Consider the following 72089-nt stretch of genomic DNA (forward strand, 5'->3'; position numbering starts at 1 on the left):
TAATCTAAGCTAGAACCTAGATAATTCTAGAGTATGCATAGGAAAGCCATAATGTAAGTCGGTGAACATGCATTAACCGACGTACATGCAACTATAAATATGCTATGATGTGTAGTTGTGATGTAAGAAACTAAGCAATATAATTACCCTTTGTCAATTGATAAAATCAACCTTTGTGTTCTCCTTTTCCTACACCATTATATTTAGCTTAAACACTTTTACATAAAATTTACTCACTAAACTTCTATCTTCACCTAAATTCAAACAGTGGCGTGGACTAGTCATAGGAGAAGGGGCGTTGGTTGAGTAGATGAAGGTGGTGAACCGGTGAAAATGGCGGTGGTTTTTATGATGGAGGATGGTGTAGTGGTGGTGGTGGTAGTGGTAGCTGTAGAGTACATGATTGTGGGTAGTAGACAGGTGGTGAAGGTAGGACCAATAAAGGGGTGATGAATAAGGATATTATAGTCTGTTTGGGCTCTTAGGTTTTTTCTTAAAGTGTACCAAAAAGAAACATGTCATCTATTTGGAACGAAGGAAGTATTCATTTGTACGACAAATTAAAGGCAACAATTCTGTTTATTTTGTTGTTTGTATGTTAGGTTATCTATTAGCAGTATAACACACTTGTTTAGAGGCTAGAGGTTGTTGATATCATAGATACTAAGGGTGAGAGAAGTTTATCTAGTATATGATGTTTTGGGTAGTTTTTTTCCCCCTTATGACACTGGTCATGCTCTTTGGATAGACAGCCTGGACACCTGCAAAACACGAATATCCTGTTGCCGGAATATTCGCCTCCGACGGTCAAGTTAGTAACCGGAAATCGAAAAAGCTAGAAAGGGAAAGTAGAGAGAAGTTAAAGCTGTTTTAATGCTCTATTAAATGTTATGTCACAATCTACCCCTCCCATCATAAATGATTGGGGTATTTATAAGGGTGGGGAATTGTACCCTTTTAGGGTTGTTACCCTAGAATGACGTACTCTGATTGGCGGCGCAATTAGGTTTGGACACGTGTCCTGATAAGGGCGTCGTTTTGCGGCTTTCTGACAAGCTAAAGTCGTAATCACCCAATCAAACATAATACCTAAATCCACTAACTATGTAGATAGGGAAGAAGGGTCGAACCACAGGGAAACGAGTTAATTTATTCCTAATTAATCAATATAATCTAAATTATCAAGTAACCAAATTGTTATTGTAAAAGGGAACTAAACTACTAAGAGTAAAAGTGGGAAGGAATAAAAGTAGGAGGAAAATCAACGAAATAAAAGAATAGGGAATAGGTTCACCAATAAACAATATTCCAGGGTAAATCATAACAATCAATCATCAATGCATCAATTAATCAGATCATAAAGGGCTTTCGCTACGTATTACAATCACAGAGTTAATTTACCGATATTAAATCTCATCTCTTGAATCTCGAATTAACCATTTATAAATTAGTCCGCCTATTGAAATTAAGCCTAAACATCAATTCTCATCTCTCGGATCTCGAATCAATATTGCTAAACTCATACGAATTAAATCTGGCCAAATCTAACCGCATAGCATTAAATCAATCAATAGGAAATTAATTAAGCATTGACAATTAACAATAATAAATTACCCCTTCATATTATTTATGGATCCCCTTAACCCTAGAAAGAAAATTACTCACACATAATTAAATATAAACTAAACAAAGTAATTAAACAAATCATGATGAAAGAGAGAGAATAAATAACTGAGATTAAAGGAGAAGAAATCGTTACCAAAGTTGAAGGAAACAAGAGATGGAACTAAACAAAGAGTTGTAGACAGAGAAAATAATACTAGAGTTTAAGAGGAGAGAGAGAGAAAAGTTAGAGAGAGTAAGGGAAGGGAAATGAGAATCCTAAACTCGCTTAACAAAAGCGTATCTATACTAAGCTCGAAAATCCTATGTTAAAACAACTTAAACGACGCTTAAACTTCTCCTCAGAAACACGCGCCCGATCGGGCGAGGCACTGCCCGATCGAGCCCGCCTTTTTCTTCGCCCACTCGTTCTGGGCATCCGCTCGATCGGGCAAGGCACTGCCCGATCGGGCCCGGCTATATGTTGGACTTGGATTGGGCTTCATTCTTGGCCCAATTCGAATCTCCACTTCGGGTCTTGAATACTTGGTGTCCAAATACAATCGATCATGCCTTCAAATGCTTGTAGTTGTACCGCAATAATCCCGGGAACAAGCTCCAAAGATGTAATTTCGTACAAAACTCAACCAAAACTACGAAAACACTAGAAAACACCAATTAGTAATAAAAGTGGCTCCAAAGAGCCAAAAACACTACTAATTATGACCATGGGACGGGGTAAAACACTATATAAAATAGACATATCAAACTCCCCCAAGCCAAACCTTTGCTTGTCCCTAAGAAAAGATCTCATCAATGAATAAATAAATGCATGCCTCACCCCAAATAGTTAAAATCAAGCTCAAACAATTCAAGGCAAATCTAATAAACATGCTTCAACATCAACCAATCTCATTCATCCAATCACTTATCCTCCCTAACAATTGTCAAATAGGGCAAACCACAAGAGCATATAGAATTCAAGACTAGTGCTCACACACTCAAATCTCATTTATGTGCTGAGTAAAAGATATACTCGATCGCTCTCCATCCCAACCCCTTTATTGTGAACAATGCCCTCCCAAACTCACAACATTCGTGTGTTTAAAAAGACATACACTCAACCTACTAGTCGACTCGAAATATGTCAAATCATAACTTGCATTGATAAGCAACACTTTCACATTCACACAACTCTATGCACAAGGTCGGAAGGTTTTTAAAGCTTGTAATGTAAGGCTAGGGTAAAGGGTAGGAAATATTTAGGAAAATGTGGGAGAAAAGCCATGCTAAAAGGGAGCCAAATCCTAATAAAACCAAGGTCAAAAATAAATAATGACCAATCATCTCCAACATACTCAACTCCAACAAAAGTTCACCAAATATAACTCCAAACATCTCAAACAATCCTAACACTTACAATATCACTCATAAAAGTATAATAATATAGAACTTGAGTGAATAAAAAAACTTTATTTTCCAAACTCTGATTTTTATTGAAACTAACTTTTTTTCTTTCTTTCAATCAACCTTCACTTAGAACACTTGAACATTAAACCTTTTTCCTCTTTTTGCTCTCTTTTTTTTTCTATTGAAGTTCACTTATTTTTTTCATTATTTTTTTTTGAACTTCTCTTTTTTTTTCCATAACATCATACTTTATTTTTTCTCAAGAAGATTAAACAATCAAGCTCATCAAAAATAAACTACGATCAAGAACAAAATAACTTCTCAAAACCCACCCAAATTGTGCAAATAATAAGCACACTACAAACTCCCTCACCTCACTCACTAATAGCTCCCCCAAGCCAAGCTTGGGACTAGTAACCAATGGGGCTAAATCGGCTTGTAATGTGGCTAATAAACAACAAAAAGTCAAGGCAACAACATGGGTAGCAATAAGGGAACAAATGTATCTAAAATCATCTTAAGGTCACCTAAAAGAACAAATGCCTTCGTCCTCCTCAATGTGCATAATATTGAGTCATACAAACATTACTCAAAGTTAAAAACCAATACTCAACTTCATTGACATACCAGGAACTAACACACATTCCTAACCAAATCAACTAGTCAAGCACTATATTCACAGGTAGTTGGACAAAATTGACGCATGTTAAGATATCTAAGCAATCAAAATTCAAATCATGATCAACAAATCCACAATGCTCATCATCATATACCAAGAATCAAAACAATATTTTTTTTCAAGTATGGGGCACACGGAAGTATGATTTACAACTCATTGGAACGTATTTTTGGATTTTTTTTTAATTTTTTTGTATTTTTTCATATAGGAAACAATAATATTATACTAGAAAGCAATAAAAGAAAGAAACCATACCTAAATCCGAAAACTCCCCCAAGCCAGAATCAGACAATGTCCTCATTGGCTTAGGAATTAGCCTAGCATGGCTAAACGTCATCTAGTTTTAAGAAAGAGACAAGGTAAAGAGGGAAAAGAAAAAAAGAAAAAGGAAAGAAAAAGGAAAAAGAAAAATAAAGCGGGAAAGGGGGGCATGGCGCGCCCATTCGGGCGAAATTAAGGACATAAACTCGTTAACCTCGCGCTCGATCGGGCGGCTCATCGCCCGGTCGGGCGATTTTGTGTCCTCGATAAAGTTCTTTCACGCGTCCGGTCGGGCGCCATCTCGCCTGATCGGGCAAAATTTGTCGTATACGGACCTCTTCTCCCGCCCGATCGGGCGGGGGTTCGCCCGATCGGGCAAAATTAAGGCCACAATCTTTCTTCTTCTCGCGCCCGATCGGGCAAGACTTCGCCCGGTCGGGCGGATCTTCCGTCGCGTGCACTGGGGGTTCTTTATCAGTAATTGCAAGGGGCGCCTCCTTAGGCTCAAATTGCCTTGGTTCCCCACTCGACCAAGCCACTACTACTCGATCAGGTGGGACTCGCATTAAGGGCTCAATTATCGCAACCTGTTCACCTTGCTCCTCGTCCTCATCATCAAAACCAAGCCTTTCACAATATAGAGCTCGTTCTATTGCATCCACTTCTTCCTTCCATGTCTTAGTTTGACCTGTAGAAGATGCAACACAATATACCGCCACCAAGGGATCTTTAACAAGAACTTGGGGCTCATTAGAACAATGGTTTTCAATCACATCAATGCATAAACACTTCTCCTCAATCATGGGGCTTTTAGGGGCATTATTCAAATTAAAAACAATATTGTCATCCCCTACTGATAGTGTTAATTTGCCACCTTGTACATCTATAATTGCTCCCGCAGTGTTAAGGAATGGTCTACCTAAAATGATTGGAGTTTGCAAATCCTCAGCCATATCAAGAACAACAAAGTCAACAGGTATAAAAAATTTACCTGCTCTAACGGGAACATCCTCTAAAATACCAAGGGGGTATTTAAAAGAATGGTCGGCCATTTGCAGAGTAATATTAGTAGATTTTAATTTACCTATATTTAGCTTGAACACAGACAATGGCATGACACTAACGCTAGCACCCAAATCATATAATGCATTATCAATCATTAGATTGCCAATATGACAAGGGATAGAAAAACTACCCGGATCTTTCAGTTTAGGTGGAGATTTATTTTGTAGTACGACACTACATTCTGCAGTAAAAGCGACTGTCTCTACCTCACTGATAGATCTCTTTCTAGTCAATATTTCCTTCATGAATTTTGCATATGCAGGAATTTGTGTAATTAGTTCTGTGAAGGGAACCGTTACCTGCAAATCTTTAACCATCTCCAGAAACTTACCAAACTGTTTATCCAAATTTGTTTTTAAATGACGATTGGGGAATGGTAGTTTGATAACCGGCTTTGGAGCATAACTGCTCTTATCTGGAGCTGCTATCTTCCCTGGAGTTGTACCCTGCAATGTATTATCAGAAATATTAGTACTACTCTTTAGCCCTGTAGGGCTATTAGCAACATTGTTAGGTTTAATGGAATCAAGATTAGCATTATTCATTAAAACAGGTTCATCATCTCTGGGCATAGGGGGCCCTTCATAGTGTGAACCACTCCTTAGAGTAATTGCGAAAGCTTGATCCGTAGGCCTGGTTGGCTGTGCTGGCAGGGCTCCCTGTTGACGGGCTTGTAGAGTAGAAGAAATCTGCGCAATTTGATTATCTACTATTTTGTTATGTGCTATGATCGAATCAATTTGAGCATCTCTACTCTCCATGTGCTTTTGCATACTAGCCAGCATCGCTCTGATTTCTACCAAAGCAGGGTCGGAAGATGAAAAGGGTTGTTGTGGTTGGTTCTTCTGGCCAGCATTGGGGTGGTAATATTTCTGCTGCGGTTGTTGTGGCGCCTGTGATTGTTGTGGAGGTGGCGGATTTTGAACATTGGTGCTCCGGCAAGAAAGATATGGATGATTCCGGAACGCGGGATTGTAGGTGTTGGAGTATGGGTCATTCTGTCTATAAGCTTGAAAGGCATTGACTTGCTCCACGGAACTCCAGCAATCTTGCTCCCAATGACCTACAATTCCACAATTTTCACAAAAAGCCTCATTAGCATTATTATTAATTGCAGAAACATTAGCTATATTTGCAGTACTAAGATTATCTAATTTTTGACAAATAGAGGTTAATTGAGCTTATAAAAAGGATACAGAGTCAGCACTATGTTTCCCTTTGTTAGCAAAGCCTCTAGGATTCCCATATTGGGAATTGTGGATTGCCATATCTTCGATAACTTGACCTGCATCATCAACATTAAGGTTCATAAACCTCCCACTAGCTGCAGAATCCAATATTGTTCTAGATAAATTTCCAATCCCATTATAAAAGGTTTGGATTAACTACCACTGTGCCAAATTATGGTGGGGACACTCCCTCTGCAAATCTTTAAATCTTTCCCAAGCCTCATATAAAGTTTCATCTAGCTCTTGGGCAAAGTTTTAAATTGCGCTTCTTAGCAAAACTATCCTTTCTGCAGGGTAATATTTATTATAGAAATTTAAAACAAGAGTCTCCCAGTTAGTTATACCAAGTGCGGTTCTATTTAATCCATTATTCCATAATTTGGCTTTTCCACATAAAGAAAAAGTAAAAAGAATCTCCCTGATTTGGTCCTGTGTGACCCCAGCTTGCCTGATGGTATTACAATATTGACAGTAGTCTACAATATGAAGATTTGGGTCTTCACCCTTATCTCCACTGAATTGCTTCCTTTCTATCATCGTGATAAATTGGGGTTTAATCTCGAATTGTACCCCATCAAGAGCCGGAGTGGGAGTAAGATGTGGAAAATCTGTAAGCGTCGGCTGCGAATAATCACTGAGCTTCTTAGGTGTTGTCATCTCTGATTTTGAATCAGAAGGTACTTCTGAATCACTAGAATCAGTTGGAGAGTCTCGACGATTGTTGTTATCCCGAGAACCCGCCAGGATTTGCTTGTAAAGATTCTTTTGTCTATGAAAAGAGCTTTTGATCTCAGCGTCGAATGGGATATAACCTGATCTGGAACACCTGGGCATACACAAAGAACTAGACGACAAATATGAGAACTGTTCTAGAGAACGTACGTTCTCTAGGACGAAAGAAAATAATCTAGACTAAAAACAATCAGAAATAAAAATAAAATTGTTTCCCCGGCAACGACGCCAAATTTTGACGGGCTAAAGTCGTAATCACCCAATAAAAATAATACCTAAATCCACTAACTATGTAGATAGGGAAGAAGGGTCGAACCACAGGGAAACGAGTTAATTTATTCCTAATTAATCAATATAATCTAAATTATCAAGTAACCAAATTGTTATTGTAAAAGGGAACTAAACTACTAAGAGTAAAAGTGGGAAGGAATAAAAGTAGGAGGAAAATCAACGAAATAAAAGAATAGGGAATAGGTTCACCAATAAACAATATTCCAGGGTAAATCATAACAATCAATCATCAATGCATCAATTAATCAGATCATAAAGGGCTTTCGCTACGTATTACAATCACAGAGTTAATTTACCGATATTAAATCTCATCTCTTGAATCTCGAATTAACCATTTATAAATTAGTCCGCCTATTGAAATTAAGCCTAAACATCAATTCTCATCTCTCGGATCTCGAATCAATATTGCTAAACTCATACGAATTAAATCTGGCCAAATCTAACCGCATAGCATTAAATCAATCAATAGGAAATTAATTAAGCATTGACAATTAACAATAATAAATTACCCCTTCATATTATTTATGGATCCCCTTAACCCTAGAAAGAAAATTACTCACACATAATTAAATATAAACTAAACAAAGTAATTAAACAAATCATGATGAAAGAGAGAGAATAAATAACTGAGATTAAAGGAGAAGAAATCGTTACCAAAGTTGAAGGAAACAAGAGATGGAACTAAACAAAGAGTTGTAGTGAGAGAAAATAATACTGGAGTTTAAGAGGAGAGAGAGAGAAAAGTTAGAAAGAGAAAGAGAGAGAGAGTAAGGGAAGGGAAAAGAGAATCCTAAACTCGCTTAACAAAAGCGTATCTATACTAAGCTCGAAAATCCTAAGTTAAAACAACTTAAACGACGCTTAAACTTCTCCTCAGAAACACGCGCCCGATCGGGCGAGGCACCGCCCGATCGAGCCCGCCTTTTTCTTCGCCCACTCGTTCTGGGCATCCACCCGATCGGGCGAGGCACCGTCTGATCGGGCCCGGCTATATGCCGGACTTGGATTGGGCTTCATTCTTGGCCCAATTCGAATCTCCACTTCAAGTCTTGAATACTTGGTGTCCAAATGCAATAGATCATGCCTTCAAATGCTCGTAGTTGTACCGCAATAATCCTGGGAAAAAGCTCCAAAGATGTAATTTCGTACAAAACTACGAAAACACCAATTAGTAATAAAAGTGGCTCCAAAGAGCCAAAAACACTACTAATTATGACCATGGGATGGGGGTAAAATACTATATAAAATAGATATATTACTTTCTCGGGATTTGGGCCTTCTGATGTAAAGAGACCCTTTTCTTTCTTTTTCAGGTGTTCTTTGCAAGTAAATTTTTACCTAGACCCATGTGTAGGCAAAACTACCTACACCCCCCTCAAAATGACACTGTACACAATTACATACCACTACTTCTCGTTTTACGATAATATTTTTCACCAATATTTCGTTTGGAGACCGACTTTAATCCTTGAGCACTATGATCTTAGTAGCTAGACTTTATTATTAATCATTCATCATATACCATTCCAAGTTGGTTATGGGCATAGGGCATTATGGCAGTGATTTGAGTTTCAATTATATGTTAAAAAAAAAAAATTACTGTATGTACGGTATAAAAGAGACCGTGTGAAGAGATTTCCATAACATCGATTTTAATAAAACAAATGATGATCCTAACTCATGGGGAATCAACTCAATAAACAAATTGCAATGTTGTTATTTTGACAACAGTGATGGTGAGATGATCGATGGTGGTTGTTGTGGTAGCGACCGCGAGACATTGATGGTTGTGGTGGCAGCAGCGGCAACGAGGCAACGGTGGTTGTTGTGGCTGAAGTTGAGTGGGTTAGAGGGGAAATCCAATGACAGAAAAGAAGAGAAAATAATAAAGAGTGAATCTGAAATCACCATTGATGAGTTTGTGGTTTTACCAAAGAGTTTATAACCTTTTTTTTTTTGTAAAATCACTTTTTTTTTATGTATATATAATTATAAGAAGTATATAAATGAACATATAACGACTTGCAAATGAACATGTATTATTTTAAATAGTTTATTTACGAGGATTATAGATTAAAAAGCATAGACTTTGTATCTTTGTACTTATTATTGAAAAAAAAGGGAGGGTACTGATAGATGATTGAGGAAAAAATATGGATATTGTTCATTTTGATAAAAATATATAAATTAACACAACTATATATAAATCTCAAAGGGAATTGAATAAATAATATACATATACATAGTATAGCATTTTACTTTTCAGTTTATCACACATTATTCTTGTCAAAACAAATTTTATTGCATATAATTATTCTTTGAATCATGAAAATGAATATATGTAGCTTAATAATAATAATAATAATAATAATAATAATAATTATATATCGAAGTATGTGAATTATCATGTATGAATATCGCAAAAAGACATCTATTAAAATGAAATGATCATGTATTAGAATGAAAATGAACATTTTAAAATATGAATATGTACATAGATAAAGTGAGAATAAATTTTAGTATCAAATGAAATGATCATTTATTGGAATGAAATTGAACATTTATCAATATGGAAATATATATATATATATATATATATATATATATATATATATATATATATATATATATATATATATATATATATATATATATATATATATATATATATATATATATATATATATATATATATATATATATATATTTGACAAAATCAATATGAAATTATACATGAATAAAAGTGGGAGAATTTTGAAATAGCCGCGAAGTAACATCTTAGGTCATCCTAATTAATGTTATTATTGTTGATCATTTAATGATACGATAATGAACATTTAATAATATGATAATGAATATATAGTAAAAGAGATAGTAAAAGAAATGATTAAGGGCAAGATTTTGATGAACTGGTAATAATGTGATAATGAACATGTTCATTGTTCTAATATAGTATGCACAAAAAACATTTTTTAAAATTTTAGTAACAATTTTACGATAAATCTAGCAAATAATATCCCTGCTATTGTATAATTATGACATAAGAAGTATAACTTGTTTGTTAAATATTATAATATAGTCGTTGAAGATTCAAAATTGACAAATATTAATGCTCAATCACCGAATTAAGTTGTTATGAACATTTAGTTTTTTTGTTTATGAACATGTTGCTTTTCTAATATGAACATTTTATATATACTAGTTGGATTTTGCTTAATTCCAAAGGATGTGATTTATAGTATTATTCAAGGAAAATGAAAAAGTTCATTTCCTTCTCAACTACATCAAAGTAAAATTGTACATGACAACAATTGAAATATTGGATAAAAATATACAATACAACTCCACACATAAAATCAAACACAATAAAGTTCTCGATTCAAATTCAAAAACTTCAAGCTGTTCTTATTGGTTTATATATGTTGCTTGCATGCCTTCTTGGTTTCTTTCTTTTGTCGTCTTCCTTTTTTTTCTTGTTAGTGTGTGGTCTAACTCACTATATCCACGACTCTTTTTATACCTGATAGATAAAACATATTTCGTATAAATTATTGGATTTGAACAAGATTTAGTGTTGAAATGAACCAATATATATATGAAAATAACAATTGACAATCGAAATAACTTTATATGGATGAAGAAGATAGAACATCTATTATTATATAAATGAACATATGTTAGCTTGGAAATAATCATGAAAGATAATGATCGAAGAACATGAAACGAATATATTAAAATAAGCGAATAAACATGATTTATATTTAAATAATCATTTATTAATATGTGAATAAATGTATACAACTCACCCTATTTCACAATGATTGAACTAATAATAAATTAACATTAGATTATCTCAAAAAGAACACTAACTTATTTCAAAATGAACATCAACTTATCTCAAAATGAGCATCGAATTTATATAATTTAAATTTCGAATTGAGGAATTATGCATATATACTCATAATGTTCATAAATAAAAAGTGGTGTCTAATCATTTTAGTTAATCTGGAAATTATATCATCATAATGAACATAAGTTAGTAAGTTACATCATGCTTTTTCAATGTGAGCACATATGATTTATTGGAAGCATTATAGTTGCTAGTTTGATCTAAAAATTAATCACATAACAACAAAATATAACATAGAAAATATGATCAAATAAAAAAAAATTAAAAAAATAAAAAAAATTCAATCAAATAATTCTATCACAAAGTAGCAAATGATGAAAAAAAAGTAAAATTATTATATTTTAATTGAAAATAAACTTCAGAATAAGATATATTAACATAAATTATATATTTTGTTACAATTAAATATAAGATTGAGAAAAATAGGGCCTATATAGAATTTGCTGCTATTGCCTCCCTTTTATACATCTTCAACTGATCGAAATCGAAGAGTTTATATTTCCTAGTATGAATTAGATTGGTAGAGAAGAAATGGATGAGAGAGAAAATAAAACATTGACTGTGAGTGTAATTTTTTTTTTAATTTTTTGTGGCTTGGGAAGTTGGGGTAGCAGTTTGTTAGGCCACTTGGGTATGGGATGCGGGAGGATGTGGATGAGGGGTGTAGCTAGATCTCCTTAATCTTGGGTGTAGGGTTTAATAACTACTCTTTGCAGTGCTTGCATACGTTTCATCTTTCTATAGGGACACGTGTCGCCCTTTGATTGGCCACATGTCACTATGGGGTTGGTCCACGTTTTGGGGGTAATAATATAGTTGTTGAATATAGTTGTTCAATAGCTAAATTGATGTACCTTAACTCTTAAATAGAGAGGAGTACCATGAAAATGGCTAAAGTCAAAGATTTATATTTAAATACCACTATACATGAATGTAGGAGAGTCAAAATTGCATGATGTGTTGCTTTGAATCAACAGAAAATGTCTTCGAAGATTCTCAAGCTTGAATGCTACCTGCCTACCTCAATCCTCTTAACAGCAACATCAACAGAATATGTCTTCTAAGATTCTCAGTTTGAATGCTACCAGCCTACCACAATCCTCTTAACAGCAAAAACACCGACGAATAACCTGGAGATGCCTGACCATTCACCTTTATTATGCTGAAATATCAATTTACAGGATCCAACATAAAGACAAATAAGCAAAAGAAGCAGCTAGTATCACTCACTTTAACTGTTTGTCACCAAAACTGTAGATTCAAGAAAAGCTATTCGGTTTTTGGTCAGATTTATTTTCTCCTCCATTTCCTCAGCTTTTTCTTGAGATGCCTGGACAATTTCTGCGGGAGCTTTCTCCAAAAACTATGGGTATGAAAAGAAAATCGGAAAGACTCAGAAAGAATTTATGTTAATTTAAAAAAAAATAATAAATAAGAAAAAAAAACAGGCAAATGCTAATAAATGCCCATGGAGTGGTAAATAAGATGAAGAGAGAACTTAGATCATACTTCGTATAAGCTAGATATCTTTTATTTCAGTCTCTTCTATATAAGTACTACCCTAACCCATTCAAGTGTTGCTTTTTGGCATGAAATGATTGGATATATGGGTGTGATGTGAGTGGATATGAAATGTCAACAAAATAAAATCACCAGCTCAAGGCTCTAGCCTCTTTTGCACCGATATATGGGCATACTATAGATAGTATAATACAATTAAGAAAGAAAGATCAAAAGTTAAGACAGAGGTTAGTGACCAAAACATCTCCTACCTGCGGAGAACCAAGGCGAGCTTTAAGGCCTTTATACTCCCCTTCCATCTTAAGAAGACGCTTGTGAAGCCGCTGCAATTCAGCAGAGATATCTACCATATCGGCAAGAGGAAGATATGCTTCCAAACCTTCACTGGCAACTATGTGAATTGATTGATTTGCATCTTCTGGTGATGAAAGTGTTAATATGTATTAATAGAGTAAATCATCATTTTTAGAGTTTAAGAACAATATTCAACTGTAATGATGACAAACCTGGAAGTGATTCTGCAAAACGCAAGGCTTGCAGGTCCAGTTTGGATAGGAGAGCTAGAACATCTCTCTCTTCCTGTTATGAAAGATGATAACATTTAACATTTCTTTTTAAACACAGTTAGAGAAATAGGATAGCCACTAATTACAACCTCAGGAGACCAAGCAAAAAGCAATGTATTGCCACACACACACAAACACGCAAGCAGTCAAGCACCCCTCGCCCGCCCACCACCAACTGGAACGCTAGGATGCATACCTTGCCCGCCCGCCACCAAATCTCTCTCTCTCTCTCACACACACACACATCAGAATAACCAAATGTTTCCTACAATACTCCGTACAAAGCCTTACTAAGTCCCAGTCATCTCAGCTATGCAATTCTTCTCAAATGTCCAGAATAGAGCACTAGTTTATTATTTTGGCTCGTAAACAAAAAGAATAACCACAAAGGTACATGGTGCGATGCACAGAGGACGGCCCACGCCTTAACATACGCAACAAGGTGATAAAGAAAAGTTTGACTGTATTGTATAACATAATTAATTACTCTGAACAACTACTTAGGATGACTGTTATTGCTGACATGAAATGAGGCAAAACAAAGGATGACATCAAGCAATTCATTCAAGAAGAAAAACATCCTATCTAAAAACTTAAGAGAGAACTGACCCTTTTTTTTCATGAGCCTTTCCAAAGCCTAACTTGAAATTGTAGTATACGGACTATAACACAAGTTCACATCAGTGTTTAAAATATATTTAGATGATACTGATGTGAGTCACATTAAGATTAAAAAATACACACATAAATACTCATCTATTAGCATATCATTAGAACATTCATAAACAGGCTGGAAGACATTAGTTGTATACTTACAGAGATGTACTGGAGAACGTCAGGGTTGGCAACTATAGTTGCAGATATCCGTTTCACTGGCTCAACCGAGTATTCAGCTCTAACATTACGGATAGCCCTAGTCTGGAAACAGATAAAGTTAATTTCTGTCATTCTTACATTAGCATACATCATGACTGGAATTGTATTAAAAAACATCAATTTACAAAAATTAAAAATCAAAAACAAGATTTTAGTGCACCAAGAATTCACTCACCAAAGCTTGAAAGTTCTCAAATCTTTTTATCACATTTGAATACGCTGGAAGCGAAGTTTTTGGCCATGAAGATACTATCAGAGGCTCTTTTTGATGGGGGATTGCCTACATAAAGCATAAAACACCATCAAAACCCTAACAGAAGCAACTATCTAATACATAAGTACTAATTTGAATCCCAAAAAAACCATCACATACGATAAAAATTATAAATGATGTCACCAACAGACCTGTGCTTCTTAAATTTACTAGCTATAAAATTAGTGACAATACCATTGTTTTTATGGAACAAAAGCTTGGGATCACAAATACATATAACATAAGCTAACCAGATTTATTAAAGCACTTGAGCTCACTCAACACTTGAACAACATTTAATCTCCCAAAAGGTTTCAGGCATGTTATTACTGCAATTGAGGTTTGTTTCAGAGGAAAAATAGTTCTTTAAAAAAAAAAAAAAAAAAAAAAAAAATCATTATATCTAATCTGAGAGGATTTTATAAATATAGTGAAGCAATTCACACCCAGCATCTTAATGCATAGTCCTAACTCCTAACAGCAATACTTTTCAGCCCCAACCAAGTCTCCTACTACATTATCATGTCAGAGAACTTCTTTCCAGTTTGCACGTTTCCATGTCATCCTTAAAGGCTGGAGCCAGGAGAAATTGAAGATGGTGAATAGGAAAATAGAGACTCTGCTTCATGTATTATCTACTTTAATTTTATTTCTTTGTTAGTTCTTATTTTTTAATGAATAATTCCTTTGGCAAATTCATTCATACAAACATCACAGGCAAAAGGCATGTCTCATAGTTACAGAATAAAACAGGCCACTGTAGAATCTAAAGCAACAGCTTGACAGGAATAAATTATCCAAATTTATTGCAGGACAAGATGGCAGGATGTACTAGATATTTTTAAACTGTCCCTATTCCTCAAATGAATATTAAAGGAGACTACTGACAGGTTACCTTCCAAGAGATTTACTGTTCTAACAACAGTAATTATGAATATTGAATCAGACATTGCACCCACACATCTGAAACCTAATCTCATTAACAAAAAAGTAAAGGCCTCTAGAATAACACCATAAAGTTGTGAAATTTATTAACAAGAGTCTTCTAACCTAAGAGCTAATAAACCAGTATAACATAACTGTTCAGTGATTTCATGTGACAGTTAGGCACAGCATCTAAATCTGCTCAGCCAAAATAATGTCGCTATAGTTATCCAGACAAATGCAGTACTGCAGGACCACTATTAATGAAGTTCACTCATCATACCTGCCAAAGAGCCTCGGTAACAAATGGCATAAACGGATGCAGAATTTTCAATATGTTTTCAAAGACATACAGAAGTACTGCTTTTGCTGCATAGAACACAGAGTTATCCCCTGCTTGGTAGAGGCGAGCTTTGCTAGCTTCAATGTACCTATTATAGGCATGAATTTCATTTGAATAAGTCAAACAAAGAAATATTCATAAGGTTAACATTGTTTGTTCATACACTCACTTTAGTAAGATTAGAAAATAATGCAGAATACAGTTTGGGCAGTTTAGTTTTGATTGAGAAGAATTTCATTGATAGAATAGGCAAAAGGATGTAGGAAATTGAGTAATCTGTAATGAATATCAATGAAGATACATAGCATGTGATAGCCAATCACTGACATCATTATACAAGCAAATTCATACAGTCCACTAAAACAGTACCCTCAATCCCCTCTTTACCTTGAAACCAACTACGGACAGTGAAATAGGATTAATTATTAGTTACAAAGTGACATATATCCATTCTTTCAGGTTCCTACGCATTGCCTAATGAAAGGTCTGATTGTACTGAATATGTGTTAATATATTCTTGATATTATTGTAATCTGTTACTTAGGTACATATTCTGTAATAACTAGGAGTGTAAATGAGCTGAGCCGAGCCGAGTACTACCTTGTTCAAGTTCATTTAACTTAGGCGAGTCCAAGCACGATCCCGAGCTTTCGAACGAGCTCAAAAATCTGTTCAAGCTCGGCTCATTTAGATTACTATATGTTCGTGAACGACTAGTTTATTAAACGAGCTGATAAACGAGCGTTTCATGAACGAGCTTAGTAATAACAAGCTTTGTACTGTTGACATTTGAAAAACTTTAAATTAGCATAATAATTAAATCCTATTTATAAACCTTAGAATTAAATCTTAATTATTAAAAAACTTTAAAATTAAATTAAACAATTGTGAATAAATAAATAATTTGTAAATATAAATAAATGAGTAGCTCGCAAACATAGATAAACGAGCTGTTCATGAAATTATATGAACGAACATATCTATGTTCGTGTTCAAGCTCATTTATTAAACAAACTTCAAAATTTGTTCAAGCTCGGCTCATTTATCAACTAAACGAACATGAACGAGCTTGAACCGAGCTTGGACCAGAGTAGTTTATTGATCGGCTTGGTTCATTTACACCCCTAGTAATAACGGATGATCTTTACAAAATATAATACTTCCTCCGATCTTTTTATTGCATCATTTGCAAAAACACAAACTCCTAGGCAGTTTTTGGAGATGAGAGAGAGAGAAAGAAAAAAGAGGACCCATGTGATATGAGAGAGATAGAGTAAATTAATTAACTAAAAAGGAAATGAAGCATCTAATTTGAAACTTTCTTATTTAAAAAGTAATGCATTTAAAAAGAAATGGAGGAAGTATATCACAATTTATAAGATATGTACTATAACCTATTACTGTAGTATCAAGAAAATATATTCATATATTTCATTAGTTATATTGCTCACTTTTTGTTGTAACTATGATTGAAGCAATTTGAGAAGGACAGATTATTAGAACTTAGAAATGCATACCAATCAGCAAAATCTCCCCAAAAGAAATCATAAGTTTCTCTTGCAACATCTCCGAAGTAAAATTTGTCATAACTTGTAGTCACTTGGTCAATCAGCATGTGTAGTTTTGATACCTGTTGATTGAAGATGAATTCAATATAATATAGGAGTACAGCATTCAATAAACATAAGCACAACCTAAATAATTCTTACCACCCAGCACTCTGGCAATCGCAATATCAGCAATGACTCTTCTTTATCGAACTGTAAAAATTAAATTAAAAGTAGAAAATGGAAAACCAGAAATAATAAGCAACGTGCTAATGTTCTCATTAAATTATGAAAAAATGTTAATTTCAAAAAATAATCGATACGTAGAATCACGTATGCAGAACCACAAACAGATGGAAAGCCAACAGGACAAAGAGAGAGAAGAAAATGAAATTGATAGAAGATGCTAGCAAAAGGTCAAAGAGAAAAGAAAAACTCGTAAGTATTTACTTAGGTTGATAATTTAAAGCAAATTTTAAAATACCCTGCTCTTAATCACAATTGAAAGTGAAGTAATCAAGTGCGCCACATGCCACTTTAATTACAATTAATATTCAATCCTAAAATTTATCAATCGTAGAAAACAATGTAAGCAGTGTTTTTATCCATGACTTCCTAAAAAAGCTTCACTCCAGTACTAGGTAAGATGTGACTCATGTGACCAAGAACGAGTAACTATATAGACTATATTGGAATGAGTTGAAAACATTTTCTTATAGTATTCATAACAGAACTGTCCAAATTATATACCTTCCAACATGAGAAGCAAAAAGCACTTAAAAGAGTAACAACATGGTCATACTTCCTTTTGTAGTATATTTCAATGAAAACTACAGTGACATAAAAGGGTATCATAATTTACAATATACAAGTCATCTTTTAAGAATACAGCCATATGACTGCAAGAATCTTGAGCTAGGCTGAGTCCCTCTTGATTTGGTTCCATTTTCTGTTCAGAAAAATTAGGCCACTAGAAGAAAATTACCACCCTTATGATTTGAAACTTCATTAAACTTCTATCCCTCTTATTTACCAAAATGAATTATTATTTAGCTTCTCAAAACCTTCTCCACATTCATCACTACACTTTACATTTTCAAACACCTACCAACCACTCCTTAAAAGATCAGAAACAAACTCAAAACACTTTTTGGGTCTTGGCAAACCATAAGCATATATTCAATCATATTACTAAAATCATATCATTAAAGGTGGCATACTAGTAACCTAAAAGAGGCACAATGAACTTTCTAACCATATAATTCATAACTCTTGTTCTCTTACCATCATACAACATAAAGATGCTACCAATGAGAAAGAATACTATTTGTTTATAGGAAAAATACTATTAAAGATACCTCCTAACGGAGTCATATGCTCACAACTCAATTATTACATTGTATTATTTGCAATGTATTGACATTTGCTACTAATCACAATTTTCATTTGACTATCTTAGTGTTTGGTATTTAAGGCAAAATGTAGTCAATTGGGATCTTAGATTCATCTCAAAGTATATTTTCAAAAGATCAACTTTACATAATTTTTACTTGATGAGTTAAAGATATTGACGGTTATAGTTATGCATTGGCAAACGTGAAAGTCAACATGTTGCAATTAAAACTGAACGGAGGGGGTATTCTTTACTTTTTTCGATAGAATAAGCAGATCTACAAAGACAGTAGAGAGTAGACCAAGAGTACAGAAGAGGACAGATATCCTCCAGGAAATAGCAACTACTACAGATTCACTGTATTCCTTAAGGTCTCCAGAATTAACTCTTAAATTCTTAGATATATGTTCATATGCTATGCTATGTATCTGCATCTCTAGAGACAAATCAAACATTGGAACCTGTGGCTCAGCTTGATAAAAATGGACATGCAACAAGAAAAAACACTAGGATATGCAAATGAAACTTGTTCATTTGGTTTTCGTTTTAACATTTCACGTAAAAAAACCTGTCATTTTCACTGGCAACAAACTGAAACAATATGCAAATTGAAGCTTTCTTGACACAACAATCATATGAACTCAAACATTACCAGAGAGAGAAACAGAAATCAACAAGTATAAATGAGAGAGGAAAGCTGTGGTGCTTGGTTAAGAATATATTAGCCATTAAAACAACGGGAAATATACCAACCTCAAATGCATGTAAAGTTTCCCATGCTAAACTATCACTTTGGTTAGGCAGGTTTTGTAGCACAAACTTCCCAGCATTCCACAATTTATTCGTGAAAGCCTTATTTGCAGTCAATCTTTCTGTTGACAAATTGAGATCCTGGTTTGAAAACAAAGAGGCAGTATTAACATTTGTTAGATCATCTAAGAAGCCTTTAAAGAACTAAACAACAAGTAATCAGTTAATTATTGCCATCTCACAAAAGAGAACAAATTAATCCACTAATACTAAGAATATGAGCTTTCTAGATCATTCCACATGAAATTATAAAACTCACCCAGGTTTTTCCAGAAAGACAAATAAGTTACTCCTCCAAGAATGACAGAAAGTGCTAAACAAACATGGCTGCTTACACGTATACACATTCGATATATAATATAAGAAAACTCTGATGAAGAACCCCCGCTAGAGACGGTAAACAATCAACCAATAAATTTTATGTAAAAGGCACCATACAATGACGTTCATCAATGGTTATCTGGCTTCAAGGTATAAATGTATAGTAGCTCATAAAATACCTAAGCAAACACTATATTAAACCAAAAGTTTTTACTTTTTTAGCACAATGTCCTCTTTTCATAGTTCAATTCATAAAAAACTTTTTTTTTTCGGCTCCATAATTATCATAAGAGTTACAAGTTTCTAACCCATTATTCACCAGTAGATGTATGAGAATGAACATGAGAAAATAGAAAGACTGGCTTCAGCATACATCATTACAAAGAAAAGGCCAATAAATCAGAATGCATTAGTTCAAAAGGTTATATGAATTCTAAAAAGATGCAACAAAGCTCAATAGTTTATATCTTATGTAATGAACCCGGTACTAGGAGCAACACTAAGAGACAAAAGTAATTAAAGAAGCATTAGGGAGTGTGGCAACATAGGACTGAATTCTGATCGAGCAGTAGAGGACAAGCAATATTAACGTTAGGTTATTTTTGTAGTTTTGCTTGATTATAAAACAGAAGTAGTAGCATAGCAGTAGAAAGGCATGATATTTGTAATGCGGAATGAGAGAGAATGGTAACCTCAAGTTACTAAGAGAGAGTGATAACCTAAAGTTATCAAGAGAGTAAGCCTCAAGCTATTAACTTTATCATTTTGCAACTTCTTTTGCCATTATCAATCAAATTTCCAGGCTTTCATCTCAAAATTTCCTCTTATTCATCAAATATACAAACCAGAAAATCAATTCTATAACACTGTAATATAAGTCATCTGGAGCCATTGTGTGCCATCGGCGGAATTTCAATACATTTTTGTCCCACGAAGACATCATAGCATTATTAAGAGGCAACATCGATCGGGAGATTAGATGGGATATCTTAGAAGCCAAATGAGCAGTTTGGTATAAGAAAGGACCTTTAGTATATCTCAATAGAAAGATATCACGAGATTACTTACAAGGTTTATAAACCTCTCAGTACTCTACTCCCTGCTCAATTCAAGTTGGCATCTCACCAGTGCTCCCCATCTAAGCAAATTAAGGAGTGCATGCATTGCATTCACATTTTAGTGGCATAGAAGCCGCATGTGGACATGCAGTAAGTTATTGTGCAGCATTAAAAAGTTACACCTCAAAAGCGAAAGATTATCCCGAAAATAGAAAAGGTACCCAGGTCTTATAAAAAGTTATTATAAGTCTTCCTCACATGATATTTTGATTAGATATGAATAATATTGTAAACCATAAGAAAAGGATTTATCAATGGTTATATCACCATGTACCCTCGAGGTTTCAAAAAATAATATAAATGTACTGTGCAGTCGTGCAGCCCTAAGGTATGAAATATTACTGGATAACACCCCAATAGACCAAACAGAAATTAACTTTTGTTATTAAAAACTCCTAATGAATGAGGTTTTAATTCAAAATAGTACATAAAATGCTTTGATTATTTTGCAGCATTTTAAATTAAGGATCTCACTATTTTGAGGTTTTAATTGCTGAAAGTCGACATCTGTTTGATCATTAAGGGTATTATTATGCAATATCTTTTCAAACCTTTGAGGTATACCATGCACTTATTCAAATATTGGGAATCTTGAGCAAACTAACCTCAGTGGTACATAGTGAAATAGGCATTTCAAAATGATACCGAAAAAAAAATCAGAATTATAAAGGAGAAACAGAAGTACAAGAGATTAGGAAAAAGAAAGGATGGTATAAGGATATGGAAGCTACAATCCAACAATTAGATGATAGTGTAGGATTTTATAATTTCATTAAACAGACCTGACCAGCAGTTCCCAGTGCAAGTGTAAATCGTAACGCATCAGTTCCGAACTCCTTGATTGTGTCAACAGGATCAATTACATTTCCCAGTGTTTTGGACATCTTTCTTCCCTAAAACACAAAATAAAAATTAATAGAAGAATAAAATAAAGTTAGAAACTACGAGTTTAAAGATATAGTAATACAACCTTTTCAGACTTTCGCATCTAATTCAGAAGCAAGTATATCTCTAGTTATTCTATCATCTAACTTTTACTCGTACTCAACTCAAGGATGTTCTATTTAATATGGGGAGCTCAAACTCTGTAAGGTAACCTGTCCTTCTGTATTACCCTTTTTGAAGTTTTAGCAAAACATTTTTTTTTACTGATTATAAAAAGATAGCAGACTAAAAGCAAATCCTTTTTTTAGTTGGTAGATAAAGTTGGCAGGAAATCAATACATGGAAGGGACTTGGCAACGGAATAATCTGATCTGACTCCATAATATCAGGTTGGACAAGAGGAGTCCCGATATGGAAATCCAATCAGGCATAGGGCATAATTAAGTTACAAAACACCATAATTAAGCTCCTCAAATTTGTTATATGCGCAAAATGAAGATGGACCCTTAACCAGGTCCCTGGAAAGCCCAATCGGCAGGTCCTTCAGTTTTTTTTTTTTTTTTCCAATTAGTAATTATATTTTCCAAGAACTTTCTTGCCTTCTCTCATATTAGGTTTTAATTGTATATTACCTCAACTCACTTTCTACTCCGCCCCCCCCCCCCCCCCCAAACTTGGCACTGAAAGATGAATAATGATAGGAAATGACTAACGATTGTTCTTGATGTTCATTATTGTATGTTGATTTTCTGTGCCTGAAGCTTTTGTAAAGCAGCATAAGTGACAAGAGTAAAGAATATAGGTCCAAAACATTTTAAATTTTCAACATCCGAATGTTCATATGAATAGGTTGGGATTCACCTTGCAACTGCAAATTCCCATGATTTCAGATTCCAAACATATGCCTTTGTGTGCAACCCTCCCATAAAAAATGCAAATCAGATTCATAAGTTAGGAAGCCACTCACTTGAGAGTCTCGAATGAGGCCATGCAGGTATACATAACGAAAAGGTACATTTCCTGTAAACTCTATTCCCATCATAACCATTCTCGCTACCCAAAAGAACAGTATATCATGCCTGTACAAAGGGGTGGCAAGCATCAGAATCATCAAACATTTATCAACATAGTCAAGAAATAACAAGAAATACTCTACCTGCACTGCTTGATGCAAGCTATATAAAAGCACTAAAAATTATAAGTTAAATCTTCATGTGAGCAAGCAATAACCCAATGTTTAGTAAGTTACTCAGTTCCTTTTTCTATGTAGACTATGGAACCCACTACCATACTACACCAATCCACTTCTTCAGTTATCTTATCCATTTTCCCAAACATCTTCGATACAAAAATGAAAACCAAAACTTAAGGGAAAATAGATTCCATACAGAAACTACATGTAGCTGAAAAGAAAGATGTGGTCTACAGCTGTCCCTAGTCTCCCTACTCTTCCTCACAGAGGCAGCAAGTTACAACTATCAGGTTTTCCATACTGAAGTTACATTCTCATAGTTAATGCAACCGTAGACTACAAACAGGTGTGGCAGTCAGAGAGAAGAGTATTGCTCTTAATTACCCTGTTTCAAGCATTGTTGTTGGATAGAATTTTTTAAAAACCTCATCTGATACATCAGGCCATCCCAGTGTGCTGAAGGGCCACAAGGAGCTGGAGAAAAATGTATAAGCAAAACATCATCAGAAGCTTACAGAAATTTTAGTGTTCACAAATGGAATAAAAGTTTGTGCCATTATTCCATGAAAGGAAATGAGAATAAGAAATGAGATAAGGTCAATAATTTCTGTCATACACAAGTGAGTAAATGACCGTCAAATTTTCTCCTGCAATATAGGAACAGTTATTGTGTAGATGATATCATTTTCTACGACCAATATATCTCAGTAATTGATTGTATTGTGCAAGTCCTGTGGTAACAACTTCTTGCAATATAATCAGAAGCTTTCAAGGACTTATTTTCTAGTTCTTCTCCCCTGTGAAGAGAGGAAAACCCATTGCCACAAACAAATGTTGTGGGTGTTGTGTAAATAGGAATAAACAATCTGAATCTCATTATAGGATAGCAGTCTTCTTGGCCTCATATTAAACTTAAATCTCAAAGATTTTGAAGGATTGCATAGAAATGAAATTTCAGATGATTAGGGAGCTTCTATATTTATCTCTTTCTTTTTTCTTTTTTTTTTTTTTTTGTTTTGTTTTGTTTGGACATAGATGGAAGACTACTTGTCCTCTGTGATGCCCCTTATCATTCTACATATGTGGCTATCTTATGGGTGTTGCCTTGAGAGGAACAAAAACATTTTTCAAGACTCCTCAGTTCTCACTGAATCTCAATGAAGAACATAGTAGTCTTCTTAGTTTAACAATAAACTTTTGCCTCAAAGACTTTGAAATATTGCATACAACTGATATTCTAAATGACAAGTATACAACATAAATAGCTAACCTTGAAAACCAAGTATCTAGAACATCTGGGTCCTGATATATTTCTGCATCCTTCCCATACTTCTGCTGAGCCTTCTGAAGTGCTTCATCCGGACTCCTGGCAACTATATATTCTTCTTCACAATCTCTTCCCACAATATACCAGACTGGTATACGATGTCCCCACCACAATTGTCTACTTATACACCAATCCTTGATATTGGATAGCCAGTGATTATAGATCTATAAACGTAAAACAAATTTTGCATAAGAACAACCATTCTTGTTAAAGAAAGAAAACAACAGAAAGCTCACATATTCCACACACCATAGAAGGGAGTATGTATGTGCCCATACCACTCTATTAGGAAAACAAAGTTGACTTCACACTCTTATTAACCACTAATTTACCCTCCATTATTGTATTCTCGGTACCCACGTTCTTGATAGACCAGGGCCTTTTACATGACTACATGTTTGGTTTTTGGAGATGGTTCTAATTGGAGGGGTATTCAGAGAAAGAAACGACCATGGGGATTGATAGTACAATGTTTAAGGCGCTGAGAGCTTGTTGGGCTATGTACCATGTAGACTAAGGTACACGACCATATAGTGTACTATACATGGTTGTGTATTTCTCAAAGAAAATGTGCTTAGTCGATTAGGATTAGTAGCATATATGAAAACTGTGAATGCAGCCGTGATCATGTTAACGCTCGCATTGTCGAGGAAACAGCTTGTGATGGATGAATAGAACGGATCGTGGCTAATACACTGTAAAACTTTTTTCCAAAAACTCACATTATCGTGTTAAGACTTGTTTACATTTTTTTTTTTATGACTAAAAAAGTATTCATATGAGTGGGTATGGTTAGGGAAAAAAAAATTTGGAAAAGTTAGAAAGAGAAATATGAATGGGGACCACTAGGAATAATGTGAGAGGGTGAAAATATTATAAAATGATAGTGGGGTTAATAGGAAGATAGAGAAATAATATATTATGTGAGTGGAATTTTCACTTTTGGTAATGGGGCACTTAAAAAAATAGTCGTTTTTGAGAAGTGGGGCAGTTGAAAAAACATAGGGAGTAGAATAAAATGGATGTTATGGTAAAAAAGGAAAACGCATCAAGTCCCCGTTACATAACGGACAAATTTGGCTTTATGTAACGGGGTTTTGCAGAACGGCATATCCAAAATCTGTTACCGAACAGTTGTTACATAACAAAACGTCCGAGTTTTAATTCCATGGTTAGGAGAGAATTTGTACCCTACTACAAATAGCCTATTACATTATTTAAAATTATAATTTTTAGGTTAGAGAACCCTAAGTGAGGGAATTTGTATTATTAAGAGATCTTAGAGTTAACTATCATCATCTCATACATTGATTAAAATCCTGGTGCAAAGTTCATGGTTTAAGCTTCTCTTAGGCAAAGAGAAGATTTTCCACGTAAAAATCTATCTTGTTTTTTTATTGTTATTTCATGTCTATTAAATCCACACCATTACGTAATGGACTCAAGCTTGTTAGACTCTCTCACACACACAATTAACACAGACAACATAGAGAAAAGATCGAATCTTTGATTGAAAATATTGAAAAGGGGGTTTGTACAAACTATCAACTTTAAGCTGCCAAAAGTGATTGAAATTAGTGACTGTCACCACTCTCAAGAGGTCACAAATCTCCAATGGTTTCACTTCAAAATCTGCCTGCCTCTTCCTTTCCCCTCTTTCAACTTTTAAAAAAGCTAAAGCTATTAACAAAATAATACCAGAATCTCCTTAGGCTAGTTTATTACATATTATACCAATTTATAGCCACAGCCCTTGGTCCTAACAATACACTCCATATCAGTTTCAATATTGCAAATTTCACTACATATAAATGTTTTCTCTAAGAAATATAAGCAGAAAAATTAAGTCAACAGGCCCTCTACTCAATGCCATCCAGCACATATCTCTAATTGTTGTCATCACTGTGGACCCCTGCATGGAAGAAATGCTCTCCCTGACAATGGCATCTGGATCACTAGTTATCAATCATCACACTCATCACAACACTCCTCCCTTTTGATTTCCAAAATCCAACCCTCCTTCGCATTCGATTTTCAATTCTTGACCTACTACCTTATACCAATATCTAATTAACTTTCCCTAATACTATTTTCCATTGTAAACTGCATTCAAATCCATCATATCAATCAACATAAACCCTCTTCAACCCATTAATCTCTATAATCACCTTTAACAGTCTCTTATTTTTTCAATATTCTTACATCACAAAACTATACTAACATGGTAAGTGGCTGTAATTCGTGATATTCCGTATCAAAATCCTTGTCTTGAGATAGAATATCATGTTTTACTATGGTCAGATAAACAAAAGTAATTGATGCCATCCCCACATTTTTCTTGCATAGAGAAATAGTCATGAACTTTCCAATAAGAGAGTCACTTGTTTACCCAAAATCTGAATCAAAAATCCATGGATTTTCACCTTATGTCTATAAGCAAGCGATAGCAAACGCAAATGGCCATTATTTCTTCCAAACCTATCCGTCATAGCATCATCGTACAAGAGCCTAGGGCAAACTTTCCTAGTCAATCATAGGCGACAACAAAACCAATAGTAAGTACATGACAATATGACATATCATCTCTAGCTCACCTCCCTAGGCTGCCTTAAATTAAATCATGATTAAAGCAAGTGGTCATCTCAAATGACATGGTCACTTCAACAAATCAAAATATTATTAATAATAGCCATCGTAAGTAACTAATTTCTATTGGGAAAAACCATTTTTATTAGTTCCAACCCCCACCCCACCCACCCACACAGCCACACTAGACGCCCATCAACGAATATGACAAATCACCAAAACCACTACAACCTAAGCGCCTTTGCAAAGCCTAACTTGAAAACTTCTATTAATAGCAGCCATCACAAGTTTACTTTTTTGGGGGAAAAAAAAAACCATCTTTTCCACTTCCAAACCCCCTACTCAGACTGGACATCACTAGTGCATGCATGTCATGTGGGTATTGCTCATTTTTTTAACATTAATTCTCGTGTATCTTCATACAAGCTCATAGGTGTTACATGCACTCTTCCCCCTACAAATCTAGTAATTAGACCCAACAATCCCCACCCAACCCCCAACCAACAACAACCACAAAGCCTTTGTCCCAACTTGCATGAATTGTCATAAGTCCCCTGCCCAAGACACACAGTCACACACTTGTCCAAAGTTATAAAATTGAATTTTTTGGCTATTTTTATCAATCACATTTAACGGTTAACAATCTACATAAAATAATTAGGGTATGTATATGTAGCTAATGACCAAGCATCTGAGAAGTTTAGGACCAAATATACAACATCATTCTCAAACAAAGTGCAGTATGCTGTGAACATTATGAAGTAAGGAAAAATATATAAAAATTCCTCTTTGTTTCCTCTCAAAGAATTCACTACAATCATGTACAGGTTTCATCTTTAATCAAATATACAAATTTACTAAGGGCTTGCACCCATCTTATCAATCCTTAGGCATACACATCTACAAATAATGAACAAAGCTAAGAATTATCAAACAGGAATAAAGTGATTAATTAGGTCTATCTCAAAATATAATTGATGACTTACCTTCTCAAACCTATCAGGAATAATGGTCAGGTCTCCTGTCTCAACAGAATTAAGGGCTTTCTCAGCCAAGGCCTCCATAGTTACAAACCACTGCTTGCTTACAAGTGGCTCAATTATCTGCTTTGCCAATTTTTTAAAAGAAAGAAAATAGTGTGAGTGACGTATGAAAAGGAAAATGCAGAGTTTTGCTAAATATTAAATTAATTACAGCACTTCGTGCCCGGGTCAAGTACACGCACTTCTCCACCTCGTTGCGATCTAGGAACTCGTAAGGTGTGGGGTTCCTTTTTTACAGCTAAGCCTGTCTCGGTGAGATCCTTCCAAAGTTTTTCCCTAGCCTCAAAACGGTCTAGCCCACTGCAACATGCATAATCATATAGATAAATATAATTGACATGATCATTGACAGTGCACTAATACTCAGAAACTTACCAATACAGTCCAGCAACTTCATTCAATGTTCCATCCTTGTTCATAACATTAAGTATCGGGAGACCAATCTTTCTAGCTAGTACATAGTCATTATGATCATGCCCTGGGCTTATCTTCAAGACACCAGTTCCAAATTCCTTATCAACATACTGCATTAATCAACAAGCATCTGAAATTATGTATCATACAAAGTAAACACATGCACAAACTGCAAATATTATCATGCAACGAACCTGAGCAGCACTAGCAATTGGTACTAATACACACAAGTACACAACACAACACAGCAGTAAACAAAAGTGGAACAAGCTTTGAAACAAAGCAGGATAATCAATAGCCAAAACAAAACAATACAAATGGTGAGTATTAAAGAGACTCACTAACTCTCCCACATAACCTATGACACTTCAAGATGCCTTCTTCTGTCGATCACCTTTCCTATTTATTTACAGCAATTCCTGGGACGATTCTAACACCTTTTATGCCAGCTCTATACACTGTCAATCAACTGTCCTTAAGGTCCTTTCCCACAAGCAATTCCCTTCCCTCCCTCTTCTGTTTGTTCTTGCATCAGGAGTAAGTTTGAATTACGGGTGGCCTTTCTTGGCCAGTCACATACAACTTACAAAGTAACGAGCCTCCATAACAATATGTATTTATGATCATGTGGTTTATCTTTTGACTCTTTGGAGTTGATCAGAAGCTCACAGCACAGGGGTTAAGCAAGTAACTCTCAAGTAATGTCTTCAACTTGAGGATGGTGATTCTTTTTTTCTCATCCGAAAAAAATTAGTCCTCTACTCAAGCACATTGCTTAAATTTCTATACAATGTTCTCGGTCTATGAAAATTGGAAAATAAAATAAAATACATAATAACAAGAAAGAAGAGGACTGGCAGACTTTTAATAGACAATCCTTATAGCCTTATAGGTACCGATTGGGCAATGTGAATGATAATCGAAATGATCTGTAAATGCCTAATTTCTGTCAGAACCCACATAGCGGTGTAGAGCAGTACCTGATATTAAACTAGTTGTGTTGGGATGACATAATGTGTGATTTGACATGACTTTTGACTAATTTATTACATGTAATTACCAGAGATAGTTCTTGTGGATCCAATTACATGAAGCATTTTTCACTATCATACACTCATAATATATCGTACAATGAATCCGGAAATAAAAAAGGAAATTAAGAGAAAGCTTACAGATTTGTATTTATTAATCCGTGTAATCAAGTAATTTAGTTTTCAACTTTTCATGATCATATTACAAAATTCTCATTGCTTATTATTCAAAAAAAAAAAAAAAAAGATTCTCATTGCTTAACTTCCTTCCATGAAATCCACTTACTTCTTATTCCTCCCTTGCATTATTACTTGATTAAACCTACTTAATCTTATTTGTTTATTTATTTATTTGTAGGTAAGGAAGGCGCCCTACTAGACTGGAACCTCTTACAGATCAATCCGGCCAGGGCTAGGAAAAGGAACTGTTTTATAAGGTCAGAGGAAATTAAAGGTGCCAAAAATCAGAGGACACAAATACGTGACGATTTTACCTTATCTGCAATAATTGGGATATGACGACCATATGTCATTGGTACGATTGCCTGACAGCCTACATATTTTGCATATCGTTCATCCTTCAAAACACAACAACCTTGGTCAGAATGCAGAAATAAATCATAAAAAACGCTAAAATTTACTGCCAAGCGTACAATATATGTCACTGACAGCAGCCTCTACCATTCTTCAAATGCAGCTGCACGTTGAATCTGGTAATGCACAAGTAACCCGACATACTTTTACATGCTCAATAATTGACAGGACATGTACCATTATCTTGTAATATGAAAAGATACAGCTTTTAGTAATGAAATTCATATTTTCGGTACATGTCACATGAAAGGACCATAGAATCTGATCAAGGATCCTAACCAATACAAAACTGATCCCATTAATCCTCAAACAGTCCAGATCAATTTATACTCCTTAGTCCTTACAGTACAATCCTATGCTAATAATGCTGCAGAATCCTAATAACCTATAGGTCCTAAACATGGTAGCTAATCTGCTAGTTATCCTTGAGATTATTTCCTAGTAGATTCGCAAGACAAAAGAAAATGCCAAGTTGATTCATCAAGTGTTACTCTCATTTATCTTAAATTGAACCTAAAAGTATATTTCTAACAGAGACCAATGGAACATTGACAAAAATTAGATATCAATTCATTGAATATGACCGAGTAAAAGCATCAAGGATACCGGACCTACATGACAACTATATTTTTTGTAGATTTTTAGTAATTAAGAACAAATGCTGTTGATACAATAATGCCTTCAGGTCCACTGTCATCATTATATCCAACTTTCTCTTAACGTATGGGTAAGAGAATAAACAGCACTGCTTATTACTTGACAGATATTCTAGAAAGATGCATGTAAATGAGAAAAACTTCAACACAATTATTCCAATCATACAAAACAATCAAAATCTGGGAACAGGGAAGATAATGCCATAAACCTCAGGATTAACGGCGATAGCTGTATCACCAAATAGAGTCTCTGGCCTTGTCGTTGCGATTGTCAGAAAGTCCTCCCTTCAATGAAAAAAAAAAGGCTCCACTTAGCAAATTAGAAATATTCCAAATAGTGTACAAACATACATCAACTCTCAAATTTATCACAATGACAAGACAAAAGGAGGTCACTCCAGTACAAATTAAACATATAAGCCCTTCAAACTAAGAAGCAGCTACAGCTTATAAGATCTGGTATAAAGGAGAATATAGGTCTAACGTATAACTAGAATAGGAAAATAAAGCATAACAATCACCTTGATCCTCCAGCCACGCGATATCTAATATGATAGAGAGCACCCGGTTCTTCAGAATATTCCACTTCCTAATTGTGTATAGAACATATGACTCAAACCCAAGAAAAATCATAAAATAGAAATATCAGCAATACCTTCACCAAACATGAACTTACCAAATCTGAGACAGCTGTCTGAAGATTAGGAGACCAATTTACCATGTATGAACCTGAAACATTCAACCCATGCATATTCAATTGTCTACTAGATGCATGTGAGCACCTTCCATCTTGTACTATTAAATTTTATTTTAGCAGTTAACCACAATCACCTAAATATATTTGTGAAAGTCAAATTTTTGTGCAACAGTACTTTGTGTAGAACAAAATATATACCTGGCTGATAACACTCTAAAGAGGAAATAAAAAGTGGGAAATACATTTGGTAACTAACCCCTTTTCTTTCACAACAAAGACTTATCAGGGCATCATCATACACTTGTTTAGAACAAATTCAAGCAGTTAATTCAAGAACCAATCCAAGAAGATAGAAGCAAAAGACAGACTTGATGTGCCAAAAGTGTATCTGGGTGTCAACACAAAACTTGAGAAGCACATATTCACAGAACATAAATAGAACTTGAGAAGCACATATTCACAAAACATATACAGAACTTGAGCAGCACACATTAAGAATACATTACTCACACAGTTACACTTAAAAGATAGACTTCAGATAATCTACCTTGGTATATTAGGCCTTTCTCATGGAGCCTCACAAAGGCTTCTATCACAGCTCCTGCAAAAGTAGAAATTCTCAAAAGTAAAAAATAGAAATTCTAGAACAAAAAATTCATTAAAGCTACAGGAATAAAAGGTTAGAGAAAAAGTCATTAGAATGATGGTTCATGGCTAACCATTTGCTAAGGTGATGGTTAGAACTGGCCAAATTTTCCTCTAAGAAGCATATTTTTAGGCAACCTTACGGACCATATAACGTTATATCTCTGTATATTTGTAGCAGTTTTATCTATCTTTCATCAACACTACAAATCCATCTTATTTTTCATTCATAACTTTGCCTGTCTCTCTCATGATAAATGCCTTAGAATGAATCTGCCCTCCAGTTTTAATGCTACATATGGCAGAGACTTTGTAATCAGCAAGACAAAGACTGCTTTAGGCTCCTCCAATACAATCTAAAACTATTAGCCACTATAGAAAACACTTATCCAATTAAATTTAGATATTTCTTCTTAGCTTCCACATTATTGGTCCAATCAAACATGGTCAAAGAACATTGCTGCTATATTCCATCTAAGAGCCTCACCTCGGCCACCAAATTATATAGATGTCCAACATCTCCAATCTCCAATCTCCATCTAGCCATTAAATGTCCTCTTAGAAGAGAAATTATTCCAGTACTAGACTATGACACCAAAAATACTCATTTATATAGATGTCCAACATCTCCAATCTCCAATCTCCATCTAGCCATTAAATGTCCTCTTAGAAGAGAAATTATTCCAGTACTAGACTATGACACCAAAAACACTCATTTACTTTAAGGCACGTATTTTAAACCTTATGAATTTTACAATAAAGAGCATAAAGAAACAATAAACTAATTGAAAGCAATCCCTGAGAAAATAACTTAATGAACCTAGCGAAATGCTCCTCCTAGCGGCATGCAGTTATCAGAATCAACAAAGGATCCTCAGACATGACAAGAGTGAAGAGATAAATGCCCACACATTTTGCAGAAGAGAATGAAGTACATAAAATCACGAGATTTTAAACAGAAAAAGTACAAAGGAACGGAACAGTTTTGGAGTTTTGCCGTAAACTAAATCAGGTATAGTCAAAAATAATCTGGGTCCCCACAAGAAGTTCCTCAACCAAAACCATAAATGCCAAATTGATTTGGTGCCTCAACTGTAATGCTCCAAAATGAACTCGTATCATACATCAAAAAGTGTAGCACAGGTAGTAATCCTCTATTCTAAGATCCGACGATTTCCAAAAGGATGATAGAGTCGCATCTTTCTAAAAAATGCATGGCATATTGACTTCATCACTCAACTCTATATTAGCTATATGCTAGGTTAAAGAACTTTGTTCATACAGATTTGCAGGTTAGCTTCTGCATGCAGCACCAAATAGATAGATGAAACACTTCCCGCACATCATTCCTACAGGATTTTTATAACCTTTTTTCAATGACACAAAGCATACCTTCAGCCTCAAAAAGATGAATATATAGATCTCACCAAGAAAGATGTTTCCCATCAAAAAAACAGAGTCTATATGGTTTCAGGTTTTCCTAGATTCAGTTTGTCAGAGATCTCACCATTAGATATATTCAAAAATTGTGTGCAGGTGACAAAATAAGAGATGGACAAGCTTCTTGAGTTAGAATACATTTTTGGGGCATCTTGTCCTCCAAATTCCTTCCACTTCAGCACAAATACAATTAATTATTTTAAAATGTAATTATCAGATGGTTTATTAATCAAATAAAACACTATTAAAAAAAAAAGAAAAAAAAAACATTCTCTTACTACTTAGGTGTTCATCAAGAGTAAAATGCTCTCGACTCCAATCACAAGAAGCCCCAAGCCTCTTGATTTGTTTTGTAATGGTTCCACCATACCTATAAGTCACAAAAATGAAGAAGCATTGTTATATCCACAGCACAAATTTCTAATAGCAATTATATAACATAACAAATTATGCACTGTAATAAATGTCCACTACATAAAATAAAGGTAGCAAAAACCATTTCTATTAACAAAAATTAGAAGGTAGCATAAACCATGAACCCCTTCATCCAAAACTTTTCTTTTAAAACAACATTTTAAATCAATTAATTTGGGTTCAACTATGACACACAAACATTTTTCTCTCCATTATATTTCTTCCCTATCAATGCAATTATCATTGGTGCGATAAACAAATTAGAATAGAGAAGGAATTGCATTTATAAGCCAAGCAATGGCAATTCCACCATACATGAGTAAATACATTGTTTAAGATATTGATTTGTGTACATCAAATAAATAGCCAGCATCTGCATATTCAATCAATTGGACACTACTTAGATCCCTGTGTTTTTTTATAAAACAGTCTCATATCACTAGTCCCATATAGATAACGTAAAATGCGCTTATCACCATACCAGTGTCTTCGTTGAACTATATCTTGCTAATAATTTGCTACAAAAGCTGCATTCAACCTCAAATATGGGATTTTTGGAACCTATTTCTTTCTTTTCCTCAAGTGGAAACTTATGCATATCTCTATGGGATTAACTAAGAATAATACCACATTAGAAGGTTACTTAGTGATATAGTTACATCCACCTTAGTATGAATAACTCATAACACGTTTGTTTTTATTAATTTGCTAAAATGTCCGATCAAATAAAAGCATGTGAATAGTGCACAACTCAATTGGGAACAATTTTAAAAAGATAAACAAAAAACAAAAACAAAAACAAAAAAAAAAAAAAAAAAAAAAAAAAAAAAAAACAAAGGGAGTATGTATTTGTGTGCATGAGCATGTAATTTCATGAGAATTACTTTTGAATCAAGAATCGCATAGTGTAAATGTCAATAAATTCAAGCATCAAACTTACTTCTCCTTCCACTTCCAAACATGATTAACAAACTCATCTCTGTCTAAATCAGCTCTTTTTATTCCCTCTGAAGCAAGCATTCTTTCAACAACCAACTACAAGAAAAGAAACACAGCATCATCGGTTTATAAGAACATCTGTTTTTGAATTTGAGATTGCAAAAACTTAAAAAATTGTTAGAAGATAAACCGCAGTTTCTGAAAAAGTTGCTCCAAAAAAAAAAAAAAAAAAAAAAAAAAAAAAAAAAAAAATACAGTTTCTTTCCCTCACTAATTGATTCTAGTCAAACTTGGCATGTAGCCACAACTCATTACATTTTAGAAAAGCTTTTCAGCCCAAAAGATATCCATATTCCCTTTGTCCTTATTTGTTTGCGCCATAGGCTAAAAATGCTTTAAGATTATACAAAAAAATTTGCAAGTGGATGGGTTTTTTTTTTCCACTTCTATGAGTGTATGCAAGTGGGGTAAATGGTGGAGATATGAAACTATATAGGAAACAAGGTAATCTTCAAGGGATATTCCAAAAAGATTTAGGGACGGAGGGAGTATATGATATATCAATAGGGCATAGGGATTTATATGAGCCAATCTCAACTGAGTACTGTTCTGTTCTTGTTTTTGTTCAAACTTATTTTAATAAGTTGAACTCCAATTTAACCTTAAGATTAAGTCGTGCTCAAAAATCTGTTCAAACCAATTCAATTAGACATTAAAGTTATCGAATGTGTTCAGCTCAATCAAACCTAGCTCATACAGAGACTTATTATTCCTTCTATAGCTACTTTTGGAATAATTATTAAGCTCATTTCTTGTTGGAGTCAACAGATGTGTATTGTGCTAATGATCAGAAACTTAGACAAAACAAAACCAAAAAAAAAAGTGAGTGTTGCCAATGTTTCTTCAATTATTGTTTATATGACGCTTCAAAAATACAGATTTTTTTCAATTTACAGTTCCATACATATAGTTTTTTTAGAATGCTAACACTTGCAAGACTACAAATTGTTAACGACTTATACCTCTCAACTTGTGATTCACAGCTTACTCCATTCCCTTCAATACTTACTCTTAATGTGTCCCTAGGGAGTATTGATTAGCAGCACCAACGTCAACTTTCAGTGACAGTATTTCCTATTGATCAATTACCAGCCCAATGAACGCCACTCATTGTAGAAATTTGCATTTGGCATCACTTATGGTATTTGTGTGTTAATGATTTTTAATTTCATTAGCACCACAATTTCTCCTAATTTCCAATGCATACCTTTGACCAAAAATAATTTTCGATTTGTATTTTACAAAAACTAAAAAGTTGATAATTTGTATATACACACTATGACAAATCTAAGGAAAATTTGTCAAGAATATTATGACCTTTGCCCGATCTTCCAAAAATAAAACGACATTTTAATTATCCCGGAATAAAATGACCTTTAACATACATCTTCCATAAATGGAGCGTAACCGGTTGTGACCTGCTTAATGGGTTAAAAAGTGACACGTGTCACTTTGTAATTGGTCAATTGCTTTTTTTTTTTTTTTACAACTTTCTTATTTTTAAAAATTGATTTTAATTAAAAAAAAAACCCTTGCCCTTACAGCCCCCACCCCCGTTAACCCCCAGTCCCCCACCATCACCTCCACCAGCACTAAACCCCCCAACCTCATCCCCCACCTCACCTATGGCCTTCACTAGCCATGAAAACCTCACCCTCGCCGACCACCACAGAATATTGCCCCTCACGAAATCAGTCCCAACTAACACCTCGCAAATTGGCGGGCAAATTGCATTAACTGTCGCCGGAATGCGAGAAAGGGACGACAACGATTAACATTATAAATTTATAATCTTGTCCTCCCCGTGAACTTCAACCCGCCACTACTAGTTAAAAACAACATCAAAACAAAAGTAGAGAAAGATTTACAATGGAATCAAGTTAATTTTTGTTGGGTTATTAAGACAAAAAACAGAATGTTTGATGATGATGAAATGAATTAGAATGGTAGTGTAGAAGGGAATTTATAATCTAGAAAAGGGGAAGGAGTGGGGGTTGAAAAATCGAAAATGAAAGGGGAAGGGATGGGGGCTGGTGAGAATAGGGAGGAGGAGAGGTGGCTGCCGGTTTGCCGGAAGAAGGTGGGTTTTATTTAATAATTTTTTTAATTATCAATTATCTTAAAAAAGAAAAATGTAAAAATAAAAAATAAAAATTTCTAACCTATCACAATGCGACACATGTCTAGTGTTAACCTTTTAAATAGGTAACCGGTTATCTATTCTATTTATGGAAGATGAATGTTAAAAGGTCATTTTATTCCGGGATAATCAAAAGGTCGTTTTATTTTTGGAAGACCGAGCAAAGGTCATAATATTCTTGACAAATTTTCCCAAATCTAATGAGATCCCTTTTTACTTGGTATATATTAGTAAAAAAATATGGCAAAAGTCCGCAAAGTTTGACAAAGAGAAACGAATGGTGCAACCAAAAAAAAAAAAAAAAATAAAAAAAAAAAAAAAAAAACCTCGTTCTTTTTTCCAAATTTATAACTTCGATTGTTTACACGCAATAATAATGCCACTTTCTTCAAATCTTTGTTCCATTTAGCTCCACGCAATTACTAGCCATAATGTAATTTGGAGGAAGTGCCTACATGCTGTTGAAAACGATCCCACTTCCCAAACCAATGGCACAACTACTACCAAGCATCCAGGTCACACAATCACTTAAAAAAAAAGGGGGTAATCGAATTCAACATAGTTAAGTTTATATAAGTTGCTATTAGGTCAACTGTAATTATATTGTAAAGCCAACTTCACAGCAATGGAATGCCGAGTATATTAAGTTAGGAAACAGAAGGGAAAGTCATACTAGTCATTTTCATGACGAAAATAAAGATATTTTTAAATAATAGTAATGAAAAATAAAGGTGCAGCTCTGGGTGCTGGGAAGTCTTACATTGATGATATGGATTATGGATGAAGATGAAAGTACTCATTGATAATTTGCAGAGGTCATGTAAGCAAGTCAACTAGTATCATGTTCAATGGAGGACAAAAAGGAGACCAGGGGGTGCAAAAGTAAACTTCCGGAAGTCAACATGAGTTATTTCAAGAAACACTCACTTAATTAGCCAGTTGCAATTTTGTCCAAACGAAAAAAAATTGGAAGCGGTGAAGATAACTAAACTCTATCAATACCCCATATGTGCAACATGTTTCTGAAGGGGTAATCACATTATGTTTACCAGGAACAGATCCAGAACCAAACCTGAGTAGCGATGCCTGCATGATCAGTACCAGGAATCCACAATGTAGGTCTTCCTTTCATGCGGTGATATCTAACCATAATATCCTACAATAGACCATAAAAGGCATCAGACTTTAGAAACTCCAAGAAACCTCCTAGCTGAAACATCAAGCAGGCAGCTGTATTGTAGAAAAAGATGAACATTTATCCATTAACACCCCTTCACTTTAGATGGATAAGCAAAGCATCACATAAGACAAAAATGACGATAAAATTCAAGATGTCACATAAAGGGACACTTCCAAGTGCCAAGCAAGCACAAGCTGCATAAACATACACCCTACATAGGAATAAGCCCATAAAGTCATCTAATCTCAAATGGCATTGTCTAGGACACCAATTTCTAAAGTTGAACCATTCTTTATTATTACTTTCTCCATCTAAGACAAGCTAATTGTAGCAACCCCATTAAGCCCTTTTTATTAAATATAGAAGCCACATTTAGGTTAGAAAAACACCATTCAAACCTTGGGAGTGTTATCGATGCACTTAAAGTCTTACGATAACAAATTCAAAGCAGCTTTTGTGAATAAACCAAACCATAAACAATAATATAAAAGTAATCTAAGAAAAATGAAATCAAATTATACTCCCAAAACCATTACATATCAAATCCAACATATCCTTAATTACAAAAATCTTCTCTTAACTTTGTTAATTTATTCTAAGCCCCTGCTCACTCATAGTTATATACCTTTACTTACCTAGATAAAACATGAAATAGAGGAGAGACAACCTCCCAAAAATCATTAAAATGACTAATTCCAACTTAATCCCATAAAATAACTCATTTATTTCTGTGATGCTTTTGGGCACATAGAATAAGAACACGACTACAACAACCAAATTAGTTGCCAATGCACGATTTTTAGCCATTAACATCTCTAATATCTATTAGTAAAAATTATGAAAAGTTTACAGTGAAATATACATTGAAATATATATATATATATATATATATATATATATATATATATATATATATGTATATATATATATGTATATGTATATATATATATGTATATGTATATATATATATGTATATGTATATATATATATGTATATGTATATATATATACACTCGCTTAATTCTTTATTGATAAGATTCAAATTCAAATGGAAACTAGTACCACTCTTTTAAAACTCTCTTAAATTTTATTTGTATACTCTTTTTGTTTCTCACTTTACACGACTTTAAACTTTTATTTAATTAACTATCTGGCTATGCTCTTGTTCCTTTTCGAATGGTTCCATATGACGATTCAAATTAGCCGACCCCAAATCATTTTTGGGACTAATAAGGCTTTATTGTTGTTGTTAGTTTAATTTATCTTTCACATTCTCTCTCCTATTTCATCTTACACCCACCCACCTTTTACATTTTCTCTCCTACTTTATCGTATAACCCCTCCCCCCTCTTTTTACATCTTCTCTCTTACCCACAATGATTAAGAGAAGTACTAGGATGGGTAACCTATAGAGAAGTCCTCATGTTAGTTTATGTTGACGACCCTACTTATGGGATTAAGGCGTTGAAAGTGAAGAGTACATTCAATTATAACATGGTGGTTATAGAGTTATAGGTAATTGAACAGTAAAGAATTTAAGGGGGTTCTCATACCTTTAAATATTTAAAAAAATTTAAAATAGTTTTAAATTAAATTAAATAATATTTGGAAAAAGAGAGATGAAATATACTTTCAGCTAAGCCCAAGTTCTGAGTTTAAAGCTTTACATTATTTTGTTTTGTTAGTACTTTCATGCCTCCAAAAAAGTTTTTTCCCTATATTTTCATTATTGACAGGTTCAAACAATTTCCAAAAAGATATACAAAACTCCACTTTCACTCATCATTTTTCCATTAAGAAAAATTCCCATCAAAGCAACATATGGAGAGAAAGGGAGAGGATATACAAGGGGCATCGCACGTCCATCAAAATGAAGTAATAAGAATAAAAAAAAAAAAGAGAAAAAAGTATCTATATGTTACATATGAATAAGGCACAGAAAACCTCATAGCCATGAGCTCAATAAGCTATATAAAAGCTAAAAACATCATCTAATCCGATAAGAAAGCTTAATTAGACATTTACTCCCTATGTATCATATTATTTCTCTAATCATAAGAAAAATAGCTAATATGTGGAGTATAATGGCCCATGCACCTCCCAAAAGTCACATAATGGACCTATTAGGTTGTAAATGATTAAAAAAAATTAGGTGGAATCCCAATAATTCCCAGCAACACTTTATAATTTCTAAGGAAAGCCGCCAAATTACAAATGCAAGAACAAGTAAGTTCATCTCTGCACTAGCAAATCACATAGTGATAGTACATATGCAATAACATGTTTTCCCTCCATGAAACACATAAGACGATTAAGATGTTATAAGAAATCAAACATTACTTCACCAACCTCAAGAGTTACGAACATTGCATGCCCCATATGTAATGATCCTGTTACGTTAGGTGGTGGCATAGAAATAACAAAAGGTTCACTTCCTTGATCCATATTTGGTTTGAAGTAACCCTGAGAATCCCACCTGAAAGCAGCCACTTCCACTTTAAGATGCCATAAATTGCCTTCAACATGAAACGGACATAATAAGAGAGAGAGAGGACCCAAATGTGTTAAGCAAGATTAAAAGTGAAAGGGAAATATGCACAATTGTTACAGCTATGGTGCTTGCAGAATCAATTCAAGTGTCCGACGCAGCGATTTTGTGAAAAAATTCCATGATTTTGGTCAAAAATGAAGGGTCGGAGTGTCCTACCCATGTCTAAAAGTGTCGAGGATCTAACACAAATAGAATGAATTTCTTCAAAGTTAAAATTTCTTTCTGTTATACACATCCAATCAAACATTATCCCACCCCCCATTCCCTCTTCTCATCTACTACTACATTTTAATGACTTCAAAAAGGGACTTGCTTGCAAATATTAAAATTTCTTAAGCTAGTAGCTCCACCATTGTAGCACATCTTGCTAGCTTGGTAAATATGAAATGAATAAAAAAACAATTGACAAGTATCATAATAAATTGATGTGGCATGCCAAGCTATAAGATAATTTAGCCAACTCCCAATATTAAAAAAGTTAAATAAATAAAAAAATTAGCTCCTCACTTCACATTAATATTAAGTTAGTGATCCTAACAGTCACATAAATGGATGGTTTTGATTTTTGACACATAAAATACCAGAAATTCAATGAAACTGAAAAAATAATTATTCAACAATATCAGCTATAAATATGCTGTCTGCAGATAAGTAAGATAACAAAGAGATAATGCAACGAAAAAAGTCATATTAAACCGCATTAATTCGCAATATAATCTATACAACTTCATAGCATTACTAGTTAATTAATGTCAAGAACACACCAATTGTAAATGCGCTCCTCCCAATCAAAATCAAATGATTTCGCCACCTCCGGCGATGTAAACACCTCATTCTTCGAAGCCGAAACTGCAACCAAAACAGCAATTATGAAATATAATTATAAATAAAGAAGAATTATACGAAATTAAAAGTGGGAATTTCTTCCACAATAAAGAACTACCGGAGAAAAGCCGAGGTCTGAAATAGGATAAACGAATAGAGGAGACATTGATTAAGAAGCGACGTTGAGAGAGAATAAGAGGTTTGAATTTGCGAATGGAGCAAGAAGAGAGGATTAAAGGGTTGGCAAGTAACGCCATTGTTGTGCTCCTGTAAGAGCTTCACCAGCAGATTGTGGTGATGGCAAGACTTTTGAAATAGGTCTTTATTATTTCATCCATAATTCCAACCTGTTAAGCTTAATTCCTACTATATACTTTAATCTTCGTATCAAATTAAAAGCGTACCTAATTCCATGATGATTAGATCAACTCCAATTGGTTATAGAGGAGATGATTGCAATTTTCAAAAAAATTTAGCTACTAACTTGACTATTAGAGCTAAAAATTACAATTAGTTTGGCCAAGCAAATTAGCTCGGGCAAGCTAATTTGCTTGAGAAAAAGTTTCTAAAATTTTTGGATATTAACATATTAAAATAATTGAATTTATAAAGCTAATTGAGAAAGTCAAGCTTATATAATTAACAAGCTAGTAGTTAACCATTGATGTACAAAATAGTTACAAAGAAAATTAGCTAAAAATCATATGTGGCATGACAAGCTAATTTAGCAATTAGCTTTTATGCATCACACATAAAACTAGTAGGGACCATAACCCTAGATTTCTATTTATATAAACTCCTTTCCTAACCCGCTCATCATGAATTAGAAAGGGTTCAATGGTCTCTAAACTAAACTCATACTCTATGAAACACGTAACAAGACCAATAATAATAATTATTTAAATGGATCACTTAAATTTTGGGCTAAACTATATGATAGCATATAAATACAATTATAATTGTATAGTCCACATACATTATTGTATTTAGGTCTATAAATTTTGTTACAAAAGTTTCTTTTCCATTTTTTTTTTCCTGGAAAAATTGTGTAATTTTTTTTTTATTAAGTTCAATTTACACGTGGTTTAAAAAAAGTTCAATTTACATGTGACATCACATGATTGGTCAAAAAATAAGTTTTAATTCTTTTAAGAAATAATTATTACTAATTAACATTAATTAACTGTTTTAAAACTAACTTCTTTTAAAAATAACTAGTTGAGTCATCGCGCGCGATGCCGCAATAGCCCAATAAAGTAATACTTCGTATTAAGTAGTGTCGGTAATATGGTAATGTAAGTGAAGGTGTAATAATACTTATTGTTGTATTTATCGTTAAGGAGTAGAGATTATTGTTATGAGTATTATTTTGTTAGATTATAATTTGATGTTTGATGGAAAATGTAAGAATAATAAAACATTTTTGTAATTAAGTATGGAGATTTTAATAATAATATTGTCTAAAAGTATATTAATATTGTATACATGTACCTCACCTCCATAAAAATTACTCACCCCTAAAGTATTTGCTTATCTTTATAGAATGTATTAAACCCTAAAAATCATTAAAAAAAAAATTACTATAATTACTCACCCCTAAAGTATTTGCTTATCCTTATAGAATGTATTAAACCCTATAAATCATACAAAATTACTCACCTTAAAATAGTTTTTTCACCCCTTGAATGTCATATACAATTACCTCACTTTAAAATAGTTCATCTCTAAAAATCATATATAAATTAACTCACTCCTAAATAAATTGCTCATCCATAAAGAATTTGCTCATCTTTAAATAATTTGTTCACTTCCACAGAATTTTCTCACTCCAAAAAATCATATTCAAATTACATTACCCTAAATTAGTTGATCATGCCTAAATAAGTTGCTCACCTTAAAAAAATTGTATACATCAATGAAGGCTTGTGGAAATAAAAGCTACCTTTGATTACTAATAAAAAGCACTATCCTCTATTACACATTAAAATTCATCTTGCTTAATTGGTTCTGATTTCACATCCTGAGACCGAGCAACATTTGTATGGTCGGTATCCTTCAGTGGCTTCAAATTCTCAATATTGTTTTAGATTAATATGATCATCAACCTACAGCATCAAATAAAATAAGCAAATGAACACCACTGCTTTCCTGCCACACATATTGAAAATTTTGAATTCAATGAAATAAACGCATTACAATGTATGTATTTAGGGAGCTTGAGTATAAATTCAATGAAAATAAACTCACTTAATGACCTTTAGCCATGACTTTGCATCAATCCAAAACATTATAAAGTCAAAATTAAAGTGAATCAGAAATTTTCTTACAATTTTTATAGAAATTAGATTTAGGTTATGATGAATAAAGTAATCATGAATAAAGTAGTGGAGTGAAGCTCCCTTTCTATTGGTACTGATCAGAAAATTGGCATAATATAACTCAAATTAGACATGCATAAATATGTATATTGAAGCTATACACCATCGACAATGGCTGAGACAGAGAGGAACAATTAAAAAGAACAAATATTGAATCAAAAAATAGTATTTAGGGACAATGGCTGAGTAGCATACCTTTCTACCAAGCTAATTTATGGAAAAAATATTAGACAAAAAAAAAGTACAAAAATATACAAGTAACAAATTGCAATCTTGAGTATTACCAGGGGAACATATTGCACATGGGAGGACTAACTAAGATACGATTGTTGGACAACATTGTCTTTGTTATTTTAGATTAGAATCATCATATATTCTGTGGTTAACACTTTGTTTTCCTTCCTTCTATTTTCAAATTTTCTTCTACAATTATGTGATTTAAGATAATACCCTTGTCGAAGTGTTGAGTGTCCAACATGGGTAAAGAAGACAAAATGAAGAGTCAAAGATATATCTTTAGTTTACTTTAGTTTGTATTGTCCATATCACCAAAGTGGGCTAAAAATGCTTATAATAGCAACTTGGTTCCTCACCACTGAGTCACCTCTTCCCCCATCAAAATTAAAGGTCCTCTCCAACTATCCAACCACCCGAATTTATAATTATACAACTCTTACTTAAAGTAAGAGCTATACTCAACAATAATACGTATCCACAATGTGTGAAACATTCAACGATATACTATAATAAACAAGCAATTCAACAAAAACAGAAAGGGGGAAAATATTCAACAATGTCGAAGTAATCTAAAAAAGGGAAAATTATTTTGTCTTAGATAATAATTATATCAAATTTTAGGGCTTGGTATTGAATGTATTGAGTAGCAAAAAGAGTTGTAGAGCTCAAGTAAAAGAATAGTGCACTAATTAGAGATCAATTATGAGCAATTAAACATCTAGAATTGAAAATTTAAAAATTTCGCGTCATACCCATCCGCCATCACAAATCTCACTTCAACACTACTGACAGAAACAACATTTGTGAAGGTTTTACACATTTTAATATTAATACGTACCCATAGTTCCTCTTACTTGAGTAGTAAATGAGTTAGTTTTCGTCCACTAATTTTGCAAGCCCAAAATCCCCAAGTACGACTTCAAAATTATCATCTAAAAGAATACTTACAGCCTTGAGGTCATGGTGTATGATTTTAAAATTGCAATGCTCGTGAGATATTCCAGGCCATGAGTTGTCCCAAAAGCTATATCTTTTTTTCCCGCTAGTCTAGAATTAAAGCCTACCAAGAAAAAGAGTATTATCAATTCAGATTTGAAGTAAAGATGGAAATAATAAATAAACAGTAAAGAAGTAAAGAACATAATACTTGCAGAAAAAGATTACCCCCTCTTAATTAATAAGCATCACTGAGATTTTATGGGTAAACAAAGATGCTCTCCAATGCTGTTGTACAAAATCTAATCAACAAGTAGATGCTTATAACCGAAAAAACTTATTAACTGGACCTCCCTCATAAATGCAGCCTTTCCACCTGTATTATTATAGTCGGTAAGGCGTTTCACAGCCACCTGAGTGTTATCCATCAATTTGCCTAGAGAAAACAGATTTTAAGTGTCAATTAAAACAGATCAATAGATACCCTCTAGCCTTGTTATAATGACTTTAATTTACCTCAAGTACTTTGTTTGGATAACAAAGAAAGAAGGAAAGGAAGGCGAGGGTAGAGAAGGGGGGCGGTGAAGGTGAGCTCCATTTTCGTTCCCTCCAAATCTATCCAATTTTGGATAGATTATATTTATTGAAGAGAGGAAAATGGATCACTCCCTCTCCTTCTCCTTCCCCTTCCTTCCTCCATCCAATCCTTTACCCAAACAAAAGAAACTGTTGTCTTCCTTTCCTTCTCTTATTTTCTTTTCCACCCAATTGCTTCTATCCAAACTAAGTGTAGGAGAATAAAACCTATTTTGCCTAGCCCGTATACTTGAATGCTAAAAAACATATACCGGCAAAGCAAAGCATCAAATATATATTCCAAACTAATTCATGTTGTTTAGTTGCTAATTGCAGTAGGTGTTTTGTGGGTTGTGAGAGGTTGACAAGTGTAATATGATTTTTATTAATTAAGTTGACCGATTATAGCTAATACTGCAATTTATTGTAATCTGATTTATGGTTGTTTCAAAATTATTCAAATTATTAAATAGAAAGTTGGAAGAATCCATGGTTCATAAACCTAGCAGTGGTTAATTAGCATAACCTCAGGAGTTATAAGCCACCAAATCAATTGTGTGTGACCTGAATTTAGATAATTAAAGATACTACACTATTGCAATGTAGTAAGTTGTCTAATAACTCCAGCTTACTACTGTATGATTTGCTAATTTATATAAGATCATACAATCCGCGAAATTCCAAGATAAAAATAGGCTAATAATAGCAAGGTTGCTTACCAATTGTGAGCCGCTCCAATAAGACCACAATCATATACCACCTTAAGTAGTTAAGTTTAAGTATTCATTACCCAAATGCCTTTATCTTTCAAAGTAGCTGCAAATGATCCTTAATGTGCCTTTATATCCATTACATTCCATAAAGTATTAGATTGGATCTTGGGACTTAAAAGGTCCTAGTAGCTCTCAACTCTTAAACCCCCCACCGCAAAAGTCTTTGTTCTACCATCTACCACCTCAATTTTCGCAGTCTAATTATTCATCCCAAATTTCGAATGACTAACTATCCCAGTCAAGTGAGTGAGTTCGTTAAACGGATAAAAAAAACAAGAAAAAAAATCATAATCTCAAAATTAGATTTGATTATGGGAAACTATGATAGACCAAAGTTTTGGGTTTTGAAAATTTTGATTTTATGGGATTTTTGTTTCTGCTCAATCTCATTGACCCAAGAATGTTCAGACTGCACTTCGTGCTAAGTGGGAGGTTACTCCTCTTCTTTTTGAAGCCGGGTATGATCGTTTTTGTTGTATCTTTTGATTTTTGTGTTAATTTCTAATCTCAATGTATTGATTTATTTATTTTCTTCAAAAGAGAACACTAACTCAATTAATTATCAATAAACCCTAGCAATTGCAAAATTTTATGATTGAAAAACAAATTACCTCACAAGCCGCTTCAATGAAAGGGAAAGCTCAGAAGTTGCTTCAATGGAGGATCAGAGAAAACTCGAAAGTGAAAATAAGCACCTGAACAAACATCAACTTCCCTAGCCATTTTTACAAATAGATTCAACATAAGAACACAAAATACACAAAATTCTAAATCACAATAATGGTGCAATTTTAAACCCTTATACAATTAGCTTTGATTGCATACCTTCAACTAAATGGGATTTCCTTAATACATGTTCAACTAAATAAAAATTAAACAAGGTTCATGAGATTAAGGAATTATTATTATAGTTATTTCATCAACAAAAAAAAAAAGCAGAAGAAAAGATGTTTACATTGGACCATATCATTTCTTAAATTACAGCCAAAGAATATCAAACAATGACAACAGATAATAATTTCAACCATTAGCAAAATTTCATTAGCAAAAGTACTATAATAAACAAGCAAGATCAAATTTTTTTACAAAACCTCAAATTTTAAAAAATAAAAATCAACCTAATCGAGGTAAAGTTAATTGTTTTAAAGCATCAACATCAAAAATCTTCATTTTATCTCTTCCATCGAGGTAAAGCTTTACCTATTATAGCCAACAATTTTTTGCTGTTAAAATAAAAAATTTCGACAAGTTTTAGAACAAGCTTCACAGAGGTAATACCCATTTACTCTGTAAAGCTTTAGAATTTCGACAAGTTTTAGAACATAGTGAATTCGGAATTGCTTTACCTCTGTTGAAACTTTTGATAGAGGTAAAGCTTGTTCTGTGATGCAAGCTTGTTTCAAAAAAGAAATTATTATCAAAATTTCGACAAGCTTTAGAACAACTTTGACAATTGTCAAAATTATAATACCTCTATCGGATTTTTTTTTACAAAACCCCAAATTTTAAAAACTAAAATCAACCCCGTTTCTCCTCCTCCTTAACAACCACTCTAACCGCCGGAATTAAAAATCGACGACGGATTATACAGCGATACCCACTTGAAATCTGCTCAACACAACTATTACCCAAAGCAATTGACTTAATTAATTACCGATAAACCCTAGCTTTTGAAATGTAAATTCGATTAGTGAAGAACAAATTACCTCGCAAGCTGCTTCAATGGAGGGGATATATGATGGTTAAGATCAAACATTAAATCAAAGTTTCCAAAAAAAAAAAGATGAGAGAAAGTCGGATGATGAGATCTGTATTAGTCGTCGGTGACCAGCCCACCTCCCCCACCCCAAGCCTACCTACTCACGAACCCCCGAATCCCCAACCCTACTCTACTCCACGACCCTATTGTTGGGGTTTGGTGAGTCCGACTCACCGCGGAAACAAACCCAAAACCAAGACCACACTCGCAATAAATAAAACCATAAACATAATTAACTTGATGACAAGATTAAGATAATAATTATACCTTTGGCGCGTGCTTCGCCCGACCTTGAGGGGCTCTTACTTCAAAAGCTAGCCTCGAAATTACGACGACCTCCAACGAAAGTCCACCCACAACTCGAACACCGACTAGGTCCAATGCCTTGGAGTTAGCAAGGCCCGACCGAAACCCGAGTAATTAAGTTCAAAGGTTTTCACAAAGGTGATGCCTTTTTCAACTCTTGAGTTCAAAGGTTTTCACTACTAGTGATGCCTTTTGCAACTCTTACTCAAGTGCTTTTCCCAATACCCCAAGTTGGGTATTTATAGGGAAATGCAAGAGTGTGAAAAGCTCTCCCATCAATGTGGGAGAATTTGATTTTCCCATTTTATTTTAAAGCTAAAATAAAATTAATAATCAAACTAGTAATAAATTAACAAGTGGCAAGCTCACAAGGAGTAGGTGAGGACCATTTGGAGGAGGGGGGGACCAAACTTGCCTCCCACTCTCACTTTCATAACCGGCCACCACAACCCCATAGCCCCCAATTAAATTGCGCCACGTGGCACCCACACTAAGGTGGGCTGCCATGCGCTGCTGTCCATGCCTCGGCCTAGCAGGCCTCGCACGCAAGGTGCGGGCTGCTGCTAACTTCCTCGGCCAGCAATCCCTTGCACTTACGTGCGGGCTGCTGCTGTCGAGGCCTGCTGCTAGCATGCCTCGCACTTAGTGCGAGCTGCAACGTGCTAGCATGCCACGGCCTAGCAAGCCACGCACTAGGTGCGGGCTGCTAGCTCGGCATTGCCCCTAGCACTCGGTTTTCCGATGCTAGGGGTATTTTGGTCATTGTTGATTTATTATTATTTTCACGTCTCGTCTTATTACTTTTTCGACTCGACTTCCGACGCTCGGTTTCGACGCTCCAAGCTCGAATTTCCGACGTCTAAATATTAATTACTCAGTCGACTTATTAATTCCTTCCGAATTAATTCGTCGCTTCGGCTCGTTAGTTGCTTGGGTGTGACCCGAAGGGTTCAGTCAAGATTAAGCTGTAATATTAATTATGCATTAATAGTACTGATCGAAAGAGGCCTCCACCCAAGCATTCCGATCACTTGACCTCACTGAAAAATTAACTTTCTAATAATTCCGAACCCCCTATTGGAATAATACACTTGTTCGAAGGACACTATTCCTTTCACCTACTGCTCCTTCAATAATTTTTGTCCTTTTCTCTCTCCTTCCCCAAACACCACCACTGCTCCACCCCCTCTCTCCACCCCCACCACCACTACACAACTCCAGACCTATCCCCACCATCAGAACCGCCCCTCCCCTTCCCGACTACCGCTTCCAACCTCCCCCCCCCCACACCAGGCCAAAACTCCCACACACCCCACCAACCAGTCCCTATTCCACCCCCACCCTTCTACGGCCCCAATTCCACCAATTCCTGACCACCAGTGTGATTTGTTCATATTTTTAGTCTTAAATTGTGACTTGTATTGTTTTTTTTTTTTAATTGCAATTTGCATTTGTGACCCATACACCCTCATATATTGATCTACCTTCTGCCAAAATAAATTAATAAAGCAACAACATCAAACATATCCTCTATCAATACTAAAGAATTTAAATCAACCCACATACTAAATTGAAAATTAAAGCAAAACCCACATCAAATATATAAGTATTAATTTAATCAAACCCAAGTCATAAAACCATTGAAAGTTAAAACTAATTAAACAACACCCATCATTCAAAAATCTATAATTTAGAGTATATAAAGATTTATAATGGTAAATAAAAAATAAGAAATACCCATTTTTTATTTTGCTTCTTCGTTGTTTTTGCTCGGGGAGGATTCCCAATTGATAATATAATCCTTCTTCAAATGTTCTTATTACAAATTAAACCCAACCCCCAAATTCGTTGATTAATCACAAACAATTTGAAGAGAGGCAAAATTCTGAAGCCAATAATCTTCTTTGGTTCTCTGAGTTTGCATGTTTTTCTACCGTGCTGATTGAAATTAAAAAATAAATAAAATTTTCTAAAATTTGGTTTGGTATTGAAGAATTTGAGGGGAGATTAAGCTGAAGGTGAAATCATGGAATGAAATAGAGGAGAGAGACAAGTAAAGTGGGAATTTGGAAATAGAAATGAAGTCAAAGTGATGAATGGTTGTGAGGGAATTCGGGAAAGGTAGAGGAAAAGAAGCGGACTAAAAGACCAAGACAACAGTTAAAAAAAACAGAGGGAATTTTCAGAATCAAACTGTAGATTTCAAATAGTAACACAACTTCTGGGATTTGAAAGGGTAGAGATTAAAAATTAAAACAGTACCATGTCTTTAATAAAAGAAAACCACCACCATCAGCCCCAGCCACCTCCCCGCCCCTACCATCAGCCTAGACCAGGCCTAAAGCCACCAGCTCTGCCGCGACCAGACCGTAGCTCCCCCGCATCGTTTGTCGACACTCCCCTACCCCCTTTCATCACCTCTAAACCACCACAATCATTACCGAAATCAAGGCGTGAAAAGGGGAAAAGGGCGGAAATCGAGGCGCGGGAAGGGAGAGGGGAAAAATCGGGGGTCGGGCTAGTGGATGTGGGCAGTCGTGGAGGATGGTTGTCTGGTAGGAGTTGTTTTTTAATTAATTAAGTAATAATGTTTTATTTTTTCTTTAAAAAAATTATTTTTTTTAATTTTATTGACCAATTAGATGCTGACACTTGTCATGTAACTTGTTATAACAAGTTAAATGATTGGTTAGGACCATTTAAAGCAGCAGATTGGCATTAAAGTTCGGGTTATTAAAAACTCGAAAAGTGGGATTATTATTTGAGAAAATACAAGTTTATCTCCTTAATAAACAAAATAAATTCATAACGGCACTATATAAAATTATGAATAATATTACTATTATAATTGTACTATTATACAAATATTCCAAAAATGAAAAGAAAAAAAAAATTGCTAAAAAGGAAAGAGTTTTGGAGGGAAAAAACAACACCAGATGAGACACATGTTACTTCCAGTGTCTATTTTAGTATTACGTTATTGATGATTAGTTTTTTGGACTATAATTTGCAAAAAAAATTTAAATTGCAGCAATTTGAAAAAAAAAAAAAAAAACTTTAAATAGCTACAATTAGCAAATTTTCCTTTTTAACATTCCCAAAAAAAAAAAAAAAAAAGGGGGAGATGATCATGAGTGTTTGAGCCGGGTCAAAGGTTAATAAATCAGCCCTTTAAGTCAAGTCGGGCAAAGTTTATAGCCAAAAAATATTTATCCAAAACTCGTTCAAAAATCAGTCACATCAAGCTTTTCGGGCTGAGTCAAGAACATAATTAAAATTGTTTGGGAAATTCTCTTTGGTGAACTCCAACTTTTTAATTTTCTCTATGGTGAACAAAGTTTTATAAAATTATCTTTGGTACTCATAAACTTTTTATACTTATTACTTATGAGTTATGACATTAATTATTATATTTTACTAAAAAATTAACTATAGTTAGGTTTTTTTTTTAAGTTTTTAACAATAACATTTAACTATAGTTAGGTTTTTAATCATTTTTTAACAATTATACTTGTACTAAAAATAAATAAAAAAAAATCAACCACCACTTCCCCCACCCACTGCCCAGCCCCCCTCCCCTGTCGGCGGCCGACACCCCTACCCAACCCTCGGCGCTGGTGACAGGCTAAAGTCGTAATCACCTAATCAAAAATAATACCTAAATCCACTAACTATGTAGATAGGGAAGAAGGGTCGAACCACAGGGAAACAAGTCAATTTATTCCTAATAAATCTATAAATCTAGATCATCAAGTAACCAATTTGTTATTATAAAGGAGAACTAAACTACTAGTAGTAAAAGTGGAAAGGAATAAAAGTAGGAGGAAAATCAAGGAGTAAAAGACCTAGGGCATAGGTTCACCAATAAATAATATTACAGGGTAAAACATAATAATCAATCATTAATGCATCAATTAATCAGATCATAAAGGGCTTTCGTTACATATTACAATCACAGAGCTAATTTACCGGTATTAAATCTCATCTCTCGAATCTCGATCTAACCATTTATAAATTAGTCTGCCTATTGAAACCAAGCCTAAACATCAATTCTCATCTCTCGAATCAATATTGCTAAACTCATACGAATTAAATCTGGCCAAATCTAACCGCATAGCATTAAATCAATCAATAGGAAATTAATCAAGCATAGACAATTAACAATAATAACTTACACCTTCATATTATTTATGGATCCCCATAACCCTAGAAAGAAAATTACTCACACATAATTAAATATAAACTAAACAAAACAATTAAACAAGTCATGATGAAAGAGAGAGAGAATAAATAACTGAGATTAAAGGAGGAGAAATCGTTACCAAAGTTGAAGGAAACAAGAGATGGAATTAAACAAAGAGTTATAGAGAAATAAAATAATACTAGAGTTTGAGAGGAGAGAGAGAAAAAAGTTAGAGAGAGAAAGAGAGAGAGAGTAAGGGAAGGGAGAAAAGAATACTAAACTCGCTTAACAAAAGCATATATAAAACTAAGCTCGAAAATCCTAAATTAAAACAACTTAAACGACGCTTAAACTTCTCCTCAGAAACACGCGCCCGATCGGGCGAGGCACCGCCCGATCGGGACCACCTTTTTCTTCGTGAGCTTCTCTTCTCGCGCCCGATCGGGCGCGCCTTCGGGCGGAGACCCTTGCACCGGGCGATGACACTTCGGGCTACTTGGACTCCTTGTTTAGGCTTGTAACTCGGCCCAAACCAAATATCCTTCTTGGGGCTTTAATCATTCGGTCCAATGCCTCATCTTCTCATAAGTCGAGCCCTTAATCACCGGTTCGATGACTCTAACCGATCTTGGGCTACGAAATATGGTCATGCTCCTCCAATGCTCGTAGTCGCTCCATAAAATCCCGGGAAAATGCTCCAAGAGTGCAATTCCCTATAAAACTCAACCAAAACTACAAAAACACTAGAAAACACATATTAGTAATAAAAGTGGCTCTAAAGAGCCAAAAACACTACTAATTATGACCAAGGGACGGGGGCAAAACACTATATAAAATGGACATATCAACTGGCGACCCTACTTCTCTACCTTTCCCCCAGTTTTTCGGCCCCCCAAACCCTTTAAACCCATTCGAAACCACCCTAAAAACCCAAAATTAAACCACCCTAAAATCCGGAAACCACCCTAAAATTCAAAACCCTAGAAAACGGGTAGAACGGATTTTAGGGAGGTGTCGGGTTTTTAAATGGTTTCGAGTGGGTGATTAGGGTTTTGGGTGTTCGAAAAACAGGGGAGCTGAGGGGTAATTTCGAGGAGGGGATAGGGCGGTTTGCGGTGGAGGTGGGTGTCGGATTGGGGAGAAATGGAGAAGGGGTGGGTGGGCAACGAGAATGGGGAATGGGGAAGGTCGCCGACAGAGGGTAGGGGAGTTCGGGCATCGCCGATCGAGGGTGGGGGAGGTCGGGTGTTGCCGGTGGGGGCCTAGCCGCCGGAAAGGGGGAGAGGTTGCTGGTTGGATGGGGAGGGGTTTGGTTTTTTTTTTTTTCTTTTATTTGAAAAATATTTTTCTAATAATTTAATTATTAAAAAAAAGACAAACATAGTTATGGATTTTTATTAAAATAACACTTATCAATGGTAATCAATAATTTAAGTTGGAGTTCATCAAAGAGAATTTAAGTTCCATTGATAATAAAATTTCAAAACTTTTACCACTTAGAAAATCAAAAAGTTGGAGTTCATCAAAGAGAATTTCCCATTGTTTTAGAAGCTGAATTATGGCCTGTTCAAAATAATACTGAGTAATATTTTTTTGGATCGAGCTCGACTTTATACCTGATCTTTACATCCAAAGTCCATCATATTGGGTTAGTTTGACAATAGATAATCTAACAAAATCTCTCTCAATTTTCCCAAATAAATAATCTTCATTATCTATTTAGGGTAAAAGTAACTCCTTAGTTTACTCCCTTTTAATCGTCCACTAAGCCCATCATGGGTTTTTTTTTTATTTGCTTCAATCTGTAGTTTATTGTGTGACCCGATAGGCTGATAGGATCCAAGTAGTACACTAAATTTTGTTGATCCTCATATCATAATTGATTTAATAACACATTCATGATTACCTAGTTTATTGAACTTATTATCCTCGTAATTTATTTATGTTATACTTAGTAATTGCATATGAGACGACATATTTCCATCTATATTTGACTTATACATGTGCAATTTTAAAATTCCTCAAGTCACATAGTGTATCCATATAAGTGTATGAAATAGCAAAGACGGGTCCAAGAACTTTGTATAGGGCGAGCTATATAAACTACAAAGTTACAAGAATTATTTGATTTTTTTTTTTAAAAAAAAAATCACTAATAACAAAATTGAGAGTAGTGGGATTGAACCTCGTAGTTGAGGGTTCTAGGAAGGGTATTATGCTAGTTGTTAAAAACCAACTCACCTGACAACCTTTTGCTTATTAATTATTACATCAGCTTTATACATAAAAGTACTACAAAAATCTAGGCATGGGGCCGGCGGGCCATAGCTTGGTCAGGCCCGCCCCTAGATCCGTCCTTGTGGAATAATATATAAATACATAGAGATGCAATCATTAGAAAATATATTTTGTGTTTATGAGTCAATGTGTCATCACTATCAAATCTCTTTAGTGTTTATGAGACGAAGTTTTAGTGGGAATGTTTGAAGTTTGATGTTTAGAAACTTAGAAGGAATCTTACAGACATTCAGTAATTCTAAGTTTTAAATAATGAAAATTAATAATAAATAGAAACAAGTACCATAATATGTAGGAAGCATATTTTTATCAATTTAATTACAATATATATATATATATATATATATATATATATATATATATATATATATATATATATATATATATATATATATATATATATATATATATATATATATATATATATATATATATATATATTACTCAATATTAAAATGGAGATTTTTTATTTTTTGGAGGGAGTTTGCCCTCGAAAACTACTCATTTTTTTTTTGGTGTAGAAGCATTAATTTGCCTATGAAATTCATTATATGTATATATTATTAATTATTATAATTGACCATTATCTTATATTTCTCTAGAAACTTCTATATTCAATTATCAATAATAATTTATAAACCAAGTATGGCTCGGGGTCTATCTAGTGACATTGTCAATCTTTCAATTCCGGAGATGGCCTTGTAAAACAGGCTCAATGTTCTCTTAATAACCGGGCTCAATCGTTTTTTGCCATGATTTTGAAAAACAATATTGAACGATAAAACTCTTAAAAGAAAGAAGCTTGATTGAGGTTCAACTGTATATTTAAAAATTGATTTTCATCCATGTATATTTACTTTTGGGGTTGGAATTTGTGGTTTGCTATGTAGGGTTTATTTCCAAGTCAATTAGTCAAATATCTAACCATTATTTCAAGTTCAATCAATCTTGTAAAAAAAAAGTTCAATCAATAACGTCTTGTTTCTAACCATTCCAAGTCGCTAATGATACAAATTTGCTAACAACCTCCACACTAGTTTACCAGATTCAAAAACAACATTAATGCACCATTGCTGAAATACACATTCTTTCCCAAATTGGACAAAATAAAAAATTAATACAAAACGAAAAAAACCTTAGACTAATGATATCCACATTCGCTACCCAAACATATGGCCGTGGATGACTTACATGACTATGATTTGTAGCTAAGACATTTTTAAAGACGTACGTTTTACACATTTATCTAAATATATGTTCCCATAGTCTTTTGAATCTTGTTCGATTGACTGGTGTACGTAGCACAGCTTGGCGATTTTGACGGGGAGCGGCTAGATGATTCAATGGTAGTCATCCTCCTCATCCTACTATAACTTGCATACGTGGCTTGCTTTTATTGGCCAATTTTTTTTTTATTTTTTTTAAATTACAAAATTAATAATAAAGATTTTTCTAATTTTTTAGATACATATATTAATTAATTTTTAAAACCAGTTTTTATAATTTCTGAAAATACATTTTTATTTTCATATTCTAATTTTTGAAATTTTATTTTTAAAATTAATAATTTAAATCGGAATATTTAATCAAAAATACATGAAGCCCGTGCGATGCAAGTTTTGTTTGTATTTTTTAAATCAATATTTTTTGTATGTATGTTATAAAATTGTTATTTTATTCTTTTTACGTAGTATATCATTTAAAATAAATTGTTAATTTCATCCCATTCATTATATATTTTGATAAAATTCATGAATCTCAAAAGATAATATTTTATATTAAATTAAATTAAACTTTAAAATCTCATTAGCCAACTCTGGTTATGTGACATTTGAATTATTTAATTATTTCTAAAAGAAATTACAAATTTCTCATGTAATTGACTATAACTAAAATCAGCCTGTCTTGTGTTTGGCTACTTATAAAAGAACAAAGTAACCCCTATAACATTGACCCAAGTAACCCTTGTAATACTAACCGAGTAACCCATATAACACTGACTGAGTAACTCTAAAACACTGACGAAGTAACCTCTTTAGCACTAACCAAGTAACCCTATTACACTAATGAAGTAACCCCTATATATAATGACTAGCCACACCGTGTGGCTTGCTACATATAATAATTTGCGAACTAAAATTTATAATCCTACGTAGCACGTTAAGAAATTTTTATCCTACTTGGCTCTCTAAAAAGTCAGGAAAAAAACTCCCCTTTATATATACTAAGAGTGTGCTTATTATTATATTCTTGTTCTTGTGATGTTTTATGCCTCTGAATTGTTAGTTTAAAATATTATAAATCACTTAATTCCCGATTTTTTTTTAACAAAAGTTTTTGAGAAATTTGGGTTAACATTTAAAAAAAAAAAAAGCAAAAAAGAACTAATTGTAGTACTAATGTAAGTAGTACATTTTACAGTTTATTGCATCCATTCTTCTTCAAATAAGCTGGAAAAAACAATGATAATATGATTAGGATGAAAATAATTATCTACTCTAGATTATATCGAAACCGAAAACGTTGAGGAGCTAAGGGAGGGTATATAATTTTAGGATTGGCATGATAACTATAATTTTGGTTTAGATGTCGATTTTATGATGAGATGCCTAATATTATTTCTTTGTGTCAATGCATTCCATTGTTTTTGGTATCATATGTATGTTATTGGTATCGAATTATCTTGAAAAATTGGATATGAATTGAGAAGTACTTGGGCACTCGTAAAAGGAAAGGCATGCATGTACACAAAAATACATTATCTAACTACGTAACGTACACTAGTTAATCTATAAGTACAATATATGAATAAGCCGCGGTTAAATACATTAAGGAGTTAAGACATAAAAAAAAATTAATGAAATCGAAAACAAAATCATAAACGTACACAAAATTATCAAAACATATAAAGAATATATATACTTCATTGATAAAGCTTTGATGGAAGACAAAAAAATTAATGATACTTGACCATATTTTTAGTTATAATTATGTGTGTATTCGTATAGGAGTATAATTCTATATTTCTATTGTTAATTAGATACACATATTAACTATAATTATGTGGTGTATTGATAGAAATAAAATTTTATTTTTAGTTAGATATTCAAGATAGATGTCAATATTTTATGTAAATATATTCTATCATTTAAAAAGAGGAATTTAAAAAATGTCTACCGAAATTAAAACTCAAAGATAACTTTTTTAGAGCACCAATATTGGTCAGGATGCTACAATCCTTTCCCAATTTCTCTCTCCTTTCCTCCACTTGACACATCACACTCTCTTCCTTCCACATCACTTCTCACTATCTCCATCCTTTTATTTATCCTCTTTCTTAAATATTTTCAATATTTCAATGAGTATCCTTTCCCATTTTCTCTCTCCTATTTACATATACCCCACCATATATTCTCTCTCCTATTTAATTATTATTAACGTTTGTAAAATATTATTATTATTATTATTAATTGAACAAAAATACGTCAACTAATACTTTTTCACATTAACATGTTAATATAAAAAATTAGTAAAATATGAAATACATGAATTAAAACACATGAATTAAAAATATGAAATACATTGATGAAAATAAGCAGCGAAAATAACATACATAATTTAAAATTATTAAAATACTAATTTTCAACCTAGCTCCTAGACCTTGCCCATAAATGCTCAACTAAGTCGTTCTTTAATGCCTCATGAACTTGTCTATCGTGAATCTCCCCTCTTGAAGCTATCAATCTACTAAAATTATCAGAATCATAATGTCCAGTAGTTACGGTAAATGTTGTTGCATTTCTGGTTGAGGACGACCCTGGCATATTTTCAGGCTGTTCTTAGGCGAATTCAAGTGAATCTTAATAGTTTAAATTTGTATCACGCTCATCTTCAACTATCATGTTGTGGATGATGATGCAAGTCATCATGATTTTCCACATCAACTCTACACTCCATGCCAAAGCAGGCTTCCTAATTATTGCAAATCGAGCTTGTAACACACTAAATGCACGCTCCACATCCTTTCTAGCACTCTTTTGAAGTGTAGTGAACAATTTATCCTTTAAAGTTTGTGGGGCTGCAATAGCATCTATGAATGTCGACCATTTTGGATAAATCCCATCTGTGAGATAATATCCTTTGTTGTAATTATTTCCGTTAACAGTGAATAGAACTTATGGAGCACGATTATTTATTATATCATCAAACACCGAAGAATGTTGAAGTACATTAATGTCGTTGCAAGATCCAGGCGTCCCAAAGAAGGCGTACCAAATCCATAAATCCCTGGAAGCAATCGCTTCCAAAATAACAGTCGCCGTTTTAGATCTTCCTTGATACATTCCTTTCCATCCAGCCACTAGTAGAAAAAAGTAAATGGGAAGCAGTTATTGAATTCCGCTTCCAAAAACACCTAAAAAAAAACTAAAACAAGCAAATGGGAAGCGGTTTAGGGTGAACCGCTTCCAAAATTGTAATGGGAAGCGGTTTGAACATTGAACCGCTCCCCATTCTTTTAAAAAAACCCTAACAATACAAACTACCCATCACGCCTCTTTCCTCTTCTCTCCTCTCTCACAATTCTCACACCTCTTCTCACAATCTCACGCCTCTTTCTCCTTCTCTCTCCTCTCTCCATTTCTTACTCTCCTCTCTTAAGCCTCTCCTTATTTTCTCTCTCCTCTCCTCTCCTCTCTCAAGCAGCTAACACCACAATTTTTTGAACCCCAAAACCCTCATTTTTTAGCAAAAAAACTAGCTAAAAACCCCAGATTTTTCGAACCCAAAATCCCCCAATATAATCGAGCAAATTTGAGCCAAAATCGAGCAAATCCGAGCAAAAATCGAGCCAAAATCGAGAAAATTGAGCAGGTGGTGGTGTTTGGTGGATGGATTTTTTTTTTAATATTCGACCATGGAGTTATAAGTTTTTAGGTAAAAATTTAGATCTAATTATATGTTTTTTTTTTTGAAAATTTAATGTTCTATATGCATTTCTGAACGGGGTTTATGTTTTTAGATCTGGTTTTATGCTTTAGATCTATTTTTTTATGTTATTTCAAATTTCATGTTTTTTCAAATTTCATGTTCTATTTGCAGTAAATTTTTTAAGTTTTTTTTTAATTGTTCCAGATGCGGGGTTGTGGTGGTGGGCTAGTGGCGTTACTTATGGTGGTGGGCCAGTGGTGTCAGATAAGGTGGTTACGGTGGTGGGCTAGTAGCGTCGGTTATGGTGGCGGTGGTGGCAGTACGTGGTGGTGACTTTTTTCTACTAGTGTTTAGAGTTTTTTTTTTTTTTTTTTTTTGGTGTTGAATTATAATGTAATATTATTACAACTAATTATTAATGGAAATATATATTTTTATACATATGTTTTGTTTTTGTGTATCAATTTCTGTGAAAAACAATAAAAATAAAAAAATAAAAAATAAAAAATAAAAATTAAACCCATAATGGGCAGCGGTTCAGGCATTAAACCACTTCCCATTCCCTTCAAATGGGAAGCGATTTGAACCGCTTCCCATTTAAAGTAGCAAAGGGAAGCCCCCCAAGCGCGAGTGGTTCAAAAAACCGCTTCCCATTAGGGTTTTGAACCACTTGCCATTTACATGTTTCTACTAGTGAGCTGGACAATTTTTCCATACCCAATGCATGCAATCAATATTGCCCAACATGCCAGGGAAACCTTTGTCCTCCTCTTCTCTAAGGAGGCGTTGGATATCTTCCAATGTTGGGTTGCGAAGGTACTTAGTTGCAAAATCGACAAATTGTCCAAGACATTCTCTAGAAGTGCTTTCACCGAGCTTCAGATATTCATCTACTTGATCAGCTGAACATCCATAAGCTAACATACGTATGGATGATGTGCATTTCTGAAGGGGTGAAGCACCAAGACGCATGGTAGCATCTGGGTGTTGTTGGAAGTAATGGTTAGTTGCACTTAATGTGTTGACAATGCGAAGGAAAAGGGGTATGGTCTTCGCATACAAAACCTCCTTCGAAATGCGGTTTCATCGTACACCGGTTGGTCACTAAAGTAATCTGCAACTAAATTATCGTGAGCTGCTTCACGGTTTCTTGGCATAGTTATTCTTCGTTTTCTTTGATGTTTTTGTTCATTTTGTTATACTGAATTGTTTATAGTTACAAGTATGCCTTTTGCATTACTGGTAATCGATCACTCTCGTTGATAAAATTCATGACCATTTGATCATAGATTTCATCAGTTGAACTTGAAGACGAAGAAGAAGAACTTGAAGAGTTTGAATCGTAATTCATATTATGTTTATTACCAAACAATATTTGAGATAGAAGATTTTTGGTTTTTTTTTAATGCCAAAGGGAAATATAAGGTTGATATCAATAGATGTAATGTTATTGGGAGTAATCTTATGAATTTTATAGATAAAATTAGGATAATGTTAGTTAAAAGATAAGATTTCTAATAAGGATAGGTGGTTATAAAAATAAGATTAGTCAGAAGATAGGATTTTGATTAGATGAATTGTTATTGGGAGCAATCTGATAAATTATCTAGACAAAAAAACAATAAGGTTAGTTAGAAGATAAGATTTCTGATAAGGATATGTGGTCATAAAACAAAGGATGTCAGAAGATAGGATTTTGGTAAGATGAAATGTTATTGGGAGCAATCTTATAAATTATCTAGACAAAAATAAGATAAGGTTAGTCAGAAGATAATATTTCTAATAAGGATATATGGTCATAAAACAAGGGATGTCAGAAGATAGGATTTTGGTTAGATGAAATGTCATTGGGAGAATTCTTATAAATTATCACAATAATATAATTACTACAAATAAATGTCATATTAATACATATAAATTGCACTCATATTAAAATGGTACATTGACACTAATTCTAGTTACAATAACAGTAAAACATACAACTCATAATCGTAATAACAAATCATGATAACTCGGTACAATCAGGTAAATTAAATCAAATCAAAAATCTACTATTGAATTCATCTCTAAATTTCTTATACATTTCTAATTTAACTTCATCAAGAACGGGCTTCTGCATTAAACTTTCTAACATTCTAAACTTCATGGCCTCATCCTTTTGCCTTTTCTTTTCTTCAACTTGTGCTTTTTTAAGTTCATCTCTTTCCTTCAACTAATCCAAAAGTCGCCCACCCAAATCATTCAACTTATCACCAACTTCGTTAAAATTTGTGTTTAACAATTCAAGATTTATACTTGAAGATGAAGTAGTAGATGATTTACCTTTCATCTTTGTTTGTTTTATGCCACCAGGTCTTTTACCTCTTCCTCCAACCTCGGATGGTGAATTAGGTTATGATCTTTTACCGCTTCCCCCACTTTCGGTTGACGTTTGTTGGCCACCGGGTAACATATTTGATTGATCTTTGGCCAAGAAGGATCCCATTTTGGATATTTTCTCAAAGTTTCAAAACAGTGCAAGAAACAAAACATCTTGTTGTTAGTTGCGTAATAATCTTTGTGAGCAAATTTTTCCAAATTTTTCTCGGACTCACCACTACCCTTGGTTCGATAATGATACCCATATGCATCTACCCATTCACTACAATGTGAATTGATAAAATCCCATCGATTTTGCATAGATTTAATGTTTCTTACCTTTATTTCATTAGGGTTTTCTATTCTAGAACAATCGTAACGGTTATAAATGTCAACCCATAACCCACTTCTCTTTATCTTGGTTCCTCTCACTACGTCACCTCCTGCATTTATGTAGGCCGATACAAGTGTTTTGTCTTCAGCTATGCTCCATGATTGGTTTTTCCTTTGCCCGGTGGTGTTGACATTTTGCTTGGGAACAATTTCGACATCAACATCGTCAATGTCTTCTAGATGTTGCGCCCCCACTAATTGTTCCACATGTTCATCACCACTCTCCTCTATTGGAGCTGCATTGCTACCACTAAAACCTCCTGGTGATTGATCCATGTTTTGGGTGAAAAGTTCAGAAATGGGAAAAACCGGCATATTACCAAGAGATTGTTGAGATGACGAGCTACTTTAAGGAAAAGGGAAAGAAGGTTGACATTGTGGAATATTATTGACATTTATTGGTCTTGATTGACTACTAAACCATTGCAAAGCAGCTTGAAAATGAGGATTACTCAATAAATTTGGACCAAAAGGAGGATTATTTTAATTATTGAAAGTTTAGATTATTTGTAAGATTCATATTATTCCCGTAATTTGAATTTTTAAAATTATTATAATCCATATTTAAGGGTATTTGAAAATGGAAGTGAAATAAAGAAAAAAAATTTGTTTAAGTGAAATTAGTTTTTTTCCACAATATATGAGATTAATGGGGAAAAATACAAAAAATGAAAGTGCGTGAAAATATGAAAAAATTATACTCATTTTATAGAGGAAAAAAATTTATGAACGTTGGTGCTTTTGGTTTTCTGATATAAGTTACCATTAACAAATTATAGCCGTTTTAAAATTTTAAGTCACAAAAATTATGTCACCATTTAGCTTTCCACATAAAGGAATTAGGGTTATCCTATTACTAACAGGATCCTTTTACAATTTCTCACATTCATAAGAAAGAGGAAGAAGATGGAAAAGGAGAGCTAAAAGGAGAAGATTCCCCATTGATGTTGGTGCTCTTATACTAAACAAATCTATATAATAATCCTTACATGACATCTTATGTGGCATGTTTGTGTATAGTTGTTGCTTACATGGCGCGACACTTGGCAAAAAAAATGAAATGCCAAGTGTTACTGTCTCGTGGCCAAGCTGCGAGACCGGCTTTATATGATTAGTGATATGATATATTAAGTTATATTTGTGAAATTTTCATCATACACCCGGGTGTACCATGCTCATGGTACACTCGCTTAGAATCCAAGAGTTATATAAGCACGTGTGCAAATACAAATGAAAAAAAAAATCAAAATGATTCTCTCCTTGATTTAAGGGATTGATTTGTTATTTATATTCCTTGATTTATGAAATTGATTTATTAGATACATTCTATATTACTTTTGGTATATAGTATTTTATTTTTTTTGTTAAGAGAGAGAAATGCTGTTTTTATAGAGAGAAGCCATGATAAATTTTGGATTTTGAATTTATTTAATGTTATTACGGAATTGATTTTATCATTCCCATGAATTTTTAATTGAAAGGTGTAATTGGCAAATTCATTGTTGAAGAGATGGTATTTTTTTTCAATGTTTTTTTTCCATTTTTCTGTTTTGGTAATATTTTCAAAGATGATGTTCTTTATATTCTGATGAATGTTCTTTTATCATTTTTTTTAAATGGAATGAAATTTGTTTTAGAGTCTAATCAATATGTTTTTTGAGTCCTAATTATATGTTCTTTATATTACAAATAATGTTCTTTAAGATATATAAACTAAGTATGTTCCTTTTAATTGAATAATATGTTCTTAAATTTTGAATTTTGAATTTTGAATTTTGAGTTTTGAATTTTTGAAATTTAAAAATGAAATTTTTGAACTATATTTGGGTGAAAATAATTTTGGATAGAGAAATTCTTGATATCTAAATATTTTGAAATGATTTGACATTAAATTTTTGGTAAAACTCAATTAGTAATTATCTTTTACCTTTTTGAAATACCATTTATCAGAAATTACTGTGTTCTTTATATTTCGGTGATATGTTCTTTTATAAATTCATGATGTTCTTTATAAACTATATACAATGTTCATTCCGCTTTAATCTAGGTGTACCATGCGCATGGTCAATGGCAGATCCAGGAATCCTAACTAGGGGTAGCACTGGATAATTAAATTAACAATATAATGGCGTTGTAACATAATATAATCAGTCGAACAAAGTACGTTAAATTTTGAATATAATGCGTTGTGTAGTCGTATAATAATTAACAATTAAATTCAAACATTTATATTGACAAGGTTATTATATTTTTGAAACGTTATTTTTTTACAAATAATTTATATTCTTGATATTAATTATACCATGATAAATTTTCCACCTATTTTTTTTTTTTTTTTTAAGTCAAAGTTGCTTATGAATTTATATGGAAAACTTTGGCATAAATTTTCCTTGTGCACGTATACTAGTGTAAAATTTTATTGAAAATATTTTTAATAATAAAAATTATAACAATTGAATATTAATAAATTTTTCATTGAGACAATTCCAATAAGTACTCACATGCTATATTTATTTTGATGTATAAATCACAAACATTAGTCAAAGTGAATTAGATGACTTGTGTAAAAAGTCAAAACATTTCATTTACTTAAACACAGAGAGAGACATCGTGGAGTATGATTTTTTTATATTCATTTTAGTGTAAATTTTCATACTGATATAAACAAGATATAATAATGGCCAAATAATTGGAATAAATAATATTTAATGAAAATAACAAGAATGTCATCGAATATAATGGAGAGAGTATTTCATATTAATATTAGGATTGTTTGTAAAAGGTATGAAAATGGAAACAAGAAATTTATCTTAGAAAGATAGTAATAGGTAATAGCTTGAGGAAAGTGGAAATTCATTTGGGTTAAAATACTTAAAAGAAAAAAAAAAGGATACTAAGGGGTCTCAAACCCATGACCTTGTGAACTAACACATTTCACCATTCTTCACCTTACAACTGAACCAATGCTGAAGATATATATATATATATATATATATATATAAAGATAAAACATTTTTTTGTGGGGGTAGCACATGCCCCCCCAAGGCGTCAACGTGGATCCACCACTGCGCATAGTACACCCGGGTGTACGAACCACCAATTGAAGATTTGGATTAAAGATATGTCAAGTCATTTTTATGTTAATAATTATATTGTATAACGTTAGGGTATTGTTTCTTGATGAAAAGATATTAGGTAATTATTTTTGTACAAGATTTGTTTCTTTGATAAAATTTTATTTAGCGAAAAAAAAAAAAAAACCTCCAAGGGCACATCATTAGATGACAAGTATGAATAATTGAAATTAAACTCAGGACATACCAGTAGATAACATGTGTGAATATTTGTGTTATAGAAATAAATGTGAATAATTCAAATTTGCCAAAACTTATGTTTATTTATGATTTTTATCTTTTTTTTTTTTTTTTTGTTGAAACCGCAAGGCTATAATTAATTCAAAGCAAGATTGTCCATGAGTACAAACGGAGTGATTTCATGGGGGCAAAAGTTCTCCCACACTTTTTCAACTCCAAAAGGAACTAGCCTAGTGTAAGACACTAAGACCCTTGATAATCGTGCATGGGCATGATGCGCGAGTGCGCTTGTAAATACTTGTAAACAGTATTGTTAACTCTATGGTGTAGTTAATTGTGTCGTTTGTAAGTTTGTAGCATTATATATATGATACATTATTTAACTAAGTACCTACGGGCTTATATTTAGTTCCAATGGATGGGCCAAAGGTCCCATTATTGTGTTACTTTCATTCTAGTGTTTACTAGTATTTGATGCCTATAACAAAATAAAGCTCTATAGGGGTGAGTGCTTCCTATGGCTGGGTGCGGCCATAGGTACTTCATTGGCTTGGGCCATGGGGCATGGTGCTAGCATGGTATGGGGCATGTTAGAACTTGGCACGGTTGTTGGCTTGATACTTAGTGGGATTAGATGCGTGACTTGGTGCGGGGCTATGCAGTGCGTAGGCTATGGTGCCGTAGCACGCATAGGTGCCTTGTTGCTTAGCTCAAAGCTATGGCTTGTGCGTAAAACGACACCATCTTAATAGTACTAGCTATGGTGCTTGCACGAAGTCATATGGTTGGTTGTTGTCCGTTAGACATTGTGCTATGGTGCGCGCTTGTGCGAAGTGTCGCTTGGGGCTCAGCTGTGGTGCGTGGCTTGCAAAGCAACGCGACGCTTGGGAAGTATTGCGATGCTTGGACAAAGCAACGTGTAGCGAGCGAAGAGACACGACGCTTGCCAAGCGATGTGATGCTTGCGAAGCAACACGTCGATTGGCGAAGCGGTGCGTTGCTTGGGGAAGCAGCGCGATGCTTGCGAAACAACACGATGGTTGCGAAGTGATGTGTTGCTTGGGGAGCGACACAATGCTTGGCGAAATGGTGTGTTAGTTAAGCGTGCACATGTAATAGTTGTGTGGTCAGACTACTTGGTACCTATTCATTGATGCGTGTGTTGGGCACACGCTAAGGTAGTTATCCTTGATGGGTCAGCGTTGGTCACAAGGGATGCGTCAGTTGGTGAAATGCCTATGGTGGCATGGCTGACGGTTAACAAGTGCGAGTGATAGGTTGCTATTGGTGCAAATAGGTGTGATGCTTCGGAGAAGCGCTACTAGGCTATGCTTTGGATAAGGACGGTTATGCTTACATGGGTTATGTTTATCTGTTTATTAGTTTAGCCAGTTGGAGGTGTTGCATGGATGCCACTTGGCATACATGCATGCTCGTATCTGTTCGCCCAAGGGAGGGGGTTGTCCTCCCATTTGCCTATAAATAGAGGACCTTGGGGGTTGTCCAAGGGATCCAACTAGAACCTGATCATACGCAAACACTTGTACTTTTTCTGATCATCAATAAAAGATATTGTTGCCTTTGGTATAATCCTGTGTGTTTATATTGTTAAAGTATTGCTTCCGCGTTAAACTTACGAGGCTATTCTAACCTCGTAGGCTTTAGAGCAAGGATGACTAGGGTTGTTTCCTAGTGCCGCATATCGCGAAAAATTGCACTGTGACACCTAGCAAGGTGATGGGCCACAAAATTGCCCTCCCTTCTAACATAAGACCAACTAACATTATTAAAAGCAGTACAAAAAGACATAATTTCATCAAAAATGGATTTTAAGTCGGAGAGGAAAATGTCACCCTTGGTCAACCTGTTTGTAATGAGCTGAGAATCTGTTTTGAGAATCACATTGTTGAACCCATAATGTTTCCCCAGTCTAGCAGCCATATCGAGGGCTTTTACATTAGCCACTTCAGTAGGCTAGAAAGCTCTGACCCTCCGCATTGCACCAATCAACACCTTGCCCTCATTATCTCGAGCTACCACGCCAAGATTCACCCAACCTTCAATAGCCAAAGATGCATCAACATTCAGCTTGACACAGCCATAGGAGGGGCTTGCCAGGTTTTAGCGCTGCTGTGAGGCTTGGGAGCAATGGTATGATAAATTTTCGAGGCATACTTACCTTGCCCATCCACATGTGCATTCTTCACACCAGTATCTCATTTAGGGTGATTTTGTTTTCAAACACTTTTGTATTACGCTCCCCCCAAATGTACCAAGCAAGAAATGCACCTCTTTGCACTATCTTTAGGTCCAAATTTGACCAAATCTCGATTAAGTCACACAAATTGTCAAAATCTCCCCAATAGAGCATAGCAGAGCACCCACAACATACAACCCACAAGTTACGAACACGCAAACAATCAAATAATGCATGGCCAACAAATTCTTGCTCAACTACACACCAAGGACAAATGTTGTCCTCAATTAAGTGCCTATACTTGAGAAGTTCTCTCACGGGAAGGGTACCAGTGCACAGCCTTTGAAAGAAGTGACACACTTTTGGAGTGACATTCCATTTCTAAATATCCACAAAAGCATTATGAAAGGCATTAAGATAACAGCCCTTACCTAGCATATCAGCTATTTTAACTTAGTAAGTGCCCTCCTTAGTAAATGCCCAAGTGATGATATCCTCCTGAGTCTTGACCATGGAAACACAAAGGAATTGACAAGATACAATGCCTACCCCTCTCATTAAAGACCCTATCGATTGTATCAAAGTCCCATTCCCTTCTTTCGAAATCAATTAGGTCTTAAACCTTTGAAATTCCCTTCACCTCTTCACTTTGCACAAAGTGGCCGTGCTCATCAGCAATCCAGGGGTCATGCCACAAATCAATGGTGGCCCCATTACCCACACGCGATATGACACCGTCTTTCACCAAACTTTTCGCCCCCTAAATGCTTTTCCTGGAAAAGCTACTATTCAGTTCAAGAGCTGCATTTAAGAAAGAATCTTGAGAAAAGTATTTAGCTTTTAAGACTTTACACAACAAAGCATCAAAATCTAAAAGTGCTTCATTAAAAACCGATAGGTCTTAAAACCCATTCCTCCCATGCTTTTTTAGAGTGCACATGTATTGTACTCCCAACTCTTTCAATGAATTCTCCATTGGAAGCTCTTATGATCCTACCAAAATCTAGCCATAGCCAAATGGATACTTTGAATAACTAAAGAGGGAATTTTATGTACACCCATGAGGTATGATGGGATGGCTTTAATCACCGATTTCAAGAGAACTTCCTTCTCGGCCCGAGAGAGTAGCTTTTCCTTCCACCCTTGAAGTTTTTTCCATATCCTATCAAGAAGTGCACCGCATACCACTTTCTTCGATCTCCCGGAAATAGTAGGGATGTCGAGATATTTTTCATATCTATCCACCTGTCTCATGTTAAGAATCCTTAAAATCTCTTCTTTTTTGAAATAGAAACTTCTCTACTAAAGGACACCTCCAACTTCTCATAGTTAATTTTCTGCCCGAAAGCTGCTTCATAATGGTTGAGTATATCAACGATAACTGAGCATTCCTGAGTCGTGGCTCGAGAAAGGAGAAGACTATCATCAGCAAAAAAGAGATGAGAAATTTTCGGCCCACTCCGGCTTGCTCGAGCTGCATGAAGCAATTTGCCTTGCACTTTATGTCAAATCATTCTTGAAAAAGCATCAGCAACAAGGATTATTAAATGAAAATAAATTTAAAAAACAAAGATATTAAATTAGTGGGAAATTGGAATAAGCTTATCAGTTACCAAATTAAGTTAGGCACTAATTTTTGCTCCAAACATCCAATTAAAGATTGATGATTATTATTAAGAGTAAATCAAGCAAAACAATTAAATGGAAATAAGGCGGTGGGACCATTTCACATTGAGGAAAAGATGGGACACATGGGATGACACATAATACACATGTGGCGCCTAGTCAATTGAGGGAAAGGTGACACATGGCGATTCCATGTTGTTCCTTTAAGTTTTGGTAATATTATAGGTTAGCTAGCTGGCTAGTTTGTGCAACTTAATTACACTCCTTTAAGAACCAAACTTGATTAAGATTATACAGAGTACTAAGTATTTACAACCTTCATTAATTATGTACAAAGTGTAATTATTTTATATATCATAAATAATACCAAAATTTTGACATAATAATTAACGGAGGTAGTATATAAGCATGAAACAAAATTAAAAAAAACACATGATTTATATACGTACGAAATTGACAAATGTTTGCCGATTTATATTGTTATAATCCGGATTACTCGAGTTAAGATCAAATTTTGTAAAGGATATATCAAGGCATAATCTTCTGTATCTCCTAAATATAGCAAATATATTAATCTAATTCCTATGATCACGTAATCCCATGATCGTATCCTTCAATCACGTTGCATAAATATTGTAGTTTGACTTTAGGCTCTAATTGTAATATGCTTTCCTTTATTGTCTTATACTGTATTATATATATAGTTGTCCTCATTGGCTTTTAATTAAATCAACCTTAAGCATGGTATCACAGCCTTGATCCTTCACAAAATCAGTGTTTTTTCCTACCTTCCTCTATGGCTGTTGTAGACGCCTAAAAATGTCCCCCCAAAACCAAACCTGATGATGAACAACCTTTCACCGCCATTATTGGTTGAATTAGGTATTTAATTTCGGAAGTGCTTAAAATCCACATTCAATCAAACACAGCTTACAAATCAGTCAACTGATCAACCCAAATGTTTAGTCAAAGCATAGTCCAACCATCATTTTAACCCAAATCCTTTTTAATTTATTTCATTTTATTTATTAATTAAACCTGATTAATAAATAATAAAACCCTAAGCCTAAAATAAGTCCGTAACATCATAAACGACGCCTAAATATCACTTACTTAACGGTTAAGAAAAAGGGTTAAAATGAATTTGGACGGATTTCTAGAAAGTTGATTTGCCGTGTCACGGCAGAAATGCTGCGCCATAGCAATTCCTGTCGTGTCACGGAAAATTGCGCCGTGTCACAGTAAATCCTGTCGTGACGCGGCAATATTCAAGGGTTCTCCATGGCGCTTTTTGCTTCTAGGGTTTCGTGCATCACCCTGTTCATTTATTCTATAAATACGAGGTTGATTTCTCAATCCCGGGGCATCAAACCATTCTCTCTTCTCTCTTCTGTGCTCTAGCCTAAACACTAGCCTACCTTATTCTTCCACCATACACCTCTAAGCACTCCCCGGAGTCCGTACTTTACCCACAGCACTACACTTAAACCAAGGCGTGAAAGGTAAAATTGTTTGAGGGTTTGTCCCCAAATCAGCTCTAGTTTAGTTTAATTTAAAGGAAAAATACATTTTAATAATCCCAACTATTGGCGATTTACCTAGAATAATCCCAACTAAGGATTATTTTCTAACGGTACCAACTTTGCCTCTTATTTTCTTCCAGCGGTCCGAATGACCGGTAACCTGTTGAAAAGGTAATTTTTTTAATTTTTTTTAATAAATGACAAGTGTCAACAAGTGATTAGTTTAGAATTTAAAATCTGAAAATAAATAAAATCATAAATTAAAAAAAACACAGAAAATTAAAAAAATAAAAAATAATAAAAAAAATCAAAAATTTAAAAAAAATCAGAAAATGAAAAAAAAAATTAGAAAATTAGGAAAAAAAATAAAAAAACAAAAAAAAAATCAGAAAATAAAAATACAATTAGAAAATTCATTAAAAAAAATCAAAAAAGGATAATAAAAAAACAAAAATTTAAAAAAAAAATCAAAAAATTAAAAAAAAATCAGAAAATAAAAATACAATTAGAAAATTCATTAAAAAAAATCAGAAAAGGATAATAAAAAAACAAAAAGTTAAAAAAAATCAAAAAATTAAAAAAAAAATTCTTTATAATTTCTGATTTTTTTTCTAATTTTTTTTATATTTTTTATTAATTTTTTGAAATTTTTCTAAGTGCCTGATTTTTTTTTTGTTATTTTCTGGGTTTTTTTTAGTATTTTTTGATTTTTTTTAATTTCAAATTTTTTATTTCAGATTTTTTTAAAATTTTCTGTTTTTTTATTTTCTAATTTTTTATAATTGTTTTATGTTTTTTTTAAAATTTGTAATTATTTTTTGTTTTTTTATTTTG

General features: G+C 34.0%; 2 protein-coding genes and 1 non-coding gene across 9 annotated transcripts; 1 reads left to right on the forward strand and 2 right to left on the reverse strand.

The window, feature by feature from the left end:
- Window positions 1-6415: 6415 nt before the first annotated feature.
- Window positions 6416-6522, forward strand: LOC145587112 (small nucleolar RNA R71). Its single transcript, XR_014101144.1, has one exon. It is a non-coding gene; the product is annotated as a small nucleolar RNA R71 (small nucleolar RNA).
- Window positions 6523-10492: 3970 nt separating this feature from the next.
- Window positions 10493-41833, reverse strand: LOC145586234 (valine--tRNA ligase, chloroplastic/mitochondrial 2-like). 7 transcript variants are annotated; one of them, XR_014100831.1, is made up of 29 exons: window positions 41588-41833; window positions 41409-41493; window positions 40443-40569; window positions 37987-38070; window positions 34716-34810; window positions 33640-33731; window positions 31824-31877; window positions 31256-31308; window positions 31101-31168; window positions 30789-30864; window positions 29824-29907; window positions 28260-28408; window positions 28067-28184; window positions 27828-27944; window positions 24199-24419; window positions 23313-23402; window positions 22704-22815; window positions 21634-21744; window positions 19356-19493; window positions 17372-17422; window positions 17180-17292; window positions 15603-15750; window positions 14318-14422; window positions 14083-14184; window positions 13207-13279; window positions 12952-13118; window positions 12410-12542; window positions 12201-12309; window positions 10493-10789 (listed from the first exon to the last, which is right to left on the reverse strand). XR_014100831.1 is itself a non-coding variant. In XM_081643018.1 (28 exons), the coding sequence occupies exons 1-27, from the start codon at window positions 41724-41726 to the stop codon at window positions 12411-12413; spliced, it is 2904 nt and encodes a 967-aa protein (XP_081499144.1). In that variant the 5' UTR covers window positions 41727-41833; the 3' UTR covers window positions 11492-12309; window position 12410. The 7 variants fall into 7 exon arrangements, 3 of the variants coding, with proteins under 3 accessions (XP_081499144.1, XP_081499143.1, XP_081499145.1); XR_014100832.1 differs by having other exon boundaries at window positions 12193-12309; XR_014100830.1 differs by having other exon boundaries at window positions 10494-10789; window positions 12201-12319.
- A 16942-nt stretch (window positions 41834-58775) lies between these two features.
- Window positions 58776-60816, reverse strand: LOC145583894 (uncharacterized). The gene is made up of 3 exons (XM_081640848.1): window positions 60562-60816; window positions 59188-59275; window positions 58776-59053 (listed from the first exon to the last, which is right to left on the reverse strand). Exons 1-3 carry the CDS (start codon window positions 60814-60816, stop codon window positions 58776-58778), a joined length of 621 nt encoding a protein of 206 aa, XP_081496974.1.
- Between the last annotated feature and the right edge of the window lie 11273 nt (window positions 60817-72089).

This window comes from Chenopodium album, chromosome 16, assembly GCF_948465745.1.
Source record: "Chenopodium album chromosome 16, dcCheAlbu1.1, whole genome shotgun sequence".
Classification (NCBI taxonomy): domain Eukaryota; kingdom Viridiplantae; phylum Streptophyta; class Magnoliopsida; order Caryophyllales; family Amaranthaceae; genus Chenopodium; species Chenopodium album.

Coding starts and splice junctions, on each gene's coding strand:
- LOC145586234 (XM_081643018.1), bottom strand. CDS start 41,726: ATGGCGTTACTTGCCAACCCTTTAATCCTCTCTTCTTGCTCCATTCGC. Junction 14,423..15,602: donor TTACCGAGGCTCTTTGGCAG/GTATGATGAGTG, acceptor TGCTTTATGTAG/GCAATCCCCCATCAAAAAGA. Junction 12,543..12,951: donor CTCGCCTTGGTTCTCCGCAG/GTAGGAGATGTT, acceptor TCATACCCATAG/TTTTTGGAGAAAGCTCCCGC.
- LOC145583894 (XM_081640848.1), bottom strand. CDS start 60,816: ATGCGTCTTGGTGCTTCACCCCTTCAGAAATGCACATCATCCATACGT. Junction 59,276..60,561: donor ATATTGATTGCATGCATTGG/GTATGGAAAAAT, acceptor TTTTTCTACTAG/TGGCTGGATGGAAAGGAATG. Junction 59,054..59,187: donor TCCAGGGATTTATGGATTTG/GTACGCCTTCTT, acceptor ATTACAACAAAG/GATATTATCTCACAGATGGG.